Source organism: Diplotaxodon limnothrissa, linkage group LG20, assembly GCF_057381915.1.
Source record: "Diplotaxodon limnothrissa isolate DT_005_m linkage group LG20, D_limnothrissa_male_GT1.1, whole genome shotgun sequence".
Classification (NCBI taxonomy): domain Eukaryota; kingdom Metazoa; phylum Chordata; class Actinopteri; order Cichliformes; family Cichlidae; genus Diplotaxodon; species Diplotaxodon limnothrissa.
This window is the reverse complement of record NC_140615.1, coordinates 15,857,841-15,929,929: the sequence shown is the minus strand read 5'-3', so window position 1 is coordinate 15,929,929 and position 72,089 is coordinate 15,857,841. Positions and strand designations below refer to the sequence as shown.

Sequence of the window (72,089 nt, the reverse complement as noted above, 5' to 3'; positions counted from 1 at the left end):
CAACTTCTCCTTCGAAGATGTTAAGTACCAGTCATGCGTGCACTCATCATGACCATAAATCTTCAAATAACTGAATGGGGAGCTCGATGAAAGTGACCCCAGTGGCAGGTAGTTAGTTGCTTTCTCTCTGTTGTTGAATTTGGTTGACCTGTTCCAAAGTAGTTTAGGTTGAAAAAATTGGACAAATTCAGATCCCAGAAAGGGGGTGAAAAATACTTCACTTAGACTTGGATTTCTGCTTTCATGTTGATGTGGTTGGTCCTTTGTACTGCTCTGTTTGACACCCCAGGGAGCCAAGCCTTAACATAGAGGGTAGGGCGAGAAAGAGAAAGGAAAAGTGACCATAAAACATTCAAAGTATACATTTCACAGAGATGACACGTTAAAAAGAATGAGTTAAGGCATGTATATTGATATCCTTACAACACAGATGCTTTCCCTTGAAAAATGATTGTTTACCAAGTATCATAACAGTCAGACTGTATGATTTCACAAAACCTCCTAAGTTTTTTTTTTCTCTAGCAGTCATTAAGACTGGAGAACAGGAAGAGCTACATGATATTTGGGAATGCTCTTTGTGGGCTACAGCTCACCATTCAACACCTGAATGCCAGCCATCGTCATTACCCAACTGGACCACATTCAGATTCCCCCTGGCACCTGTAATTTTCTTACAAACCAACCTCAATCAGTCCAACTGTCACTCAGCACTGGATTCCCACAGGGCTGCGTTCTCAAACACTGACTTGTATACATATGATTGTAACCCACCCAACCAATATCATCATCAATTATGCCGATGACACTACTCATGACATTGTGGTTGGGCTCATTTCTGATGAAGATGAGTTAGCGTAATGGGTGGAGGTAGAGAACTTGTCCTGCTGGTGCTCAGAAAATAACCCAAACTGAACATTCTTAAAACCAAAGAACTCATGATGGACTGTGGGAGGCACAGACAGGTCCATTCCCCTCTAATAATAAATGGAGAACGGGTGGAATCTGTCTCCAACTTTAAGTTTCTAGGCACAAACATCTCCGCTGATCTCACCTACCCAAACCAAAGCCCTGGTAAAGAAGGCCCAGCAGCAGCTGCAGTTCCTTCATGTCCTGAGAAAGAATAACCTGGACTGGAAGTTGCTTCTGACCTTTTACCACTCCTCAGTGGAGAATGTGCTCTCCTGCTGCCTGGGTGTTTGGTACACAGGGGTCAATTTAATTCAATTTATTTATACAGCGCCAAATCACAAAAACAGTCACCTCAAGGCGCTTTATATTGACAGGTAGACCCTAGAATACAATACAATACATAAGAGAAAAATCCAACAACCATATGCATGTTGGTGAAGGTGGGAATGAAAAACTCACCTTTAACAGGAAGAAACCTCTGGCAGAACCAGGCTCGGGGAGGGGCGGCCAATCATCAGCGACCGGTTGGGGTGACAGAAGAAAGACAGTATAAAACACATGCTGTGGAAGAGAGCCAGAGATTCAAAACAAGTATGACTGAATGCAGAGAGGTCGATTTACATATAGTGTAAGAAAGGTATAGTAGGTGTAGTATAGTAAGGAAAGCGACTGAAGAAGAAATACTCAATGCTGGAATCCCCCAGCAGCCTACACCTATTGCAGCATAACTAAGGGAGGATTCAGGGTCACCTGGTCGAGCCCTAACTATATGCTTTAGCAAAAAGGAAAGTTTTAAGCCTAATCTTAAAAATAGAGTTAGTGTCTGTCTCCCAAATCCAAACTGGAAGCAACTGGTTCCACAGAACAAGGGCAAGAAAACTGAAGGCTCTGCCTCCCATTCTTCTTTTAATACTCTAGGAACTACAAGTAAGCCTGCAGTCCGAGACCAAAGTGCTCTATTATTTCTACTATAAGGTCATTAAGATAAGATGAGCCTAATAATTCAAGACCTTGTACTACTTAACTTCTGAGAACAGCAAGGCTGCGCAGAGGGTAAATTAACACTGCCCCAAAAACATTAGCTGCCCTCTGCCGCCCCTGGAGACCATCGCAAGATGGAAAACTGGGGGCATCACAGGTGACCCCTAGCACCCACCACCTGTTTGAGCCGCTGCCCTCTGGCTGACCCCTCAGGTCAATCGGGTCCCACAACTCCAGACCCACAGCTTCTTCCCCTGGGCCATTCGGAATGACAACAAATACTATCCCTCCACATCCCACCCCTTCCCAACTACCTCACCAATCTGACCCATGGTCTGAGTAACCATCACTCAGGCCACTCACACATGGACTCTATACTCAGACCAAGTTCCTTTGCACTGCTTCCAAGCACTTTGCTCTTCAAAGTGTTCTTTTCTATTTTTTATATGTTCCTCTAGACCACAGGTGTCGAACTCCAGGCCTCGAGCGCCGGTGTCCTGCAGGTTTCAGTGAGCTCTTAATCCAACACAACTGATTTAAATGGCTAATCTACCTCCTCAACATGCCTTGAAGTTCTCCAGGGGCCTGGTAATGAACTAATCATTTGATTCAGGTGCGTTGACCCAGAATGAGATCTAAAACCTGCAGGACAACGGCCCTTGAGGACTGGAGTTCGACACCTCTGCTCTAGACTGTATATATTTATTATATATATATATATATATATATATATATATATATATATATATATATATATATATATATATATATATATATATATATATATAATAAATAGCAAACAAAAGAGATATGAGATATATACAGTCTAGAGCAGAGGTGTCGAACTCCAGTCCTCAAGGGCCGTTGTCCTGCAGGTTTTAGATCTGGTGTCACGGTTCAGTGGATCTGCGCTGGACAGTGCAGCCTAGGCGGAGTAGTCGAACACAGATTCACTGAGCGTTCAACACAGACAGCATCGTCAGAAGGGAAATTGATAAAATAAATTACAAATGTTGTATTGTTCGATACATATGCGTACCGAACCGAAAGCACTGTATCGAACGGTTCAATATCGATACGAATATCGTTGCACCCCTAATATATATATATATATATATATATATATACATATATATATATATATATATATATATATATATATATATATATATATATATATATATTAGGGGTGCAACAATACACAAAATTCACGGTTCGGTTCGATACTTTGGTGTCACGGTTCGATATTTTTTCGATACAAAAAAAATGTTCATGCCTTTTTAATTTGTCATTTATTAAATTTTCACGGCACATTCCGCACCACATCTCTGTGCGTTCATCATTTGTTTGAAGCCAGCTCACCTCCTGCAACTACTTTTCCGAGAATACGCGCTTCTTTTGTGGTTCGGACTCCTTCTGACATTTCTTTGGAGGTGGAGGAACATCACAGTAATTGCTTAAAGGAGCTTGCTTCTTCGACATCTTTAAGAGTTCTAAACAAATGTCTGTCCTCCTCCTTAAAATCTTATGTATGCAAACACGCGTTGCAACTTCTTATCTTGTGCCCATTTTTTATTTTGACAGCGAATGCGCACCTGCGGACCACTTATGTGCAGCCCTGGTTATTTCGCTTGTCATATTGCAGCCACAGAAATTCTTTTGTCCATGAAACCATAAAGCTGCACTTTCTTTTTGCCTTATAGTCTGATTTGTCATAACTTTTCCGTTTTCTGGTAAGCTTTTCTTTGGCTGTCACTTCTTCACCCTGACCTGTCTTATTTGGCTCAGCAGAACTAAAATATTGTGGCGAGCTCAGACAAGAAGGAGACGGAGGTATCGTTTGGTCTTGTCTCCCGTGAGCTAGCCAGGGAGCACAGCCGTTTATTGACATCTGCAGAAGAACACTGCCGCTAGCTAACTGCTCAGCGCGGCAACAGCACAGCAACAACAACAACAACACCACACAGGGCGCCCTCTGACCCCGGAAGGACACACCGTCGCAGCGAGAGGGCGTCACCCGTCACTATGGCAACATAAACAAAACATAACTGTACAAACAGAACCCCGAACAGCCCTGACCCGCTACATAGCCCCCACCTAAGGGGTCAGTCGTTCCCGACGACCCCATTACCCCACACAAAGTCATGCAAATGTCCAGGTGCCTTCTTTTGGCGCACCGGCCGGTCACGACCGGCGGGGTAAAAGTCACTCGGGTCAGAACATGGGGTGCCACCATCATCCCACTTCTGACACCAATGTGGCGAGCTCAGACAAGGAGGAGACGGAGGTATCGTTTGGTCTTGCTTCCCGTGAGCTAGCCAGGGAGCACAGCCGTTTATTGACATCTGCAGAAGAACACTGCCGCTAGCTAACTGCTCAGCAGGGCAACAGCACAGCAACAACAACAACACCACACAGGGCGCCCTCTGACCCCGGAAGGACACACCGTCGCAGCGAGAGGGCGTCACCCATCACTATGGCAACATAAACAAAACATAACTGTACAAACAGAACCCCGAACAGCCCTGGGGCCCGTTCTTCGTACGTCGCTTACTACATCCAAGATCAAATGACACATCCAAGATCAAATCATCGCGCTAACCGTGAGCTCGCTAATCCGGTTCCCCGAACACACCTGCTGTTGACGATTACTACAGCTGGACGCAGTAATGTGACATCACTGGGTGTCGTAAAAGGGGCTACGCATCGATAGTAGAAACATTGATCGGCAACCCTCTGATTGGTCGGCGAAAATGTCGAAGGAGCGCGCTCGGCTCGGTATTTTTCGGCAGCAGAGCAAGAACTCCTGAGTGAGGGATTTCAGGAGTTTCAGAGTTTAATTAAAACGCAAGAGAAAACTGCAAAGGCTGCAGAAGCAAGGAGAGAGGGCTGGCAGAAAGTTGCTGACAAATCAAACTCGTAGGTAATTTAATAATAATACTAATAATAATGGATTGGGTTCATATAGCGCTTTCCAAGGCACCCAAAGCGCTTTACGATACCACTATTCATTCACTCCCACATTCACACACTGGTGGAGGCAGCTACGGTTGTAGCCAGGCTGCCATATCGCGCCATCGGCCCCTCTGGCCAACACCAGTAGGCGGTAGGGTAGATCTATCATATGACACTATATTGTCCAATATCATATGGCATTATATTATATTATAATATGTTATATTATATCCCCTTTCACATTAGAGCCACAACAGGACCCACAAGAACATGGGAACAAGTAAAAGTGGAATACAGGAGTATTCTACAGAATGGTAATATTTATCTCTTAGATTGCTTTTCGTCTCTTGGCAAGGTAATACTGGCCTGTAATACTCTGTTAGTTTGTTCATAACAGCAACCAAGAAAAGGGCAGAGGAAAAAAAGACAGGTGGTGGTCCTGCACCCCCTCGTCAACAAGTTGGTTAAGTAAATAATACCCTCACGGGAATATCGATATCTCTCAATGAGCACACTGTCGCGCTGAGCTAAAGGATCCTGTCTATCCCGCAATATACGCTGAATTCTGAGGACTCTCCTTATCAATCTTGCACCTTCCGCAATGGGTGGCTCGCGTATACGGACAGGACATGGCTGCGACAGGCTTCCCAAATCCACCTTCGCTTTTATAGCCGTGGTCTCTCATCTTGATTACACGAAGTAATTTACAATTACTACTCTGAAATATGAATTACATCTGTAATAATCACATACATGTAATAGAATGTTAATAGTACATTTCCCTTTTTTAGGGAATGACCTGTATGTATCTGTGTGACATCAATAAAAGGATCAGGTGCTGCATTATCTTCAGTTACATTGATGTTATTTATTTATCGCTGTTGCTTTCGTATAAATGAAGCGGACATACCTGCGTGGCCGCGATCTAATCCTGTTTACATAAAGTAAACCTGCTCCCGAGCAGGTTTACGCTTACGGCTCTGTTGCTATGACAGCAAGTCCCGGATGAGCTTCGGGGAACCGACTGATCCAGGATCACGCGAAATCGTCAACAATCTAATCCGGCTAACCTACTTAGCGAGGTACGAAGAACGGGCCCCTGATCCGCTACAATATATATCCTGCTGCTTTTACACACGCACTCACATAATGCTCAGCAATTCTCTGCACGATCAACCTCTCACATGTTTAAGCTTGCTGCGGGAGATTTCACTTGTCATGTTTGCATAGTAAGCTAACGATTGATAAGACAACGTCAAAGGAATTGGTGCGCAAATTATCATCACTCACCAATCAGTGCTGTCGCTCTCTATACACAGTTCGCGCGATTGCAAAGTGAAAGCAAAAAAACAAGCGCAAATTCAAACGCGATTTCAATATGTCACATATTGGCAGTGGCTCACCGATGCCAATGACATAATTACCCGGCTACATTTCCGAAAGAATGCAAAAGCATTGACATAGATTTTTCCTTCCTACAATAGCCCGACGGGCAGGGTAGCCCGTCTGAAAAAAATCGCTAGCCCCAGGACGTCGGGCTAGCGATTTTGCGAGCCCTGTATCTGATTGAGGAATCACTCATCTTTGGAAAAGAGAGTTTATTACAGAGAAATGCCTCTTTCCAAAATAAAAGCTATACTATCCGCTTCTTCTGGGCTATATTCTCAGCAGCATAAGGAGAATCATGTGCTAACAGCTGTCTAAATGACTCGGCTAAAGTTAGTAGCATGCTTGTTGTTTTTGTCTTTGCACTAGGATGATGTAAATGTGCAGTCATATTCGTTGTGTTCCCACTAGTGCTTTCAGGTTAATCTCGTTGAAATGACCTTAACGCCACAACAAGGCAAATCTCTGTTAACGAGCTACCGCCGATCGCCCTGTGCATGGGGCTAGACGGCCAACACGTTAACGAGCTAACTGCGCTAACACACTAGTTCCCACCTATGTAATTGAGCATTGCATGGCACATCCAACATACTGTTTTACTTTAGTCCATGACTCGCTTACCTTCAGGGTCATACGTCACATGAAAACCAAAATAATTCCAAACGCCAGATCTGAATGAGAGTGGGGGAGGTCCATGTTGCAAGGAGAGCTTAACTTCTGTCTCGCTAGCTTGCCCTGCGCTCTTCCTTCTGACTATGCTGTCTGTGTTGAGCGCTCAGTGGATCTGCGCTCGACAGTGCAGCCTAGGCGGAGTAGTCGAACGCAGATTCACTGAGCGCTCAACACAGACAGCATCGTCAGAAGGAAAGTTGATAAAATAAATTACAAATGTTGTATTGTTCGATACATATGCGTACCGAACCGAAAGCACTGTATCGAACGGTTCAATATCGATACGAATATCGTTGCACCCCTAATATATATATATATATATATATATATATATATATATGTATATTAGGGGTGCAACGATACACAAAATTCACGGTTCGGTTCGGTTCGATACTTTGGTGTCACGGTTCGATATTTTTTCGATACAAAAAAATGTTCATGCATTTTTAATTTGTCATTTATTAAAATTATAAATATATATTTTAACTCAAAAGTACAGTTTTTAAATTTAACCCTAACCCTTGTGCGTGTTTTTTATTTTGACAGCGAATGCGCACCTGCGGACCACTTATGTGCAGCCCTGGTTATTTAGCTCGTCATATCGCAGCCACAGAAATTCTTTTGTCCATGAAACCATAAAGCTGCACTTTCTTTTTGCCTTATAGTCTGATTTGTCATAACTTTTCCGTTTTGTGGTAAGCTTTTCTTTGGCTGTCACTTCTTCACCCTGACCTGTCTTATTTGGCTCAGCAGAACTGAAATGCTTTTACACACTCACTCACATAAGCTCAGCGATTCTCTGCGCGATCAACCTCTCACATGTTTAAGCTTGCTGCGGGAGATTTCACTTGCCATGTTTGCATAGTAAGCTAACGATTAATAAGACGATGTCAGAGGAATTGATGCACAAATTATCATCACTCACAGATCAGTGCTGTCGCTCTCTATACACAGTTCGCACGATTGCAAAGTGAAAGCAAAAAAACAAGCGCAAATTCAAACGCGATTTCAATATGTCACATATTGACAGTGGCTCACCGATGCCAATGACATAATTACCCAGCTACATTTCTGAAAGAATGCAAAAGCATTGACATATATTTTTCCTACAATAGCCCGACGGGCAGGGAAGAGATAGATTTTGGTAGCCCGACTGAAAAAATCGCTAGCTTCGGGACGTCGGGCTAGCGATATTGCAAGCCCTGTATCTGATTGAGGAATCACTCATCTTTGGAAAAGAGAGTTTATTACAGAGAAATGTCTCTTTCCAAAATAAAAGCTATACTATCTGCTTCTTCTGGGCTATATTCTCAGCAGCATAAGGAGAATCATGTGCTAACAGCGGTCTAAATGACTCGGCTAAAGTTAGTAGCATGCTTGCTTTTTTTTGTCTGCTTCAACTTGTCTTTGCACTAGGATGATGTCGGCGTAAATGTGCAGTCATATTCGTTGTGTTCCCACTAGTGCATTCAGGTTAATCTCGTTGAAATGACCTTAACGCCACAACACGGCAAATCTCCGTTAACGAGCTACCGCCGATCGCTCCGTGCATGGGGCTAGACGGCCAACACGTTAACGAGCTAACTGCGCTAACACACTAGTTCACACCAATGTAATTGAGCATTGCATGGCACATCCAACATACTGTTTTACTTTAGTCCATGACTCGCTTACCTTCAGGGTCATACGTCACATGAAAACCAAAATAATTCCAAACGCCAGATCTGAATGAGGTTCAATTTGCCTGTTGCAAGGAGAGCTTAACTTCTGTCTCGCATATATATATATATATATATATATATATATATATATATATATACATATATATATATATATATTACTCCTGCACAGTGGTGTGGAACAACCACAATTTATTAAATAATTATATAATTCTAATTCTAATTTATATAATTTTATTATACAGTGACAGTAAAGGGCTATTCTTCTTCTTCTTATAAACTGCACAGCTTGGTGTAATTTTCTTATATACTTAGCGCAAACAGCCAAGTAATTACTTTTTTAGTATTTCCTGGGCTGGAGTTCCAAGTCACCTCAGTCAATGTGAAACGACTGGCCCATCAGAGGCATCGCTCCCAAGTCATGAAATCAAAATTGTCCTTTATGTACGGTGGCCCCTAGAGACAAAGCACGTACAAAATACAAAACACATGCAAAATCCAAAGCACATGCAAAATACAAAACACATGCAAAACCCATAGCACATGCAAAATACAAAACACTTACAAAATACAAAACACATGCAAAATACAAAACACATGCAAAATACAAAACACATGCAAAATACAAAACACTTACAAAATACAAAACACATACAAAATACAAAACACATGCAAAATACAAAACACTTACAAAATCCAAAACACATGCAAAATACAAAACACATGCAAAAGACAAAACACATACAAAATACAAAACACATGCAAAATACAAAACACATACAAAATCCAAAGCACATGCAAAATACAAAACACATACAAAATACAAAACACATGCAAAATACAAAACACATGCAAAAGACAAAACACATACAAAATACAAAACACATGCAAAATACAAAACACATGCAAAAGACAAAACACATGCAAAAGACAAAACACATGCAAAATACAAAACACATGCAAAATACAAAACACTTGCAAAATACAAAACACTTACAAAATACAAAACACATACAAAATACAAAACACATGCAAAAGAGAAAACACATGCAAAAGAGAAAACACATGCAAAATACAAAACACATACAAAATCCAAAGCACATGCAAAATACAAAACACATGCAAAAGACAAAACACATACAAAATACAAAACACATGCAAAATACAAAACACATGCAAAAGACAAAACACATGCAAAAGACAAAACACATGCAAAATACAAAACACATGCAAAATACAAAACACTTGCAAAATACAAAACACTTACAAAATACAAAACACATACAAAATACAAAACACATGCAAAAGAGAAAACACATGCAAAAGAGAAAACACATGCAAAATCCAAAGCACAGCGGAAGTGCTCCAGGACGCTAGGGGCAGTGTTGAGCTAGATTTGCAAAATAAACGGCAATTTTGTTGAAAACACACGGAGATGGATACCAGCGGAAAACACCATCAAGGATAGTCACCACGCCTCATAATAAAGGTAATGTGCAAACTGTTGTTAGTTTGATTGTTTGTTTTTATTAATATGAACGCTTGGTTTATGCTTTGCTCATAGACAACTGGTTTTAAAAAATGGATAAAAGTATGAAAACGTAATGTTTTAGCGATTTCTGTCCTTTGCTAAACATCCAAAGTAGCATGCTGTGCACTTTATATACATATATATAATGAAAGTTAAGATAAAATATGTAATCTCCTGTGCATTCAGGAGTCTTAATGTAAGATGTGAAATACTTGTATTTTCTGTGGGTTGTAGTGAATCTTAATTTTGTAAAACATTTGATGGGGTCATTTTTACAGATGTACTGTCCCTTCTGTGGACACCTCTTGGCAGACAGTCCTGCCTTTTGTAGTCTATGTGGTAAAAACATCAAGTTTTTAAAGGACATCACCAGCACTGTGTCGAGAAATCCTGCCCTTAGTGAAGAGGCAGCAGCTCTTCCATCTACCAGTTCCAGCATCCTGACTGGCACAACTATACAGTCTACACAGGGTAAAAAACATATTTGTATTAAATAAATCTTGTTAACTGTCCCTTCCCTAAAATTATAACTTTTTTTTTTCTGTTTATAGCTGGGAAATCATTAGTGGAGTCATTCATAAAATTTCGGGATGTGAAAGAAAGGGAAAGAAAGGCATTTTTTTCAAAGAAACACCAGGAACAGAAGGAACAGAAACCAGTGAAGGTATGTCATAAACTTGAACGTGGAAGTTGACCACTTTTGTTGCTAATACAAAATCCAAATTACCTTTAGCACTGCCAAGGCATCACTGTAAACTTCCATATGCATATGAAAGGAACTGTATATATTGCAAGGGTGGCTAACTATGTCCTCTACAGCTATGGACCCCCCCGTACTATCTCTGTTTAATTTACTTTCAGGCTGATTGCTGTTCATTGCCTGTATATGGTGTGTTCAGCTAATCACAACCTTGGACATTAGTGTTGCTCGGGGAACGTCGAAGAAACTAGAAACGATCTAGTTGCCGCTCTTGGGGGTTGTAGTTCACCACTGATACAGGGCTTACAATTTTTAACCTGATCTGAATTTCTTAATTGTCAGCCTTTGGTCAACAGTCCTTCAATAATATATGCCCCCTGTTAAAACTATATTTAGTCGCTAATGTTGTCTTTTGAGTCATAGCACAGCTGGAGCACAACTACAGATCAGAAATAAAATGGAAGACCATGTAGGAACAAAGATGTAAAAACATGTTATTGTTAATCTCATTTCTAGATACAGATTGGCATCATGAGAAGGACCAGTGATGGTATAAGACCTGTTCGAGGAAAGTCACTTCCGGTTGATGTTCATTCTCACTGGTCAACTGAGCAAATCTTGTCTGCCAGCGTGAAAAAACATAAGGACTTTAACCAGGCCATGGCCGATGGACCCTATGTACTGCTATACCCTGATGCAAGGGAAGTTAGCACAATTCCTGGAACCAACACCCCTTTCACCATCCAAAAATACAAGGATGCCATAGGGAAGGCCTATCAAAGAGTAACTCTCTACATTTGTAACCATGATGACTTCTTTAATACTGGTAAGTGATTTTGATAAAGCAGTGACAATCATAAAGTTTAGATATTAAAAATAATTCAAGATTTTTCCAAAAAATGTTAATCAGAGAGTGACATGATTTTGCCACAGATTTTAAATATATTTAATTTGTGCTGCATAGCCAAAGTGTTGTATATGTTTGCTAATTGTTAGATATACCTTTCAATACATACATATATTTAAATTAGACTGTATTTTTTGAATCATTGAATATTTGCAGATTGCAACACAGAGTGTGAATCTGAAGAGGACAATGAAGTTCAAGTAAAAGTAGTAGAAAGCCCACTGTCGGACACTGTGGTTAGTCTTTTTTTTTTTAACGGTGTTTTGTGTGTGTGTGTGTGTGTGTGTGTGTGTGTGTGTGTGTGTGTGGGTGTGGGTGTGTGTGTGTGTGTGTGTGTGTGTGTGTGTGTGTGTGTTTGTATACACCAATATAATCAAGAAAAGTTTAAAGTTTTAAAAAGTGCTGTTAATCTTATTTTACTACTTATCAGGTATGGGATTTTCCAGATAATCACAGCACGCCGGAAAGAGCACCTTCAAGAAATAGGTAAGTTTTGTATTGTGGAGAATACAGTGCGGCGACCGTGAATAGGGTGGAGCCAAAATACATTCTTGTGTATTATATTGTAAATTCTGAAATTATTTAAATTCTTTACAGGGGGTCAAACTTGCAAACTTCTTCTGAAGTAAGACTCTGAAAAATGTCATTAATAATTATCATACAGGCTACAAACATAAATTATATTAACTGTTCATATATTTTTGATATTTAGACTCAAGGTCCCTGCTACAGGTATGTTTTGGACACAGAAATTTGTGTATTGACACACTAGACCAGTGGTTCTTAACCTTGTTGGAGGTACCGAACCCCACCAGTTTCATATGCGCATTCACTGAACCCCTCTTTAGTGAAAAAAAAATAAATTCAAATTCAAGACATAGATATGTTTTTATTGGTGCACAAAATGAGCCGTGCATGTCATGGTGGAGGCTCTGCCGAACCCCTGAGACCGACTCACCGAACCCCTAGGGTTCGATCGAACCCAGGTTAAGAACCACTGCACTAGACCAATAAAATATTAGTTAACTTTAGATTTTAAGAAATGTTCTACTTTGCCCACTAAATGTTTTTCATTGCAGCACATACACAAGTGTTTATGCACCGATTGTAATTGATAGTGACTCAGACAAAGAAGTTCTCATCGAAAAGGATGAGAGTGAAACACAAAGGTAAGTATACATTTAAATGTGAGAATGTAAATATGATAAAAGTGAGTAATAACATCCTCATTTTATGTGATATTTAATAATTTTTTTATGTTCTAGTACAAATGGCCTGTCTGCTGCAGAAGTACTCGAAGAGCTGGCGTCTAAGACAATAAAAACATCTGTCAGCAGATTTAATATAAACAGGGCAAATGTTTGGGATGGAGCAGCTCGGGGCTTTAGACGTGTGTCTTACAACCCAACTGATGATATACTTGTGAAGTTCAGCGATGATGCAGGACAGCGTGAAGATGGAATGGATAATGGTGGTCCTAAACGTGAATTTTTGACATTATTAATGAAATGCCTTAGATCGCGACGAATCTTTGATGGACCTGAGGACAGCAAATTTCTTACATTTGACAGCGCTGGTGAGAAATTTATACCATCTGACTATAAAATTAAATTAATACATTCTGAAGTTAAGCTTGGATGATTAATTTTTTATTAAAATAAAAAGGCATATAATTTAAAGCATTATTTTAGCATAACTAACTAAATAAATCCATTACCAGCTGCAAGAGAGGATGAATATTTCCTTACTGGCAGAATGATTGCCACATCATTGGTACATGGTGGTCCAGGGCCTGCCTTCCTCTCCAAGACACTCTACCAGCATCTGATTGGGACAACAAAGTCTGATGTGGTGGAGGTCACGATTGAAGATGTAACTGATGAAGCTACAAAAGCTTTTCTGTTGGAAGTATGTTGATTTAAATATTCGATTGTAAAACTACAATTTCCTTTGTTATCACAAAGCTTGATGTGTTAATTGCACATTGGACTGTAACGCTGTGCTCCATAGTAGTTGTAATTTTAATCAACATGCTAAGTGTACCAATGTTTGTTAATTATGAACAAAGATAAATGTTTGACTTTAAGTAGAGGAGTAGAAAACAATACCAGAATAACATGCTTTAAAATATAGACCAAACATTGAAGTGCACTAGTAATTATATTTAAAATGATTTTGATGTGAACGTCATGGACAACAACCTTGTGATACTGCAATTTTCTTTTTTTTATTATGTAAACACTAGATATCCAATGCTGCAACGCTGAAGGAACTCCATGGGTGCATTGAAATGCATTGCAGCTTATTGCAGACAGCTGGCTGCTATGTATTTCCGGACTCTTTAGATGGTAAAGGCAACATCATTAAGGACTACCTTAAGTGGTACATCATATACCGCAACCACTTCTCAATCCAAAGGTAACATATTTGTAAGTATTTGGACTGATACTAAATAATGGGGCAATGTAGCTACAGTATTTTAATAATAGTTTTTTAACAAAATTGTTTTTTAAACCATAAGCAACACTATAATGAATTGATAACAAACCACAGCTACAGAAGCCGCCTATTCTTTTGACCAAATTTTTTTTCGAATAATATGTATGTTTCTGCTTAATTTTACAGTTTTGCATCTTCCCTTTTTACTTATAGTTTCCATGGTTAATTATACTTTGAGCCTAATGTTTGCAAAAAGTTTTTGAGTTATCATGCATGTGCTTTACTCAGTATGGAAAAAATCATGTGAAGCTGCGAGGACAGAGATCAAATTTCAAACTTTTAAACACTTATTCTATTAGAATTCTTGTTACTTATCAGTCCCCGCATAAAACTGGATAAAGCTGCAAACACAAGTTCAGCCAGTGACCATGTTTAGGCAGGTACTTTAAAAAAATGCAGTGCAAATTTGATTTTTGCAGGTGGTTTGATCTTTTACATTATTGATTTTATTGAGAATAAACCGTACTGTAACGTTCACAAGAACCAGACGGTTGGGGTCTCAGTTTGTCCGTTTATTCGGCACATAAGCCAGCGGGTTGTTAACTCAGGGGGAAGCGCTCTCGAACTACACCTCTCTTCAGCCTGGCACACACACAGAACAACCAGGTCACCCCACCCCTTCCTGTACACCACCCTCACTACTTCCTGCAGCCCAACCAAACATGAATCTTAAAGGAACAACAACAGTGTGCAGAGAAAACCAACATGTCACTGTCCAGTAACACTTAACCATCGTTACAGTACTGTACTGACTGAAAATGCATTTGCAACATTGTGGCTGAAGTAACTTAAGCTCCAGTTTCCAACATTCACTTGCTGATGAATAGAAATGCAGATGGTAAAATATAAATTCGGAAGGTGGCATGGTGGAGCAATGGATAAAACATCAGACTGGGATTCAGAAGGTAGCACGTTCGATGAGAGCCCACACACCAGGTGTGTCCTTGAGTAAGACAGCCAGCACTAACTCACTGCTCACCCCAAGGGTGATGGGTTAAATGCTGAGATCTAATTTCCCCCTAGGATCAATAAAGTCTGTAAAATTCATTGTGCTTTCGGAATAATTAAAATAAAACATTCAAAAAGTGTTTTTCATTTTTTTATTGTAGTGCTGATGACAATTTTCCCCTTATAGATTTAAGGATGGCCTCGCAACACTTGGTGTAATCCATGCCCTGCAGCAGCATCCTTTGTTGTTCCAACCCTTCATGTGCTCAAGACCAGAGCCGCTGACATCTGATTTTTTAGAGGACATGTTTGCTGTGGTCCTGAGCGAACCTGGCAGTTCAAGACGGCAGGAAGAAACCAGGGTGCTTGGATTCTGGCGAGACTATCTGATAGACGCTGAAGGTTTGTTTAATACAAAACTTGTACTGCAAACAAATTTCTACGATCAGTGAAAACCAATAAAGCAGCTCTTTCATGAATATTACTTTTATGATATATATTTTTTAAGTTTAAACTGTCAGGTGATATTTCTGCTATAGAACAGAAGCACTTTTTTTGTCTTTTAGCAGTTGAATCTCATCCCTTGGGGGATGAATGTGCTGCCAGCAGTGGCTATTGGGGAGCTACCTAGCATGAACAAAACAATAATAACAGAGTCAAATTATCACCTTTACAGTTTCTGTTTAAAATGGAAAAATTGTACCGCAATAGTAAGTCACCACAGAGCTGCTGTTTTATATATATTTTTATATTGAACTGGTATGGGTGTTTGTGCTATTAATCTTGGAAAAACAGTAAAAACATAACACTTTGGAACATTTGAGGATCCAAGTTTCTGATATTCTGCTTTGTATTTGGAATTATTATAAAATAAAGAATTATCTTTAGCTACATTCTATTTAATTATAGATACCAAAACAGCAGTCTCCCTACAAGACATCCTGATGTTTGCCACGGGCCTAAACAGCATTCCACCAGCTGGAATGGAACCAAGACCAAGATTGCTGTTTGGTGATGCATCACGTTTCCCAATTGGGAAAACATGTGCAAACACCATTGTGATACCAATGGCTCAGTCATATAAGCAGTTCCAGGATGATATGGACTTTGGAATATTAAACTCTCCTGGTTTTGGTCTGTATTGATCGACTTACAGTTTGATCCTCACACTATAATATAGTCCTCATTTCAACTGTGTTTTTGTTCTTATACAAAAAGGTTTGTTTAAAGAAATTGGCTAGATATCTGTTGGGCCAAGGCCTTTGTTTTAGTTACAATGCTAAAGTAAATGTCTGTGATTTGAAAGGATTACTTTTTAGTACCCTTAGCTTTAGAATTCCCTTTACTACTATCCAGCATTTAGAAAAGATATATTCATAGATATTGTACATTTTACACAATTTCTATTTCAGTGCAAAGTGTAATTTGCCTTGTTAACGTTAACAATAAATCTTATTACTTAAATTAGAGTGTTTTTACTCCTTTATTTTATATCAACCTGTATTAATAAAGCTAATAATACCAACACGTGTCTTGCATTTAAGGTGGAGGTTAAGAGAGTCTTCACAATATCATCTGTTAGGATAAATAATTTATTTGATCTCATCGTCACAACTGATATTCTTATTTGGAAAAACACAAAGGCTATTTTTTTAAGTGACTATAAACTGATGAACTATAATTGTGATCTACTTGAAGCAAAAAACATTTTTTTTTTGCCTTAACAAAAGTGCAGGTGGTGCATTATTATAACCACAAAGTGGAATCCACAGTTCTGGGATGTGTGGGAACCTTGGCATTACAACCCAGCAAGTCCTTTTAGTCTGATGTAGTTCTCCACACAAGATTCCAATGTCTGTGATGAACTGAAGCCACTGTTTAGTCCTTCAAAATATTCCTGTAGGTGAGGGTCTCCACAGAAATCGGGAGTTGAACTCATCCTGAACTGGCTCAGCTCTTGATGTCCAACTGCAAGGCCACAGTCGCGTCCACCAAACCTAAAAGTTTGTACAAGGAAAATTTTTACTATTAAAATACTAAGAAAACGCTACAACATCCTTGTCTCTGTAGGGGGGGGGGGAATTATGCTTAAAGTGAACATATGCTTTTACTTAAGACCACTGGCTGTATTATGGCATTGAATAGACTAGAAGGTGGTCAGAGTTCCTGTAACTACCTGTCTTGAACAATTGACTTGCTGAAAACATTGGCAGATTTTTGTCATGTATTTAAGGAGATAATATAAAACGGCTTTTCATAAATTTTAGCACTGGAATCAACATGTGAAAAAAGTAGACCTATTTAGTCCAAATTTTGGGTGGTACAAACACTGTGGTGTCTGTTTTTTATGACCATACAGTAAAAGAAGACTATATGATCAAGTGCATAGATCAGTGCGCCCCAGGGTGACTGTGGCTACAATGTAGCTTGCCATCACCAGTGTGTGAATGTGTGTGTGAATGGGTGGATGACTGTTTGTGTAAAGCGCTTTGGGGTCCTTAGGGACTAGTAAAGCGCTATACAAATACAGGACATTTACCATTTAGAGATTAAAAGGTGCTAAAAAAAATGTCATTTTTGTGATTTCTACTTAAATTACAGACTTTTGATTTTTCACATTTTAAATTGACAAGAGTGATACAAACCTATGAGGCAGGTAATACATCACATCCGGTTTACCAGATGGACAGCGTGACTGGCTAACTGGACGGATCAGGTGCGTGTTCCACTTTCTTTTGCATTCATCCAGATCCCTCTGAAGCACAGCCATGAAAATGAAGCGCACCAAGCACATGTGTTCATGACTACCATTAAAGAGGTGCATTTCCTTCATGTCACTCAAAAGGTCCATCCAGAACTGTGTTCTAGAAGAGACAAAAACATACCATCAGTTCAAAATCACTATCCTTCAAAGCCTCACTATTTCTTACGTTTATGAAACTGTTTCTTGAGTTGATGTAAAGTGCGTGCATTTTGGATTTTTATTCATCTCACTTTCTTTATTGACAGTTTAAATTTTCTATCTTATACTTGGCTACACATTGAAGCTATAAAGGAAAGGTGGTGTAATACAAATCAAGGCTTCTGCATCACAGACTATATATTACAGCCACACTTTTATTTGCTTAATATAGTTGTTTCTTGAAAAATTTTAAAACCTACCGCTGTTTTCTGAAGTACGACCACCAGCTTTCAATTCTTTGATTTGTTATTGAAGATCCATACATATGACTGGCAGCTCCTGCAAAAAAATCCTGATGAGATGACCGTAAGGCACAATGCATTGCTGCCATCGTCCCATTTTCAGTGCCGCAGTCTGTGCGAAGTCGCACTGGTATGACTCCAAACTCTGAAGCACACTGAACGTAGTGTTGAGCTATGACTTCTGGGTTGCTGTTAGTTGCTCCGCAAACCAACCATAATATCTTCCGCGAATAGCCATCAATACAACCACTGATAGTCAAACCATATGGCTTTAATTTGTCATATCCATCAACATGCCAAGTGTGGTTTGGTCCAGGTGAATCGTAAACTCTTCGTAAAAACTTTTTCTTTGAGCGCTTTTGGACTCCAGATGGGTCGAGCTCTGCCATCATCACCATTACATCATGCCTTTTCACAGAAAGATGGTGTTTCTGACGCAGTGTCTGCCACATTGAACGGTATCCATAATGTTGACCAGGTCCCTTCAGCTCTTCTATTATTGCAGCACAAATCAAGGCCTGAGTTGAGTAATGTTTTTTGCGGGACAGTGATAAACTTCTTAATCTACTTTTAAGTGTGGTCAGACTGATCTTCTGTTTATGTTTTGAGGCCAAAATGTCCAATGTTTCATTATAGGAGTAACCGTCTCTGAAATATTTCTGAATGAGGTCTTCAATGGAAATGTTTTCTTGAATTGATCCTTATAAACAGAAAAAAAATAAGATGGGAAATGGTAAAATAGATCATCAGACAAGAAATGTGCAGTTTTAAATAACAATGACATTTAAAAACCAATGTATTGTCTCATTATTAAACGAAATTAATATGTTGCTTCTTTGGGCCTCAGTAAATTCAAGACAAATAAAGTCTACAACTATAACCCTAACCTGGACGACTAAGAATCTTCACAGATATACACCTTACTGGTTTAAATGATTGCAAAATAATGTGTATGCAATTTATATAACATAAAAATAATATAGTAAATAAGGACTGCATTCAAATGTAAATAAACTGTAAACAGCCAAATGGCAGCTTTGTGAACTGGTTCAGACAACCTTTTTTATATATGTTATTTGTGAAATACTTACTGTTGTTGACAAATGCCAAAAACTCAATATGTTTGCCACATGAACCGCAGAACTTGACAACTTCTCTCACGTTATGGCCACAATATGGACAAAACATTCTTACCCTGAAACAAACAGCATTTTTCTTTTAAAATGGAGTATTAAAACGGAAAAGGGCAGACCTAAGCTAAAGTGTATATACACAGACGCATTTCCAACACAACAGCTACGTTGCTAGCGTAAAACTGAACTTCCAAAACACAACTACCTAGATAACTTAAATTACACAATTGAGAGCATATGTGTATTAGTTGTTGATTTATACACAAACACTAATATATATTCAAATAATTTAAAAAAAAGGTTCATTTACCTTTTACTGCCACACACCAAATCCGGTCATTAGAAACTTCATGGCTTATGTAGCCACTAGGTAACAAAAACTCAACACTGCCCCTAGCGTCCTGGAGCACTTCCGTTGTGCTTTGTATTTTGCATGTGTTTTGTCTTTTGCATGTGTTTTGTCTTTTGCATGTGTTTTGTCTTTTGCATGTGCTTTGGATTTTGTATGTGTTTTGTATTTTGCATGTGTTTTGTATTTTGTATGTGTTTTGTCTTTTGCATGTGTTTTGTATTTTGTATGTGTTTTGTATTTTGCATGTGCTTTGTCTTTTGCATGTGTTTTGTATTTTGCATGTGTTTTGTCTTTTGCATGTGTTTTGTATTTTGTATGTGTTTTGTATTTTGCATGTGCTTTGGATTTTGTATGTGTTTTGTATTTTGCATGTGTTTTGTATTTTGTATGTGTTTTGTCTTTTGCATGTGTTTTGTATTTTGCATGTGTTTTGTATTTTGTAAGTGTTTTGTATTTTGCATGTGTTTTGTATTTTGCATGTGTTTTGTATTTTGTAAGTGTTTTGTATTTTGCATGTGCTATGGGTTTTGCATGTGTTTTGTATTTTGCATGTGCTTTGGATTTTGCATGTGTTTTGTATTTTGTACGTGCTTTGTCTCTAGGGGCCACCGTATTTATGAAACCCGGGCACGAGTGAAATGACTGGACAAACCAACACTATGGTCCACCGACGAGTTTAGTTTAGCAGAAAGGTATACCACCGTGTGCTGTACCTTGGAGTCGTGTGTGTTAAGCTTGCAATAGTTTGAGGTGACAGTTGAGAGTTTGGTGGGAGAAACTTTGATGAGCTAACCGCTAGATACCTGGGGCAAATAAGGTTTCAGAATATGTTCATGTGTTTACATGTGTTGCATGTGATAGATCATGACTCAGTGTTTGAAATTGTAAAAACAAGTCAATTACATCACAAGTGTAATATTTTATTTTTCATTTCTGCAGCAGTTTTATATTGCAGCTAACAGTAAACATCTAAAACATATTTTCTGAATACTGGATGTTTATTGTGGATCTGCCATGCTAACTGCAAAGCTAGAAACCAGCTTTACACCCTACTGAGGGCAGAATGCATCACCTCAGTGTTCTCCATTGTTTTGTTGTTTGCGTCGCATGCAAATTATCCAGTGGGACTTTTGGCCACACTCCTATAATGACCCCAAGCACATTATGTTGGTACTCAATCAACTTAGTTTTTATCCTGAGGTGCTTACTGTAACTGATTTAAAAATAGTATCCTGCGTTCTCACTATAGCGAGAATGGCTGGGAGGCATGCGGCAGGCCCAAGCGTCAGCCCAGGAGCATTAAAAGAACAAGCCATCAGTTCGTCAACAGCTTAAGCGTCTCTATTTTGTCTTGTGCCAACAATAACAATCAGAAAGACGCTTTGTGTGTTGAAAGCAACTCTAGTGAATATCTGCATAGTTGCTCTTGTGAAACTTCCGAGAGAGCACAGGGATATATTGTTTTACCCCTTAAAGATTCATTGTCTATATCTGGACTAGTTATTTGTGTTATGTGTGTTGAGTGCTACAGCCCTTAGCATTATCAGCACTTCAACTAATCTCTAAACAGATACCTGCAGCATGTGGTGTATTCATAATTGTCTCTGGTACATTTGTTGGGCAGTATGTGTTCATTGTTTGATTGTGTAATTACGTGTTAAGCACTGGCAAAGCATGCCAGGAGACGGTAATACAGTGAGTAAAGAGTTGGTCTTACCGCACACAGTGGTCCCGCGTACTTATTCAGATTCAGAGTAAGAATCACAATGTTACTGAATCTGTGGAAGCTCCGCGATAGCCACCACACGAAGTAACGAATAACGAGCCTATCTAAATCCCAGTAACGAGTAACGCGTTCCTGATTTTGGCATAATAACTAGTTACCATGGTCGTTACCACAATAATAACGTAGTTACTGTAACGCGTTATTATTGTGGTAACGACCACGGTAACATGCAGGGGTGTCGAACTCCAGGCCTCGAGGGCTGGTGTCCTGCAGGTTTTAGATATAACCAGCGTAATAACGCGTTAGTCCCAACACTGGTTATATCTAAAACCTGCAGGACACCAGCCCTCGAGGCCTGGAGTTCGACACCCCTGCATTAGACCTTCAAATGGACCGGTACTTATGCTACAAACCTCATTCGACCAATCATACAAGCATTTTTTTTGTCTAACATCCATCCACACGCACACACACACACACACACACACACTCCAGTGGTTGCACAATCACCTCAGGGCTTAATGTCTTGTCTAAGTAAACACTGACGTGCAGACTAGAGTAGTTGGAGAATGGATCTACTGACTTTCTGAGCGATGGACAACCCGTTCTGCCTCCGGGATTGTTGAATATTAAATCTAGATGGGAATGCAAATTGCAATGATCTTACACACGTATTTTTTGAATTATCATAACTGGCTTAGGTTACAATTAAGCTCATCTTATCATACTCCACAGTAATTACAGCTATTCTGAATAACTTTGTCATATTCTTGGAGTATAGTCAAAGGCATACTGTGTAATGTTACATTTTATTACAGTTGATTTTTGTTCCTGTTTTTTCTAGGATTTCCTAGAATTCTCTCTCTCTCTGTTTCTGTCATATTATTTTGTTTGTGTTGTCCGTGGGTTAGAAATGGGGGAGAACTAAAAGATATTCACCACAAACACCTCATGCCAAACATAGTGAGGCATGGCGATGGAGAGGTGATGATTTGGGCTTATTTTGCAGTCACAGGACCTGGGTACCTTGCTGTTGTTGAGTTTAACATAAACTCCTCTGTTTACCAAAGTATTCTAGAGTCAAATATGAGGACATCTGACTGCTAAGGCTTGGTCCACACTGGGTCATGCAACAGGATGATGATACCAAGCACATGACAACAGTATGGCTGAAATAGAAAGGATTCAAGCTTTTGCAATATTCCGATCAAGGTCCAGACATCAGCCTGACTGAAATGCTGTGATGGGACCTTAAGAGATCAAATTGTGCCCACCTGACCTTGCTACAAGAGGAGATTACTTCCGATTGGATCACATCCAAACTCATCCCACATCTCTGTAAAACCTAATGAATTTTGATTGGATCTTGTATTTCCAGATAACTTTGATCTTGTTTGGTTTGTCGACGAACTTTTAAATATTTACATCTTACATCTTTATCAGACCAAGAAATGTTGTTGACAAAAACTATTAGTAAATAAAATTAACATTGGCATGATCAAATGACTGAAACTTAAAAAATTAGAGACTGATATAGCCATGCAGAAAATGATGACTTCATGTTATTGCTCCTGAAGGTGGTTCTGCAAGCTGCTGAAGCACAGGGCTTGCTATGTTTTTCACACACTGCTTCTGCAATTCAGCCAAATGTTTGTTAAATAAAGATCAGATTTTTTTATACCCTCATACATAAATGTTTGAATTTAAAAGAGGATGTGCTTTCTTTGACACTGTTGTGACAGCTTCAGTAGTCTTATTGTTTGGTGGACCTGTTTTTGTTTCCTTTTGTTCATAGATGTGGGATGTCTGTTGACATAAGTTCTTGGTTGGAGGGAGCATGTAGCTAAAGTGGTAAATTTACATGTATTTTATTAATTCAGCTCTCATCAAAAGGCACCGAGGGAGTGAATTAAAGTGCAAAACGTCTTTTCTTTTTGGTATTTCTCCACTGCAATTTCTTTTTACTTACAACATACATGTACACAGTGTTGGGGAGTAACGGAATACATGTACCACCGTTACGTATTTAAAATACAAAATATGAGTAACTGTATTCCGTTACAGGGTGACGCTCTCGCTCTGCTGTTTCCTGGGTGAGAGAGCGCCTTTTTGTTGTTGTTGTTGTGCTAAGCTAATAGGCAGAATGCAGAATGTAGGTTCATGGGCACTGTAGTCCGTGCTGCAGGGAGAATGCACTGCCATACTCGTTATGTGTCTGTGAGCGCGAGGTGGGAGAAAAAGGAGAGTCGAAAAGTACGAGTTGTCATCGAGCAAAAACGGGAGCTGGAAGCATGTAAATATACTGTAATAATAACCACTGCAGCCAAGAAGAGTGCCTGACGAGCCCAGTTGTAAGTAAGCTATTAAGACTCGACTGTACACTGTGCTCGTGTTTTCCTCCGAAAACAATAAGTTCCGTTGGAGCAGCCTTTCAACGCCTCTCTCTGTCTCTCGCAAGCAGACAGACCCACACAACAAAGTAAAGCTATTTTTCGGCTACGAGCCCGACACGGAACCCGTATTAGTCAGAGGTCCCTTTACTATGGTTTGGAGCCGCGGACCTTCAGTAATAGTAATAAATCACACAGCAATAGTACATAAGATGTTAAGTAATCCAAAGTATTCAGAATACGTTACTCTCATTGAGGAACGTAACGGAATACGTTACAGAATACATTTTAGGGCATGTATTCTGTATTCTGTAATGGAATACATTTTAAAAGTAACCTTCCCAACACTGCATGTACACTAATACTAAGCTATCTGCAACAAGCTTAAATGAGCTGATATACTAGCCAAGCTAATTTATCATATTAGTACCAATCATGTTGAAAAATCATGTTGAAGTGTGTTTATATTTTACTAATTAACATTTAGAAAAGCTTGTGAAATAATGCGAGATTATAGTCTGACAAGATGAGACCAAAACTGAACTCTTTGGATAAGATAACACACTATGTTTGGAGGTAAAAAGGGCGTGCATATCAGTCAAAAAACATCATACCAACAGTGAAGTTTGGAGTTGGGAACATCATGGTGTGGGGCTGGCACACTTCATAGCATTGAAGGAAGGATGAATGGAAAAATATATTGAGACATTCTTGATAAAATTTTGCTGCAATCTACCAGAATGATGAAAATGAAATGAGGACCGACGTTTCAGCAAGACAATGATCCTAAACACACACTCAAGGAAACTCTCAGCTGGTTACAGACAAAGAAAATAAAGCTAGAATGGCCCAGCCAATCAGCTGACCTGAATCCAGCGGAAAATCTATGGAAGGAGCGTACTCAACCTTTGGGACTTTAAGACTCTGTGAAAGAATTCCAAGAAATTGATTCTGTTCATCTGGACGTAACCTTTTCAGTGCGGGAAATTGTGTGTTATATACTTTTCTCTGTGTCAACGATCATTATTTATGTCTGATAATCTCCATAATTTATGGAAATCAATGGTTTGATTTTTTTATATGTATAAACTGGATGTATTGTTACTGAAATATGTTGAGGAGTTCATGTAGATAGCAACTTTAGAAATATATTTACTTAGAAAATTGGTGATGTGTATTTGCTGCATGAAAAAAAGGATGATATTTATCTGGATATGAATGCTAATAAAAGGATATTGTGATTAAGCTATTTACACAGCTGTATAAGACATGCAAAACCTGAAGCAGTTGCATAACGCTGCTCATGTTTTCCAGTATGGCTTGCAAGCTTCTACGCAACATGCATTATTTGCATTTACAGTGATGTGAAAAAGTGTTTGCCCGCTTATTTATTTCTTCTATATAGTTTTTTTTGCATGTTTGTCACATTAAATGTCTCGGATCATCAAACAAATTTCTATATTAGACAAAGACTACACAAGTAAACACAAAATGCAATTTCTGAATAAATAATAAAAGATTATCATTAACATAACATTAAAATGAATTAACTATAGTGTATCATATCTGTGGAAACCTTAGTTTTAGTGTTTTAATGAGGGAAACGTCTCCAACTCAATACGTTCTCTATGTCCTGAGTGACCTTATTTGAAATTATGTGTACAAGCAGCAACATTCAGAATGTCACATCAAATCCTTTGAACTCTTGGAGGGAGTGATATAGTGACAACCTGGAATTAATAATACCACGTAAGAGGACTGATAAAACTGGCTGTGAATGTTTACAGTGAAACCCACAGTCTCTCCCATAGGTGAAGCATGGCTCCAGGGCTCTAGAAAGTGCTTTAATTATCTAACGGCCAATGAGGAAAGGCATTATATAACAGCTGAACAACAGCAAGTAGACTCATGCACTGAGAGCAAGCAGAACATAAAGCTTTCTGTAACTCATCTCTGGGATACGCATCAATCATCTATACACAGGCACACAGAAATGAATTCAATAAATGATTTCCATCTGTAGTGTGCACATTCTTGTTAAAGTTTCATGCAATATCCTGACCTGCAGTGTGTGTATAATTTATGGTTTAGAACATGCCTGTAGGATTGCCTGAAGTAGTGACACTGCACACCTGTGCTACTTTTCATGACAACATGTTGGTATTGCCTCTTTATGTTGTTATATCTGGCATTTATGCATTTGGATCTCACTTTTTAAAAATCTCCATTCCATAACTCTCTGCAGTTTGCACTGATGCGAGGTTGCATTTCCCAACATTTTTAAAAAACTTCATACACATCTGAAGTCAGTGCAGACCATTTTGGTACAAGGTACTGAAGTCACACGTCACTGAACAGCTCATTATTTCAAAATCTGAGAATAATGCATCCCAATTCGCTTATGCACTGGGCGACGATCTGTGCCTCAAGGCGGTGAGTAAAATTTGCCCGCAGGACTTTCTCAATCCAACGTTATTTATAGTGCACTTTAAAAACAACATGGTTAACCAAAGTACTTTCCAAAGACAATGCTATAAGTTAAAAGTAAATAGTAAAACATGAATAAAATAGACAATAAAATATCCAATAAATAAAATTAACAAAACAACAAAGATTAAAAGTGACCAAAAACTGGTTATTACTGACTACAAGCTGACTCTGGTACTACTCTGGTAAAATGACAAGTGTTGGGACCAGCCTACCATGGAGAGGCAACTTATTCCATAATTTGGGAGCCACAACAGCAAACGCTCAGGCCCCCCAGGTGTTTCAGTTTTGAAATGGGGACAGCAAGGAGTGACTGGTCAGTTGATTTAAGGGACCTTTGTAGAGTGTATATGTGTAGTAGGTCTGCCGCTTAAGTAGGAGCAAGCCCATTTAAAACTTTGAAACAATAAGATTTTAAAATGACTTCTAAAATGGACAGGCAACCAGTGTAAAGAGGGAAGAACAGGGCTAATGTGCTTGTGTTGGTGTATCCAGCAAGCGAGCAGCAGCATTCTGGACCATTTGTAAGCATGATAGTGAGGCCTGATCCATACCAACATAAAGTACATTAAAGTAATCGAGGTGAGCGGTCACAAATGCATGTAAAACTATCTCTGAGTCACAAAAAGAGATAAAAGGTTTGACTTTAGAGAGCTGCCTTAGCTGAAAAAAGCTAATTCTCACCACTGTGTTTATCTGTTTACCCATTTTAAGAGTTGTGCCAAATTTCACTACAAGGTTGGTTTGACACAGGATATAAAAGGACCCAAGTCAGATGGTGGGACTACATGACCCAAATATAATGACCTCAGTTTTGTTTTCATTAAAACATAATGAAAGACATTTTAAAAATAGACCTGAAGGGGTTAGGGTACTCTTTGACTGTAACTCCATTACTGTGATGATCTGAGTGAGTGTCAGCAGTTTTGGTGTGTTTTTTCTGTGCCTGCTCTGGTTCTCTGATATCCTTTGATATGGAGGCAGAAGCTTGTTTCCAAACCTGCATCACCCAACTGCAATCCATGAGCGGCAATCAGTAGGCCGGCATTTAAGACCAGCTGAGCCTTCCACTCACCTCCCATGGTGGTCATGCGGCTCTTACAGCTCTTGTTGTTATGTGCCTCGTCGTTTCTGACTGCTCTTAACTTGTGTGTCCAGTTTGTTTTGCCGTTCCTGGAACAACTCAACTCCACTCACCTGCAGCTCTCTTGGCTGGTCGTCTGGCACTACGCACCTGCTCAGGCTGTATAATCATCGCTGGCTATCTGCCATCACTCATCCAGTCAGGCTACACCCTTTGGCCTCTGACAGCTACCGACTAGAAAGTAAATTAAAAATAAAGAACTAAAATTTGTAAAGATGAGAACACAAGCTTTATGGGAATAGTCAATACATCATAGTAGCACAACAAACCATGATATGAGCTAGAAAGAAAATGTAAAGTTTACTGAAAGATGAGTTGTTTTTTTTAATTTACAGCCAAAATTACAAAATAAGATAATTAGGCCTGTATGGATCTTTGTTGAGAAATGGTATCATTATTTTCTCCAAAATTTTGGGCTCCTTTTCAACTAAACTCATCCAGTTCTCTCTTATCATTTTCCCCCTCCCAACCCTCCCCCCTCCTCTCCAATCTTGTCATCCTCCTCAGAGAGCCATGTGTTGCACCGGACGTTACAGACTCCACCACCCACCTACCCACTCCTCCTCTCCACCTACCCCACCCATCCCTCATTAACCCACCTTGTTTCTTTGACTACCTTTTGTTTTTACAGAACCCTAATGGCAGTTTTTAAGACACATTGTGATGTGTAAAAAAATTAAAGAGGAAAAAAAAAAAAAGAGAGAAATGGTATCATTATGTGGAAATCCCACGCAATTCCAAATTACTGTGCGGGACAAAGCCCAGTGCATATATTAATTTTCAGACTAAATGCGTTCCAGTCATCGTTTTTGTTGTTTTGTTTTTTGTCCGTTATTAAAGAAAACAAGTTCTGTTGAACTAGAGTTCAGCAGAAACCCAAAATCTTTGCACAAACCGCAGGTGCACTGTTTCCAGGGTGTGGTTTGCATTTCTCTTTAACAGTCTCTACATGCATGTAAACTACAAATCTAAAAAAAAAAAAAATACACATGCTTAAGCATTTTGTACCATGTGACATTCTTCACTGGAATAATAAATTACCTTCACCTAAGATATATAGCTAAATGCATCACCCACACATCAGACCAGCCCTTACCTCAAGGGGTAAGTTAAACCTCCAGGGGCCCTTTCAAAGTAAAACGACAAAATGATCTTACTTTTTGCAGTCCTGTTTCCAAAAAGGTTTTAAAATGCAAATAAAAGAAGAACAGAGTGATGCAGCAAAAACAAAAAATTGTCTTGGGCAAGAAAGTTGCATCACCTCTTTTCTGTACCTGCTTTTGGGAAACGAACGCGACAAAAATCGGTAGTTTTAAAAGATTGTTGTTGTTACATATAGCATTTGAGGCGTTCGACGGTCTGAGGCCTCCTTTGTCGTATTTGCGCTTTCATAATGTGCCAAAAATATTTCAGTGGTGACAGGTCTGGAGTGTTTACATGAGTTTAAGCCCTGACTCGATTGAAATATGTTTAGAAGGTGGTTTGGCATTGTCTTGTTGTAATAACCAAGTTGTTATGCACGCTGACCTTTTGGCCTCGTTTTGAGAGCTGTCTTTCTCTGTGCACCACGTTTGTTTTCATGCTTTTCACACCTTACTGCCTGGCCTCCCCACACCTGAATGTCACCACAGCACATGCTCCGATTGTTCACTGGTAGGGCTTGCAACACTCGTTGCAGTTTTACAGCTTTGTGCTCGATGCTGTGATTCAGCTTCTTTAATATTGCTCAACATGCGTTCCCTGAAATGAACGTGTTGCAGACCTGCTTTTTCTTTAAGGTAGAATAGGCTTTGCAGTGTTTGTCTGGCAGTGTATGTTACAGGCCATGTTCACACTAATACGTTTTCGTTTAAAAAAACGCATCTTTTTCTCTCCGTTTTGGCGTCCCGCAAACACTGAGACGGTGTTTTTCGGTCAAGGGAAACGCGGCGTTTTGAAAACATTTGAGAACGCCGTTTTCACGTCACAGTGTGGACAGCAAACCCGGAGCCTTTTCATGTGATGCAGTCATGTGACCAGTTAAACTAAGATAGCGGAGGGCATTGTACAGCAGTTGTTTTGTTTGCTCTCAATTTTGACAGCCCTATTAAAGATTTGTATCAGTCTGTACATGCTCTGCAACTTGCTTTTGCAACTTTTTCCTTTTGTGTTACTCGCAGCAGCAACTCCACCTCATTGTCAGTCCATTTAAAAAAACTCGGTGCTTTTCCTCAACATTTTGCCGCGACATTTCAAAGAGCGGGAAAGTAAATAAACGGCACAATAAATGAGGCAGGGCGAATCGTCTTGCGTTTCACGCATGCGCAGTACTGGAACATTAGTGTTTTTGGCTCAAACTCTTCCAGGCCCAGGCTCTTCCAGCAGCCACCAGGCCCAGGATCCTGCAGCAGCCACCAGGCCCAGGATCCTGCAGCAGCCACCAGGCCCAGGATCCTGCAGCAGCCACCAGGCCCAGGCTCTTCCAGCAGCCACCAGGCCCAGGCTCTTCCAGCAGCCACCAGGCCCAGGATCCTCCAGCAGCCACCAGGCCCAGGCTCTTCCAGCAGCCACCAGGCCCAGGATCCTCCAGCAGCCACCAGGCCCAGGCTCTTCCAGCAGCCACCAGGCCCAGGATCCTCCAGCAGCCACCAGGCCCAGGCTCTTTCAGCAGCCACCAGGCCCAGGCTCTTCCAGCAGCCACCAGGCCCAGGCTCCTCCAGCAGCCACCAGGCCCAGGCTCTTCCAGCAGTCACTAGGCCCAGGATCCTCCTGCTCCACCAGGCCCAGGATCCTCCAGCAGCCACTGGGCCCAGGCTCCTCTAGCAAGGCACCAACAAGTAAATCAACAGTGACTTCAACGGGCCATCACAAGGAAATACTAATCTCACCATTTTCAAAATGCCACCTAAAAAAGCTAACCCAGGAGTTGAAGAGGAGTTGGAGGAGATTAGGAAATCGCTTAATTTCATGTCTGATGAACTGAGCAAAGTGGCTAAACAACAAGGTATGCTACATGACCTAATGGATGAAATAAAACAACTAAAAAACCTCATAAAGGACAAGGACAAGAAAATAGACGACTTGGAACGGCGAATCGAGGACCTTGAACAATACACAAGAATGGATGATTTAGTCATAAGTGGTCTGGAGACGCAACACCGAACCTACGCCAGAGTAACAGCTGGCGGAGGTAAAGACGGTGAAGATGCCCCGGTAGAGGAGCTGCAAACGCTTGAACAGCAAGTGATAAAATTCCTTCAAACGAAGAATGTAAGTATTCAGAGCCATCATATTGCAGCATGCCACACGCTCCCCAGAAAAGACAGTAAAACAAAGCCAGCAATCATTCTTCGGTTTGTGAGTCGCAAAACAAAGATTGAGTTACTGAAACAGGGTAAGAAGCTAAAAGGGACTGGTGTGTATTTAAATGAACATTTAACGAAAAAGACTGCTGAAATTGCAAGACAGGCACGCAGCCTGAGAAAACAAAATAAGATACAAGCGACATGGACGAGGAACTGCAAAGTAATGATAAGACTAAATGGCAATCCCGAAGAAGCGAAAGTTGTGATGATAAGAGAACTCAAAGACTTAGAGCAATATAAATAATCAGGAATCTGCTATGGAAACTATTGGAAAAGTGACGATTGGATAATGAACAATGGGTATGGAAAGTGTTTCTGGCCTTACGGCTCAAAAACAATGGAAACAACAACAACAAAAACACATAAATGACAAGTTTGGACACAGATTATAGGTTTCCATTCAGAGATATTGAAGAGGAAGACTTTGATTATGAAAAGGACTGTCAAGGTGGTTATTTTGCCACACACGCTGAGAAAACGAACTTCAAAACGTTTAACTATGCAGAGCACAACATGAATGACCCTGAAAGTAACATTGACCCAGATACCCACTTCTACAATAACACCAATAATACTTGTGAGTACTATACAGATGACCAATTCAATGTGAATATTAAAATGGCAAATGCATTGTCGGTCATACATTTCAATAGTAGAAGCCTGTATAAAAATTTTTCTAAAATTACCGAATGCTTAAGTAAGTTAAAAAAGTTTAACATAATTGCAATATCAGAAACATGGCTCGATAATGAGAAAGTTAGTGAAATGGGACTGGAAGGATACGAATTATTTACAATGAACAGGGTGAATAAAAAAGGAGGCGGTGTTGCTTTATATGTAGATAAAGTTTTGAAATGTAGTCTGATTGAATGCATGTCAAGCACCATAGATAACATATTGGAATGTGTCACTATTGAAATTCATGTTGAAAAAGCTAACAATATAATTATAAGTTGCATCTATAGGACACCAGGTTCATGCCTTGAGATATTCAATGAAAAACTTGCTGCTATGTTTAGCAACCTAAATGATAAAAAAGTGCAAATAATTTGTGGTGATTTTAATATAGATTTGCTAAACCCAAATGGACATCAGAAAACAACAGATTTCATAGATACAATGTATAGTAACTCCCTTTTCCCTGTAATTATAAAACCAAGTAGAATAACAATTGATACAGCTACATTGATAGATAATATATTCACAAATAAAATTGACCATGAAATAGTAGGTGGACTTCTTATAACTGATATAAGCGATCATCTTCCTGTTTTTGCAATTTTTCAAAATTATTTTGGGATTAAAACTAAACAAAAGAATCAAACATTTGATATGATACGACATAGAACAACAAGAGCCATTGCTGCCCTCCAGGTGGACTTAAAGGAACACAATTGGAATGAGGTTTTTGCAAATGAAGATTCAAATAGTGCGTATGATGCATTCTTATCAACTGTAATTTCACTATATGAAAAACATTGTCCTTTAATGAAAATCACTAGAAAGCATCACAGATCAAATAAGCCATGGATCACAAAGGGGATAGAAGATGCATGTAAAAAGAAAAATAACCTATATAAGAGATTCATAAAACAGAGGACAAAAGATGCTGAAATAAAGTACAAGTTATATAAAAATAGATTAGTAAATATTATAAGAACAAGTAAGAAAGAATATTACCACAAATTATTGGAGCAAAGTAGAAGTAACACACAAGAAACATGGAGGATATTAAACAGTCTAATCAAAAAGGGCTCAAAAAATAAGAATTATCCAGATTATTTTAAAAAAGATAAAGATATTGTGCTTGATAAAACTAAAGACATTGCAAATGAATTTAATGATTTCTTTGTAAATGTTGGCTTTAATTTAGCAAAAGAAATTCCAGAGTCAAGAAATAATAACGACCTAAATAAACATATTACTCAGAATGTGTCCTCCATGTTTATTGGTGCTGTAACTCATAGAGAAATAATTAACATTGTGAAGACATTTAAAAATAAAAAGTCCACTGACTGTTTTGGTATTGACATGATATTAGTTAAAAGTATTATAGAATATATAGTGCAACCTTTCGCATACATTTGTAATCTGTCCTTTCAAACTGGTGTGTTTCCCTCACAAATGAAAATAGCAAAAGTTATTCCAATCCATAAAAACGGAGAGAGATGTCAGTTTACCAATTATAGGCCAATATCACTACTCCCACAGTTCTCAAAAATTTTAGAAAAGTTATTTGTTAATAGACTTGATAAATATATTGAGAAGCATAATCTCCTAAGTGATAACCAATATGGCTTTAGAGTGAAAAGGTCCACTTCAATGGCAGTGATGGAACTTGTTGAAGGGATATCTAATGCAATAGATAATAAGGAATATACTGTTGGTGTTTTTATAGACTTAAAAAAGGCGTTTGATACAATTGATCATTCTATATTAATGAATAAACTAGAGAGATATGGCATAAGAGGGATAGCATACAAGTGGATGAAAAGTTACCTGGATGAAAGATATCAATATGTCGAATTCAATAATGTAAAATCTAAGCAGTTGAAGGTAACTTGTGGTGTTCCTCAGGGCTCTGTGCTGGGCCCTAAATTATTTATATTATATATAAATGATATATGTAGTGTTTCCAAACTGTTAAAATGTGTATTGTTTGCTGATGATACCACTCTGTACTGCTCAGGTAAAAACTTAGAACAGCTTCTGACTACAGCGGAAAAGGAGTTAAATATATTAAAAAACTGGTTTGATGTAAATAAGTTATCATTAAATATAAAGAAAACAAAATTGATTATTTTTGGCACTAGACCAATGAAAAATGTATCTAAAATAAGGGTTAATGGAATTGAAATTGAAAGAGTGTACGAAAATAAATTTCTTGGAGTGATAATTGATGATAAGCTGAGTTGGAAGTCTCATATAAACCACGTGAAAACAAAAATGTCAAAAACCATTGCTATTCTCTATAAAACAAAGCATGTCCTGAACAAAAAAACATTATACACACTTTATTGTACTCTGTTGCTTCCATATATGACTTACTGTCTGGAGATATGGGGTAATGCATATAAAACGAACACTCTTCCTATTTTCAAGTTACAAAAAAGAGCTATAAGAATTATAAACCAATCAAACTATATAGAACCAACTAACATTTTGTTTATTAATCTGAATACCCTGAAATTTTATGATTTAGTTGAATATAAAATGGCACAGATAATGTATAAAGCACAAAATAACTTGCTTTGCCCCAGTACTCAGAAGCTGTTCAAAGTCAGAGAGAGTCAATATGACTTAAGGGGAACAGATTTCTTTAAAAAAAACAAGATAAGGACAAATATAAAGCAGAGATGTGTTTCTGTTAGAGGAGTTAACCTGTGGAATAGTTATGACAGTGATTTAAAAAGGTGTAGTTCATTTTCCTTGTTTAAAAATATGTTTAAAAATAGAGTATTAGAAAAATATATAAATCAAGAATGAAAAGAGCAAAAGGAGAAAGGAAAAAAAAAAAAAAAAAAAAAAACCTCTTGATTCTTTTGCTTTGATGTAGTTACTTATCTAAGGTGGAAAGTTTTTTTTTTTTCTTTGTTTTTTTTTTTGTTTGTTTGTTTGTTTGTTTGGTTTTTGCTTTGTTTTATTATTTTCTTCAAGCCCTGTGTACAGGAGCTGCATACAAAAAGATATTTTGTGAAAAGGGTTGGCGTAATAAGCAAATGCTTCAGCCAGTACCTTTTGATTAGCCTTGTCTCATGCTTTCTTTCTTTATGGTAGATTTTTGTTCTGTTTTCACTGTTTGTTTGTTTGTTTTTTCACTGTTTTCACTGAGATTTGAATTTGAATGCTAATCAATAAAATCAAATCAAATCAAAAATCAAATCAAATCAATGTGGACAGACAACGCTGTAAAAAAAAAAAAAATGCTGAAAAGGCTAGTGTGGACGCAGAGTGTTTTCAGACAAAAACGCCATTTATCTGGGCTAGTGTGGACGTAGCCACAGTCACTACCATAAATGTCGGTTTTTGCTCACTACTCAAGCTTTAGATGCCAGAGTTACCTCCAGTGGCCACTTCTATATTTCTCGTTAAAGGTTGTAACACAGAGCCACCCCTGAAAAACTCACCTGTGGCAGTGATAACAAGCCCACTCCTGGTCCCTTTCCTCTTTAGCCCAGATGGCATGCACGATTGCATCTCTAACTGCAAGAATTTTCCTTTTCTTCAAATTTTAATTAGCATTTGCATAAAATGCTCGTTCAACCTTTTACTTAGTGACAAATTCCTTCACATATGTATCTCCACCTCAGCCTCTTATGCCTGTTTTACCCCCAGTCATGTAACTAAGCTGTGATGTGCTCTGTCTGATATGTTTTTTTGAAGCATTGCACACATTTTCCAGTCTTTATTATGTTTTTGTTTTTTTTTGTGGGCGTTGTTGGCCTTCAAATTCAAAATGAGCATTCATGTTTCACAAAGAAAGATAAAAAAACAAAAATTCAAATTTAGTTACAGTTAAGTTTGATATGTTGTCTTTGCAGCCTGGGAATGTTTAAGTTTGTGTTCTGCGCTGATACCCACAGGTTTAACCTTGGCTCCACTGTGCCAGTTTGCCCGGTGGCTGTTGTAGGACTGGGTGTGGTTGCGGAGGTGGAGCTGAGTGTTTTTTTTGTCAGATACTGCTTGTGCAGCAAATTTTTGGCTTGCTAAAGGAGCTGTAAAGCTGCGAGTTATGTGCAGCATTATTGCAGCACAATGGTGTGTTTTAGCCCGCTCTGCAGTCTTTAAGTTTTAAATGTACAAAAAAATATGTTTATTAATTTATGACCATCAAAAGCACAGGTGGGGAACTCCAGAGGGAACATTGGATGCAGGTGTCCGCCACTATCTGTGCGTTGCACACTTTAGTCAACACACAGATAAGCTGCGCGAGTGCGCAATTGCGCACTGCTGGCACGGTCACTGCGCACAGAAAATCTGTGTTGCGCACAAAAAAAATCTAACCTGAATTGAAATTCAAATTAAAACTTTAACAATTCTGCTTTGCAGTGTTAGTCAGTAAGTCACTGGCTGCTCCCGTATGGGATTAGAACGATGCCACCTTATCCCATAGTCCAGCCAATCACGCGATTCACATTCGTATATACGCAGCTAATCAACGTCGTTGACAGGCTATGACAGCGTCCTTATGTGCCGACACCGGTGTTTTAGCTAACAAAGTGGCGTGGCTGATGTGGAGTGAAGCCACGTTAACGACAACGTGTACAACCATTGGAGATGTGAGCAGGACAGACGGAAAACGTGTGGACTTTATACAAGTCTTAAATTGTGTTGATAGGTCACATAAAACCAGAGTTATGATAAAAATATATGCAATGTTTGTTTTTCTTCCGGAATACTATCGTTGTTTATATTTACTGCAAGAAGAAGCGGTAAAAAGGAAGGAAAACGCTCGAGAGCACTCTCCACCTGTGAGCAAAAAACCCCACCCTTTCCTATTCATCGAAAAATGTATCATGTCGACCAATCAAAAAATGATATGGCAACATGGCATTTAGTTGTTTAGGAAAGGGGAAGTTCTGTAAATAGTTTGAAATGTTTATTTAAAAAACACCTTGGCTGCATTTTTAGGTAAACAGCTGCAAAAAACTTTGTTGTTTCCATAACTCAGTTACTTTTTGAAGAAGTAACTATATAATTAATTGCCCAGCATTGCTCATTATATACTGTATTTTGCAGACAGAGAGTTACGGGAGTCTCTCCCAGACCACAGACTCATACTCATAATACAAATCAGAGCTTTATTTAAAAAAAATTTAAAAAAAATGTCATTGTAAGTGAGCTAAAGCAGTTAATTAAAAGTAGTCTAACATAAATATAATGCTGTAATTTGATTATTTTAATAAACCATGTAACTTGGATGGATTCGATGCTGGCATGACCCACACATCTAATGTTGCTCACAGTGGTCCAAGGGACCGCTCAGGGAGTTGGTGTGTTCGCTCAGACACATGAAAAATTAGAGGGAACATTGCCAGCATCAGTCACTTTAAGGTGATTTATACTGTAAGGCAGAGACCCTACCTTCCTGTTTCGACCTTCCCTGGCTTTGTTAAATTGAGTTTGCTCCTCACTGAGCGACATCAAATGAAATAATTTTAGCCTAAAAATAAAGCTGCAAGGGATTGATGCCTAATTGTTGCATTTTCATTCAGTTGAACTGAAAGAGGCCATGTGTCCTTCAGAGACAGAACATTACCCTCCCTGCATTTGTCCTCATACCGCATCTTCCTAATTCATTTTAAGGTGTGGCAGCTAGCTTAATCTTTCCATTATAGAATCTGGTAGAATTCCCCTCTGGCTTGATGGACTCACTCCACTAACACTCCCTTGTAGTGGCTTTTGTAGAACAAGCATGTGTATGTGAAAGAAGATTAAGGAGTAGTAAATCTGTGCAGATTTAGTCAGAACCACACCTCAGTCACAGAAACTTACACTAAGACCTGAGTAAGACTTCTTTTTGTCCAAAATGCTGTTTTCTCTTTGCACTTTTATCATTTGTCTCACTCCAGCAGCTGTGTCGTGTACTTTCACCTTTAGTCCATTACTTTAAGAAGTGAATGGCATTTTTGTTCTTTTGACTGACTAATGTGAACAAAACTGACTTAAAACAGAGACATGCTGCCTTTTTTAATGCATGCATTGAAAATGCATGATAGAAAAACAAAGTGATTGCCAGAGAGTTTTGTGCTTATACACCTGATCAAATCCAGTAATGTGCATCAGCTGCATGAGGTGTATAGACTGTATGCTGGGTTATAACATTGCATTTCATAGATCCAACTCTAGTTTTCAGGGTCTTTCTTCATTCCTGAACAAGCAATGTCTCAGTAATTAATCTTTCATGGACAGATTAGCAGGGCAAAAATCTTAAAGTTAACTAGTGCCAGGCACTGTGACATATGTATTCCCCTTGCTCTAAGGCCGATAACAAGAAAAAAGTTAGAAGTCCTCTGCTTTTTTTTTATCTCTGTGCCAGCAAGATAATGCAAAAACTCCAAATCCAAATGTTCATTCTAAAAAGTTCTTGTATAATCTTAGGAAAATGCTGTTTTGTGATAGATACAAAAACTTTAAATTAAGTTTTACTTCATTTAAAGTTTTGTATCTATCAAGTTGGTTTTTTTTGTTCTTTTTACTCCATGTTCTAAAAAATTTGAAGTGCAAAATTCTCCTCTACTTAGTGCAGCCCTAAGTCTCATTTAAAGCCTGGAACAGATGACATTCACTACATTTAAAAATAAATAATCTATAATAGTAGGAATAATAATGCAGAAATCCTGTTGTAATGCATATGAAGTTGCTTTTCCTGTAATATTATCTGCTTTTACTAACATATTGCAGACCTATGCAGGCAAATATAAATTTGGCATTTGTCCACTGTTTGTCAAACACTTTATGGATGTCAGTATTATTGTGAGAGAGCACTAAAGTAACATACCGTACTTGTCATATATTAAGCAGAGGAATAGACTGGGACACTTGTCATTATGTTTTTGTATAAGTTCAGGTTCAAAATGCAGCTTGACTATTTGATTTAGCTCCATTATGTCAGTTCATGAACTTCTGACAATTTTAGTAAAGTTTAGTTTTTGATTTGACCCCACACCGACTCTTTCTAGGTGACATCTTCAAACTATCATTTTAACCAGACCGTAAGATGCCTGACTCACCTGATTTGATCACTAAGGTGTAAGGAAGTCTAAATAACTGAAAAACTGTTTGTGTTTTTGGAAAACGTAACAACATGGCCTTTTTACTAAAGTTCAGTGGTGAAGGTTGCCGGCAAATCAGATCCGAGATACAGTTAGGTGTAAATTGTCAAGTTTCAATATTGTATAATACAAAAGCTGTCCTAATTGACACCTGAAACTTAATTACGCTTTCTTCCCCAGCGGTCCCTCTTGCCAAGTTTCAGTAGAGTAAACTCCCATCTCAAGCTTGGTTCTCACAGAGTAAATGAGCTTGTGAACATTCCACTACGTGTTCTGACTAGAAAGCTTGAAAAGCCACCCGTCACATCATCTGAGATGAAATACAGTCTTGCAGAGTGTAGGTGTCACTGCCCAGAGTTTAGTTTTCATTTTAGAATCCAGTCTCTGTCAGTGTAGTTTATTCTAATGATGGTCAGGGGTTTTTACATTTGACTTTTGCAGCTTTTTTTAATGTCTGGGTCCTCGTAGAGTACTATAGCTTTTAAATAAATGTGACCTTCCTGTTACCAAATATCCTTCTAATTTCTAACACAGTTTCTTAGTGTTGCCATGAAGAACAATAAATATGTTGTTAGGTGTGTGGTTTGGGAGATGTCAGAGTTGTCATACTTTCCTCACGGGTTTTGATCATCTAATCAGTTACAAGCCTAGGCTAACTGAAGCCCTTTTTCCTGGAAGTAAGTTGTTGTTTGTTTTAGTTCTAAAGTAAGCAGTACAATTTCATCTTAAATGATCCAATAAATGACTCAAAGACAGCATAAAGGTAATTTGATAACTGCTGCAGCTTGCACAGTGTGCAGCTCATCCCTACAGAGATAGGGAAAGGAGTTGGAGTCGTTGCCTGAAAGGAACCAGTTATATTGGTCTGAGCATGTCTTTGCCTCCTTATTGCCTTCAGCTGGAGGTTTTCCAGGCACGTTGAACTAGGGAAGACTCATAACCCGCTGGGGAGTTTTTAAAATCTCCTATGGAATAACTGGCTTAGCCTGCTACTACTGTGAAATAGCTCTGGGAAAGAGGCAGAAACATGAAGGATGGCTTGAAGAAAGTTTCAAGTCCCCACAATCTGACCAACATGGGGAAACCAACAGCAAAACCTAAAATACTGCAGATTTCAAATTTTGGGTTAACGTGTCTGACCTCATGGGCCTCAGGCAACTAATTACGCCTTGATTCTAGACAAGCAAAAATGACAAATACTATTATATTTGATATTTGAGTTGTCGTCATCGTGTGGCGCTCTGAAGTCTAAAACGGTTTGTTTGGCAAATGCAAAATATAAATTTACTGCTCAGGTAGTGAAGTTAAAATGGAAAAACGTTTGATATAACTTTATAAGTTTGATAAGTTTCATTCTGTATTTATCTTGCATATTCCTGTACACTGATACAGCGATTATCAGCGTTGCCTCACAGAAAGGGTTCTGGGTTTGAACATAAGTTCATTCTCCATGGTCGAGGGTGCAGCTGTGAGTTCTTGTCAGTCCTAGTGTTTATGGCCTTGTCATTTTGTACATCTAGTAAGGCTTTATCAATGCTAAAACGAATTTACTGCTTTTAGAGCGACATATGGCCCCAACCAGAAACATCTTTTTCAGAGAAGGCCTCACATATTTCAGCAAGGCGATGCTGTTTTTTGGAACTGTGATCATGAAACTAACGGCATTGGCACTGCTCAGATACACACATTTGTCTACATATAAGATAAATGATGGGTCCTTACGGTTTCAAACTATTTAGACTTCACTTTGTAGAATTGTGCTCTGTTGGAGCATTACATCATGTGACACACCCAGGTAAGATTGAATCACAGCACTTTTTATGTGCTAACAGAACCTAAAGTTGAATACTTCTAGCAAAGTATGATCAGCTTTGCAGCTGCAAAATAATGCTTGAAATAAAAACATAGTTATAACTTCCTTTTTCAGGTCTGCCTGAGCATATGCAGCCTGCCAGGACAAACTGGCTCATTCTTCATGGTGGTGGTGGTTGGCGATGGTGGGAATTCTTGATGCATAATGAAGTCCATGGATTGCACATACAAATAGTGTTTGCAGCAAACATTTTGTAGGCACAAACATATTTTTTGGCATGTTTCCCTCCTGACTAACGCAAATTTGTGAATGTGCAGTAAGTGGCATAGGAGCATAGTTCTTCCACTAGACAGTGTTGGAAGTGAGAGTGAACCACTGGTATTTTAATTTGGGGTGTGACTCAGTTATGCCCTGGAGCTTGTTTAGAAGCTACTACAGTACAGAGGCTGGGAAGCCAACAGCTATACTGGAGTTGTTAAGATGGTTTTAAACAGGTACCAACAGTTCCAGCTCTGTCGGAGCAAGAAATCGACTCTACTTTTGGCTTCTTGTTCTTCCAAGCTGACATTAAGTTAAAAAAAGACTTGCAATGGACCTTTTTCTTAAGATTGAAATATCTAAACCGATGCAATACATTTACTCAGTAAACCTGGGTGAGTGTATTGTGTATTGAAAGCATTGTGCACAGTAGCCTCAAGCACCCGCAAGCTGCAGGCCTGAGCACATAAGCAGCACGGGGTGGATTCCTTCATATGCTCGCTGTGCATAATGTGGAAACCATGTTTCATTGAAATGACCACCATTTATTCTCCGATTCAGCTTTTCTCTATGTGTATCTGTGGGATTTTGTGCAGTGGGTAAGTACTGTACTGTCTGCAGGGAATCTCCTGTAAAACCAGTTTACTCGTCTCAAGGTCTCCACTTTATCTTGGATTATCCTTCAGCCGACTACCCAACTAATTATCTTAATGTGACTTTGTTTTTTTGTTTTTTGTTTTTATTTTATGTACATTTTTTTACTTGTGAAGTCACACTTTGGCGCTCTCTCGCAGATCTTAAAACTCACTTTAAAGATTATTTAAATTTAAGGTTTTCCTGTGTATCTAAAAACATACCTGGAAGAATGTGCATTGCATTTTGACAAGCAAAAACTGGTTAAATTGCTTGCTGAAACATTTTCAGCGTAGTTAAAGGGCAATTTTACCCAACTTAATCCTATAGATAGTTTTATCTTAATTTCATGTCCACAATCCCAGTAAAATACAAAGAAGTGCTCACACAGAGGATACAGAGAAAAAATCTTGCCAGAAGGTAAACAGTAGAGAAAAGAAAGGTGGCACAGTGAGTATGCAGGTCCCCACCCTGTACACAGAACACCCCTAGCTAATCAACAAAAAGAGTCTTTGCCAAATGCCTTTCCTGCCCTCCCAGCTCGGGCTCTGATGCTGTTTCTCTACAAGCATCTGGGTGTGTCAAGCCCAGATCGCTTTAAAGGGGTGGCGCTATTACCTGTCTGACAGGCTGAGCCAATCTACACTGCCTGCAAGCACACCTTTCAGGATCCAGGTAATAGGAGGAGGGTTGAGGGGAGGCGCAGAGGAGGCTGAGCTTACTGGGACCTCCTCCTCAGCTGGAGACAGATAAAAATCCATCGTAGACAGAGACAAGACACTTAGAGGGACTTGACCTTCCTCTTAGTGGGCTCCACTACGCTCCCAAACCTCTCTCTCTTTGCTTTTCTCTTTGAATCCTTCCTCTTAAGAAGAAACCAGCCATGTCGTCGACCAGAATGTCCACAAAAGTTGTGCGGAGCAGCTATAGTGGAGGTGGACAAGCTGGTGGTGGTGGTAGTTTCCGTATGGGAGGAGGAGGAGGAGGAAGACAAAGTTTTTCCTCAAGATCTGTCAATCTAGGGGGGCCAATGATAATGTCATCATCAACCTCAATGCTCAGATCAGGCATGGCTAGCGGTGGTGGTGGTGGTGGTGGTGGTGGTGGTTTCAGTAGTTATTCTTTTGCCTCTGGTGGTGGCAGTGGTCTTAGTTTGGGTGGTGGTGGTTTTGGTGCGGGCGGTTTCGGTGGTGGTGGTGGCGGCGGCGGCGGTTTCGGTGCAGGCGGTTTCGGTGGTGGTGGTCCAGGAGGTTTTGGATCAGTGCCTCTGATCACACAAGTCCAAGTAAACCAGAGCTTGCTGGCCCCCTATAACCTTGAGATCGACCCCAACATCCAGACTGTCCGCACCCAGGAGAAAGAGCAAATCAAGACTCTCAACAACCGCTTTGCTTCCTTCATTGACAAGGTAAGAGTTTCATAAAAAAGTTTCAGGCCGTTTTATTCTTCTCAAGCAGGAGCTACTCTAGTTGCACTGAAAGCTTTGTACTCTTCATTGAGAAGGTGAGTGGCACGTTTCCTATCTGATATTGAAAAAGGTTTTGTCTAGCTTTTATTTTAGTCTCACAACATGTCAGCAGAATGAAAATCCTGAAGCTGGTTTCTAATATATTAGAAAAAGATGCAAAGGCAGGCTCTTGTTGAAAGGGCCCTTGAGCTCATTAAATATTATGCAACAGCTTAACTAAACCTGGAAATGCTAACTGAATGCTGATGAATGTTGAGAACTGCTGGGTGATTTGCTTAAAATTCACCCCTCAAACTAAGCAACATGATGCTCCTTAAAATTGCATTATGAGCACAGCCTGCAAGCTGTCTCTGTGTAGAGTGAAAGCATGGAAACAGTAGAGCAGTCATATCCAGTTACTGCTGCATTATCAGGTGAGAGGAGCGAGGGATCTGGTTATCACTTGTTCCCATGGCAGCAAGAAGTGACAGGCTTTTACTTTAAATTCTTCCACATGCAGTTTCATGTTTAATTAAAGACGATGCATTGATGAGGGACCGTTTCTCTCAGGCAGTAATGGCAAAGTCGCTAACCACACCCTGTATGAGAAAATGCTGAGCTAGCTCTTTCTGCGCGCTACGTGCCACACCTTATCTGTCTTCAAACAGGTAACCTGATCCCATCCTTTGAAGACTCCTTATTTCAAATTTCAAATAAAACGGTATATTACTGCAATAAAGCATCACAAAAACAATCATTAATAGCAGGGAAAATGGCTTAGATGTTTAAAGAACATTTTTGTTTAGTATAATATATTAAACTAAAGTATAATGCGCATTGTACATTTGACATAACAGTTAATATCTTTAGGTGTGACACATTAATTGGTGAGGGTTGAGGCAGGCACGTTCAATCAGTGAAAGTATGCATCCTGGAGGCGAGGGAGCGCTGATGTCAAGTGGTTGGAGGAGGGTGTGGCACCTTAAAGACACACCCAGAAATGGACCTTTGGGCTCTACTGTTTAATCAAACAATGGTTGATCTTCTAAGTCTCACAAACAAGCTCCACAGTGCAGTGTGTCTAGAACAGTCGTGCACTGTGAGGAATTTTAATATGGTCGTTGGCATTTTTTTGCCTGCAAGAGTTTTTAATGTGGGAAAGTTACACGTGATCCATGGACTGATGGATCTCCAGAGAAAAACAAGCCGGTCTAGGACCTCAAGGCAAGTATTGCTATTCTATGACTGCAGATCTAAATTTGTCAAATTATATCACCATTTAGGTCCGCTTCCTGGAGCAGCAAAACAAAATGCTGGAGACCAAGTGGAGCCTGCTGCAGGAGCAGACCACCACCCGCTCCAACATCGATGCCATGTTTGAAGCTTACATTGCCAACCTGCGCAGACAGCTGGACGGGCTGGGCAATGAGAAGATGAAGCTGGAGTCTGAGCTGAAAAACATGCAGGGACTGGTGGAGGACTTCAAGAACAAGTGAGTTCCCACGAGTCACAATGAACACAGCAGCTGACTTCCAGTAGATGATGCCTGATCGTGTTCAGCTCATTTTTCTTGCATTTTTTGCGACAGATATGAAGATGAAATCAACAAGCGTGCTGGAGTCGAAAACGAATTTGTGCTCCTTAAGAAGGTGAGAATGGATGTGCCATTAAAAAGTTGTCATAATGATGATAGATGATGCATGAATTATCATTTCTGCAAGCGCCGTGACTAATGCAGTCTACTTTATCCTCCTTTACAGGATGTAGATGGAGCCTACATGAACAAAATTGAGTTGGAGGCCAAGGTTGACGCTCTTCAGGATGAAATTAACTTCCTCAGAGCTATCTATGAAGCTGTAAGAAAAAACAAACAAACATTGAATGGCACTGTGGCACACACAGATGTGTTTATTTTGTACTATTTTTTTTTTTTAATCTTTCAGTTCAATTTTTTTTTAAAAGAACTTGTGTCTTGTTCACAGGAGCTTGCTGAGCTTCAGGGACAGATCAAGGACACTTCTGTCATTGTGGAGATGGACAACAGCCGCAGCCTGGATATGGACTCCATTGTGGCTGAAGTCAAGGCACAGTACGAGGACATCGCCAACAACAGCCGAGCGGAAGCTGAGAAATGGTACCAGTCCAAGGTAGGTAGAGAGAGTCTGCCAAGTCAAATAAAAGTGGATTGGTCTGTGGAATCTGGAATAACACTTGTTCTCAATCTGATTCCTTCAGTTCCAGGAGATGCAGGCCAATGCAAACCAGGCAGGGGATGACCTTCGTAACACAAAGAGTGAGATTGCTGAGCTCAACCGCATGATTAGCCGCCTTCAGAATGAGATTGAGACAGTCAAGGGACAGGTAATGCATGTTTCTGCATAGCTGATGAGATTATTTCTTACATATGTGTTAAACATAAATGCTAAACACATAGATAGCATTGTGAATGAGAAATATCACATTTAAAGCTTCTGCTAATTTTCCAACCTCCCAGCGTGCCAACCTGGAGGCCCAGATTGCTGAGGCAGAGGAGCGTGGCGAGCTGGCTGTGAAGGACGCCAAGGCCCGCATCAGGGACCTGGAAGAGGCCCTGCAGAGAGCCAAGCAGGACATGGCCCGCCAAGTCCGCGAGTACCAAGAGCTCATGAACGTCAAGCTGGCTCTGGACATTGAGATCGCCACCTACAGGAAACTGCTGGAAGGAGAGGAATCAAGGTAAGAAATAAATAAATAAATAATCCTCTAAAACACAGGAGAAGCTAAACGAAGTTTTCATGGTGACAATGACATTACCAGCTCATCAAATTGTTACATTTTGTTCTTCTTTGTAGGATTGCCTCTGGTGGTGGAAATGCAACCGTCCATGTGCAGTCCACAAGCACCAGCTTCGGTATGTATTAACATATACAGCATTTTGGGCTTTTTTGTTGTTGTTGTTTGTTTTGTATCAGAGTTCCAAAGTTTTACCTAAAAAACTAAATTTAAAGCCTTTCTCCTGACAAATGTGTTCTTCTCCTCACCAGGTGGTGGAAGAAGTGGTGGCGGCGGAGGCGGTGGCGGCGGCTTCGGCGGCGGCTTCGGCGGAGGCTTTGGTGGCGGCATGGGCGGCGGAGGCGGCGGTGGCTTCGGTGGCGGAATGGGCGGCGGCGGCATGGGCTACGGTGGCGGTATTTCCGTGGGCGGCTTTGGCAGTGGCAGCACCTCTAGCATCTCAAAAACAAGAGTCAGCTCATCCTATTCCAGCCGCCGTTAACAGAACCAGTGGCCATCTTCCAATCCATTTTTTCTTCTTCTCTTATTTTTCTTCTCCTCATCATGACCTCCATAAACCCCGCCCTGTCGTTCCCTGCATGCACAGAGCAACCTCAGAAACATATACGCTTGACAAGTCAAAGACAGCCGATCCATGTAATGGCACCACATACCCAAAGAGAGTTAGAGACATTAAATCCAAATTCAAGCAGAAAGGTACAGAGATTGTTGTGAGCAGCAAAGATGTGAGTCAGTCCTGTCTTTCTTTGATCAGTCAGCCTGGCTGTCTTTTAGTTGTTGGATGTGCTGTTGTGCATACAAGAGGATCCTTGTAGTGTCAGGACAGAGAATCCTTACAAAGCAACTACTATTGTATACAAAATGGCACCACAGGAAATTTTCTAATATCTGTCATTTTGTTATGCAGTTTGACATCATCAAAAGCAGCCACATGAAACACTTTCATATTTCTTCTCCTGTGTTAAGAGAAAAATGATTTCTCCACTGCAGTAAATAAATGGTGTTGTGATCATGCTTTACTTCTATTTTCACTCTGAATAATAAAAATGTTTTAAAAAGGATCAGGCTGACTGGAACTTCCAGGTTTATTGGGAATTTGTACCAACAAAACTGAAATAAATCTGTGTTCACATACATTTCCAGATCTTGTTCCTGTGAATTCTTACTATTGTAACATTTGAATGTCCCAAACTTTTTACTCATGATTAGCTGTAGCTGAAACTGCTGAAATAATACGGTTGATATAACACAACACTAATGTAGTCAAGCAAATAATAGTAAAATAATGGAACATTATTTACATTACATTATACAAATGTAACTGGTTTGCTTAGTTATTATAGGGCAACACAGTGTTAATCTTCAGTTTAATTTTGAAGTGAAAAGTATTAATAAATAAGCAAACAAGTAGTATTTGTGGATAAGAGACTAGCAAACGGAAACCTCCAAGGCTAAAAATGCAGACACCGCACAAACACAAACACAAACACACACACACACACACACACACACACACACACACACACACACACACACACACACGCACACACACACACACTGGATTCAATATTTCAAACTTGGATCATATTTAAATTCCACATTATATGACAGAAAAACCAAATATAACCAAATAGGTTTCCTTTATTGTCTTTATAGTGATCTAAAAATACAAAACAAAAAAATAATTCAGCCCTCAAAAGGCTCCTCAAAATGACAGAGCTGGAATTCTCTTTAATATAGGACATTGATATGCAGTGCAAATATGGAAGTGACTCTATAGGCATAATTATATTGTTTCACTTATCCACCTGATGGTTTTTACTTTGCATACTATATATCATGCGGGCACTTATTCAAGCCGATGGATGATCAATTGTCTGGGACAGATACATGCTAGAAAGATATGTTAAAAACGTATTAAGCTACATTTTCGACAAATTTCGGGAAGCCCTGTGAGTATGATATGCGGCCCACACCTATGACACGGCAGATATGTGTAAGCAGGTCTGCCAAAAGTTTGACTAAGGTGAGATGAATGCAACAAGCCCGTGCAGAACCCTGAAACAGGAGAGCACACAGGACTACACTGGAGTGGTGATTGGGTGTGGCATGATAGATGTTTGTGTCTGCAGTAGAGGCTTGTAAAATGGGGCTAAAAATCAGGAGCATCAGTAAAGCAGTCTGTAACAGTTCACAATATGAGTGATCCCCACAGTATCAGTACTGCACATTTGCTTTGTTCTTTATGTAAACTTTTCCTTGGCAGCAGCAGCTTGTTAACAAAGCTGCACTTCCTGATTGAAAGCAGTACACAGGGCCCTCCACTACCTTCATTAAATGCTGTGCATTGCAGCCTAGCTCTGCTGCAGCACTGCAGCACATATTAGACTGATTGGAGTTTCCTCACTTTCCTATTTTCTTTAACTGGGATATCTTGTGTGCCACAATTTCACTGCTTTCTTTTTATTATCAAGTTTTCAGCTTTATTGTGTGTATATTTTAGTACTTACACTGTAACTTCAAAAGAGATAAAACTGAAATAGTTTGGACTGTTGTGGGTGTTTTCATCCTTTTTTAATGTTCATGATTGAAGTTTTAAGAAACAGTGTTGTTACCCTGAACCTCAGACTGTGGACTAAAGATGGAGGGAGCCCTCACCTTTTGAAATCTGCACTACCTTCACCTTTATAGGGAGGGAAAAAAATCAAAATAAATCCATCTGTTTTAATTACACCAGTGCACACATTTGTCCTGATCTGAAAATAGGTGCATATCACAGTCTGACTCACAGCAAAGTTTTGTCTCTGGAGCGGCCAAGCACTCAGCTGTAAACCAAAACAGAGCAAACTCATAAACTTCACTTTGTCTCATGCTACAGCAGAGAGACTGTCCTGAAAGCATTATAAAGAAAAATTGGGACATTATTTGGACAGGGTGGATGAGCATAGATATTGTTGTGCTTTGAATAGTGCTATGGGCAAAAGCTACGTGGATGCGCATCATAGTGATGAATCAACCATAAGAGTATCAGGTATATAAACCTTTGGCTTTGAAACCAGAGGTGGGGATTAAGTCAGTCAACTCAAAATAAGAGAAGCACATGGATTTTTGCCCTTAAGGTCACCAGTTACCTTAGCCTCAATGAGTAAACTAAATAAAACAGTCATGAATATATCCTAGAAGTATTCTTACAGAATGTCAAACACATGCCCGATCATCACCATCAGAATTCCCTACGAAGGTGAGATCTGCTGCTTCTTGTTCCAACTTGTTGAGTTGCTGTTATCCACCACGGCTGCAGTCTGTGACATCGTGCAGATGGATGACGATTCCCTGAAGAAACGTTACTTCCAAGGTTAGTTTGCTCAAACCTCATTGATCAATGAGGATGAGGTACATCAAGTAAGGTGGACTGCAGGTTGGGATGACCAGGAAATAAAGCTGCATTTAAATGTTTGTTTTTTTTAATGGCCAGCACAGTGAGTTGAGTTAACTGCTACTTTAATCTCTTTGAATACAAGATAATTTTGTAGATCAGTCAGACATGAGGATGAAGTATTGGCTCACAATTAGAATACAAATGAGCTTGCAGTGTCCCTCAGTTTTACACAGTGACACATAATTTCAAAAAACTACAATAAGATGTTAGCAGACACAATGTCCATCATTTATATACATTCTATAGGAAAACCTGCCCGAGGATGTAAGGCTCCTCCTCAGCTCTTTTCTAGAAGGGTGACGAGGATGCCCCGTCGGTGGTCCTTCTTGGGCTCTCGTTCTCTGGGGGCCCTCTAGATGTCTAGGGCCTGGATCTCCTCCATGCCTGCATCATGTCCTGGGAAGCAGGGCTTTGGGTCCCCACACCTACTATTAGATAGTTACATGGAGAAACCTTCTGAATACAAGTGCACTCGCGCACACGGGTGTTCACAGACACACACTATCTTCCTTGCCTGCTGCCTCTAAGCATATCGACCATTGACGGTCTTGTGTGCTGCTCAGTAGGCATCTAGGTTGTTGCTTTGGTTTCCTTACCATGTTGTTCTCTTTACTTGTTTTCTTTTAGTCTCCAGCTGATTTTTAGTGTCTTTTCGCTCTGTACCTCTTAACCTGTTTTTCTTTCCTTCTCCGTTTCCTGAACTTCTCTTGACAAAGTCTTTCCCTTTCCTATCCACCAGTCATGTCTGTTCCAATTGTAATAAGTAAAAAAAAAAAAAAAAATCAAATAAATACTAAAGATCAAACAAGTGGAACAGTGTGGTAAAGCCATAATGATCCACTTGGGAAAATAAAATCTGTTGGGTATTTTTATTGGCCTTCAGTTCTGATTATACAGTGCTGTATGGGACAGGCAAAAAAGGGGGGAAGTATTATTAGCATTATTATTATTATTATGTGTAAGATATGACACTTCAGGTATAAGCCACCACTGAGTAACTTTGTTCTTCATACCTGTAATGCTATACTGCCCTCTACTGAAACTAAACTGAAACCACAATAGAAAACAGACAGTTACTTTTATTTTTTTATTGAAATGTTTTTTTTCTTGAAATCAGATGACAGAAGTAATAAAAAAACAAAGATAAACAAAACAGTGTAAATGATTAGGATCATTATGAAATGAAGAGAGTAACATTGCACAATATACCCATATTTGTTGTGAATACATGACACAAAAACCTACAGAAAGACAAATACACCCATGTAAAGTGACTGTAACTAGCTTTTAACCATAAACCCCTGTACTTATGAACCTGATCTTGACTTTGTCACACACGTCTGTTCCCACTGACAATTCAGTGATAAGTAAAATAAAGTGTTATTAAATGTGAAAGGAATCTTGGACTGAAATCTTCTAAACTCTTTGTTAATTAGCATTTCCTTTCCAAACATTCTGACACAGGACGTGTCAGATAAAAACCTTGAATTAAAGTTATACTCAATAATAAAAAAACATTTCATCCTTACTGAAATGAGCAGACACCGCTTCAGCGTAACAAACAAATGTTGCAATGTTGTTATGTTAAGTATGAACTGCTTCCTGTACTTGTATTTTATTTTGTTTGCCTTTCATTCTAAATGTGGTTTAAGTTATTACAAACACCACAGGTCATTGAACAGATAATATCCACAAGCGCCACTTCCAACATAACATTTGTGCATTTCCTAAAGCTTACTTACATTTGAATCACAAATGCATTTTACGTGCAACCACACTTGCAAACACATTTGTTTTCATTGCATAGTGAAAGTATCAAAGTAATCCACAATGAAAGAATATTACTCTTATTGTTACTTCTTACAGACTCTAGTTTTGCTATTGTCCTGTAGAGGCCGCCATACAAAATAAAGCTGCCTTGTATTGAAATGCATTTTAACTGCAATACACATCAGATGCACCAAAACACTTTTAAGATGTTATATGACAAATTTTCACTTTGTGCATATATTATAAACAGTTGAAGGGATCTACATGGCTGTCATACTAGGGTGGTCAGGGTCAAAGGTCATGATCTCCATGTGGATCAGACCTGATTGGAAAGAAAGAAAGGAAAGCAGTGTTAAAAAAATATGACTGAAATTTGGATAGTATTAGAATTCTGTTCATTTTACACACACACACACACACACACACACACACACACACACACACACACACACAGTACTCATAAATTATGTCTTCACATGTTGGCAACGTTTCCATCATCTCCATTCTCCAACATAACACCTGCACTTACTCTTCCACTCGCCAATAGCGAGCTCCAGGCTCTCGAAGGAGTCATCATAGGGCTGAGAGTCTGGTTCGCAGTCTGGGTCGTGATATTCAGCCACGTAAGGGTGGGACAATCCCTGCTTAGCTGTCAGCCTGGCCTCAGGATCCAGCAGCAACATCCCCTCCAACAGGTCTATAACTGGATGTATCAAGACACAAAACACTTTAAAGCAGATTTTTTTTAATTCAAAGATTCACTGCAGTAAAATCTACTCATCGCACATGTAAAATGTGCGTCACTGGATTCAGCAGCCATACTCTCCATATACACATACTTGAAATATCTGGTTTGAGCTTTAATCTAAGTGGAGTGTGAGGGAACATCTTTGTAAATAAAACTACTCAAGATTTCAGATGTGAATAAAATAAAGCAGCCCACCATCGTCATCCAAGCCTGGAAAAGCTTCCTTGAAGTTTTTCTTCTTTTGTGGAGGGAGACCTCGCACATATGATTGTGCCTGAAACACACATTTGTTTCCCTGTTAGAGCTTTATAAAACAGAAAAGATCAGCAGCAACAGCCAAACTAAAATCTCTGCAACACATGGAGAGTGTAAAAAGTAAGGCACGCAGACAAAGCCCTTCCAGAAACAACTGTTGCAGCTCCACAGCCTTTTAAAAACACCTGACTGCAAAACTCACATCTTTACTCTGCATCTTCTGCACCAGGGAGGAGTCTGGAGTCCCTGTTAGACGGAGGATCTTCTTCAGCTGATCGATACCTGAACAAGCTCGTTAAGAAAGGCTGAGAATATTCAACATGCACGAGGTAGATCTGTTGGCAGAGTATGCTTGCCAGCATTAGCTGAAAGCACTTTCAAATAAATACGGCTTCAAAACACTAACATGGTGCTAGTGAAGCTTTAAAATACAAAGTCCAAAACGAATGGTCAATAGCACGATGGCCGCATCAATCCTTTATGTACAGTAGATCATTTATCTATGGTAAAAACCCAGTTACCTTAAAGACTTCCTATTGTGTCCAGTTCTCTGGGAGCTTTTCATTAAAATCTTTAAGGTAAGTATTAAAGCTTGCTATGTTCTTAGAAGGGAGGCCAGATTTCATCATCACATACTCAAGAGTTCAGTGCTGTCCTACCTCAAAAAGGACTGTTAAAAAAATATATCATTGTTGTTCCCGTCTTGTCTTTTCTTCCCTTATCATCATTATTATTATTACTACCTTATTAAAAGTTTTAGCATTACACTTGAGTGATGGATTTAATAGATAGAAAACTGACTAAATATTCCTGCAAACATCACCAACTCTTGAGTCAAGATTGGGGCAATGACATAATATAGACGTAGATTTTAGCGATAACCTACTCTCAGCTTTCTGGTCATCGAGACACCAGGAATAACAAACTTTTACAGTGCTTCACCTGACTTTTTTTTTTTATTTCCTTAACATTCAAATAAAAAGAAATCACGCTGGGTTGTGTCTCCCATAACTGAGCATACAGTTTCATTAAAATGTGTGTGGATACTGTCCTGTCCTCGGAAAAGCACCTGGCCAGTGATCATTTCAGCCAGTATACAGGCAGCTGACCAGACATCCACTGCAGAGGAGAAGAGTTCAAAAAAGGACCTGAGTATTAGCACATTGTAGCATGTTGCAACAGTCTGTTTATATCTTAAACAAATAACTATTTGCTTTGAAGGTAAACAACATTATTACCTGTCTGGCTGTAGTGCATCCAGTTAAATATGACCTCTGGTGCTCTGTACCACCGTGTTACAACGTAACCAGTCATTTCACTCTCTGTATGTCTTGCCAGGCCAAAATCCAGAATCTGAGATCAAAGATATTTTGTTGCATCTTCATCTACAGTTAAAATGAAATGCTTTGCCTATTTTAAGCATGAATGAGAGGATGGTAAAATTATTTAAAGATCAAAAATCTAACTGCTACATCTTTTTTTATTTTAACTCCTGATTTTGACTGTATACTGCTTTTTTCTTTCATCTTACCTTTAATTCACAGTTCTCATTCACAGCGAGATTACCAGGCTTCAGATCCTACAAGACATTAAGTCATTAAGTCAGTGTATTACAACCTTAGAAAAATGAGCAGTTAATACAAAAAATAATACAGAAAAACCCAAACAGTTCAACATGTTGGGAAATAACATTCTGAATGGCTTCTTTACTTAGAGATAAAGGAATGTTTGCATCCTTTTTGGGTATTTCTCTCATTTATCTAAGATATAACTCCTTGTTTCCTCCATTGGCCTGTTGTGACCTGGAAATCAGTCAAGTCGGTGTGTGGTCATTAAAGATGTTCAAAGAGAAGGCAAATGTTAAAGGAGGAGCTATAAAAAAGGATGCACAGGGATGGGAAAGAGGCCATGTTTGTATCAGGTAATGTTTCTTCTGTTTAGTGGGTCATTCCAAGAGCTGTGTACAACTTGTACTTACAGTTTTACCTTAATGCTGGTAAAAAGCAATGACATCTCAGAATTGTCTACTTTTCATTTTCAGGCATGTGGAAGAAAATTATTTCTGAAACACTGCCAAAACACAGAGCTCTCAGGACGATGTTTTTAAATGTAAACACAAAAACCGATCACATGTTGCCTTGCAAGACTATTTGCATGAAATGAGTTACTAATCCCTCTTTTATTACTCTTAATTATTTTGCTCCATTTATTTTTATGTAAACACAATTGTACATTAATACTTTGGGTTAGGTAGCTTCATTTTGAATGCCTTTGAGCATATTTTAAAATGAACCTGAATTATTAGATTCCTCAAAGACAGTAGGCCTCAAAAATGAAAAATGTGCATTTTCTTTCAGTCTGGCATGAAAGTTGAATGAAAATGGCAAAATAGTATTTTTCCTCATTTTAAGTCTAAGAATTTCATGTTAAAAAAATATTAATACAATCCAACTTTATCTATCCATCCATTCGCTTCCGCTTAACCTTTCCAGGATCACGGGGCGCTGGAGCCTATCCCAACTGTCATAGGGCGAGAGGCAGGGTACACCCTGGAGAGGATGCTAATATGTTGCAGGGCTAACACATAGAGACAACCATTCGCACTCACTCATTAACTCATAGATTCACACCTATGGGCAATTTAGATTGGCCAATTAACCTATCCCCACTAACTGCATGTGTCTGGACTGTGGGAAGAAGCCGAAGTACCCAAGGAGAACACGGGCAGAACATGCAAACTGCACACAGAAAGACCCCGGGCTGATGGTGGAATTGAACTCGGGACCTTCTTGCTGTGCAGCAACAGTGCTAACCACCTTGCTGATTCAACTTTGTACCATTCAGAAATTTCGACTGGTTATCTTTTTTTAATGTGAAGTTTGTGCTCTAATGCCATTATCTATGTCTAATATCTGGACTACAGCTTTAAGGCTAACTGTGCCTGTGTGACAAAGTATAAATATGCCAAAATCACTTCACTGGACCATTTTCAGAAACATAAAGTCTCATTTTGCCCAATGTACCCAATGTAAATGCAAAATTGAGGACTGGAGTCAACTGAAGTAGATCAGTGTGAAAAGGGTTACTAAGCTCTTCTTGAAACTATTTTCACACATGCACTCCAGCCCTAAACTTTTCTACACTTTACCCGACCCAATAGCACAGTAATTGTCCAGTCCTGCAGTGTGATAGAAGGGATAACTGTGAAAAATATCTGGATCTACCAGTGGAGAATACTTTGAAACATCCAAGGAGATGCAGGCCACTGTCATCTCAGTAAAAAGTCCTGAAAGATCTGAAAATAGGTTAGGAATTGTCATGAAGTCTACTCCCATGCGACTTTTTAAAATATTTTTTGATTCAGACACTGCTGTCAATAAAAAATGAGGTGTAATGTGTTAAAAAGTGCTAGGACCAATTCTGTTTACATTATACATGCTTCCCTTAGGCAGTATCATTAGAAGACATAGCATACATTTTCACTGCTATGCAGATGACACCCAGCTCTATCTGTCCATGAAGCCAGATAACACACACCAATTAGTTAAACTGCAGGAATGTCTTAAAGACATAAAGACCTGGATGGCCGCTAACTTTCTGCTTCTTAATTCAGATAAAACTGAGGTTATTGTACTCGGCCCTGAAAAGCCTAGAAATATGGTATCTAACCAGATTCTTACTCTGGATGGCATTACCTTGGCCTCCAGTAATGCTGTGAGGAACCTTGGAGTCATTTTTGACCAGGACATGTCCTTCAATGCACATATTAAACAAATATGTAAGACTGCGTTCTTCCATTTGCGCAACATCTCTAAAATTAGAAATATCCTGTCTCAGAGTGACGCTGAAAAACTAGTTCATGCTTTTATTACTTCCAGGCTGGACTACTGTAATTCATTATTATCAATATGTCCAAAAAACTCACTGAAAAGCCTTCAGCTAATCCAAAATGCTGCAGCAAGAGTCCTGACAGGGACTAGAAAGAGAGAGCAGATTTCTCCTGTTTTGGCTTCCCTTCATTGGCTTCCTGTTAAATCCAGAATTGAATTCAAAATCCTGCTCCTCACATACAAGGTCTTAAATAATCAGGCCCCATCTTATCTCAATGACCTTGTAGTACCATATCACCTTATTAGAGCACTTCGCTCTCGCTCTGCAGGCCCACTTGTTGTTCCTAGAGTATTTAAAAGTAGAATGGGAGGCAGAGCCTTCAGTTTTCAGGCCCCTCTTCTGTGGAACCAGCTTCCAGTTTGGATTCGGGAGACAGACACTATCTCTACTTTTAAGATTAGGCTTAAAACTTTCCTTTTTGCTAAAGCATATAGTTAGGGCTGGACCAGGTGACCCTGAATCCTCCCTTAGTTATGCTGCAATAGACGTAGGCTGCCGGGGGATTCCCATGATGCATTGAGTTTTTCCTTTCCAGTCACCTTTCTCACTCACTATGTATTAATAGACCTCTCTGCATTGAATCATATCTGTTATTAACCTCTGTCTCTCTTCCACAGCATGTCTTTTATCCTGTCTTCCTTCTCTCACCCCAACCGGTCGCAGCAGATGGCCCCGCCCCTCCCTGAGCCTGGTTCTGCCGGAGGTTTCTTCCTGTTAAAAGGGAGTTTTTCCTTCCCACTGTTGCCAAAGTGCTTGGTCATAGGGGGGTCATATGATTGTTGGGTTTTTCTCTGTATCTATGAAGCGCCTTGAGGCGACTTTTGTTGTGATTTGGCGCTATATAAATAAAATAAAATTGAATTGAATTGAATTAAAAACAAGTAGAAAGGCTGAGTTGTTAGACCACATACTACATGGGTGCTAACACTATGAGCAATGAGTCCTAAGTTTCATTATGCTGGCTGCAGGTCTCTGTCCTCTTTGCTAAAAAAAAAAGAAACAAAACAAAAACAAAAAAACAATGACACTGACCCAGGTAAGGTAGTTTCTGCTGAATATTTCCAATCTGTATGCTAAGCTAACTAAACTGTTAGCTAGCTCAAACGTCATACTGGTCCAGCATGAAGGTAAAAAAGTAGATTTCCCAAAATGCCAAACTATTCTTCTAACAGCACTTTAGAGGCAAACATGATTCTGAGTGAGAATGCGGTAAGTCTGGTAAAATTCAGTAATGTTCATATACCCACCCGATGAATGATCCCTGCAGAGTGAATGTACTGTGAAGAAAGAGAAGAAACTGTTTACACCCACAGTATAACACAGCATGTGTCATGTTTAATATAGCAGGCAGTTGCACAGGTTTACTACTCTGTAAACAAAGCCTCCACCCGCACCAGCAAACCCAGTTGCTGTGATGTCACAGAAGCACTGATAACAAGAAGAAAACATCTTGCGATCAAAGATTCTGGCAGTTAAATTCAAAGACACAAAGCTGGCATTGTTTCCCACTTTGAAACCAGAATTCCATACAGTATCCTGGTTACACATTGACGAGCATTACATGAGAAGCATATGTAAAGCTAACTCAGTCTAGCATCCATTAACTGAACAGGCTGGGTGTGCTCTGAGTATTTAAAATAAACACAGTTTACATTTAAATAATATAGACTGAATTTAGAACAACTTAGTAAGTCCAGAGAACTGATTCCCCAATCTTAATTTGCAAGATTTATTTCAGTTTGTGTCGCAAAGAATAAAGATTTAACAAAGGTTTAACAAATATGCCAGACACCATATTTATATACAGTCCTCCATTTTCAGTGGTGATTGGAAAGTTTTCTGACAAGTAGTTCATGGCCAGGTGAGGCCGATTAAGCAGATAAAAGGTCTGGATTTGATTTGGTAGCTGTTCACTGGACTTAGGCTGAACACAGTAAACCTGTCAGAGAAACATTGAAAAACAACAATCTGGTTCATTCTTAAAACGTAGGAAACCACTCAGCTCAGTGACAGCAAAAGGCCCGAGAGGACGATGACAACCACGGTCTGAAGACGTAGAGACTGGTCATGTTTCTCAGTAAATATCTGAGAATACAGACTTGAGCGAATACATTCATTTCGTCATGTTAGGAAGCTGTCTTTCGTTTTCACTCTGCATGTTTCACCTTGTGCTGCTGCTGCAGTATTTTATTACCTTAAAGCACTATCGCCTCACAACAAGAAGATTCATGCTTTAAACTGGAGCTTACACATCCTCTCTGTGCTTGTGCGAATTTCCTGCAGGGACTCTGGGTTAATCCGACAGATCTCAGGCATGTATGCTGGTCTAATTAGCAATTCTAAATTGGCCGTGGATCTGAGGCAGATAGAGTGTTTGAAGTGTTTAGCCTAAAGCACTTTGACTGGAAAGAAGTACTAGAAAAGCAATATATAAATGTCAGTCTATTCTATTCCATATACTCTAAGATCCAGCAATTAATTCTTGTCCTCTGTGAGCGACATGAGTCTGAAACCTCTCCATCGACCAAAAATTATGCAACGTATCAGAGTCCAACTGTAGTGTCAAGAGGACATCCTGGTTTTCCTTTTGATGCCACATTTTAGGGGGTTGGTGTAACAGAGCACGTCGACTTTCGTTTAAAAATCATGAGCATTGCAGCTTCCACATTTCATGGCTACAAGGAAGGTTAGCTGATGGTTTCTTCAACCTTAGGTTCTTATCTTCAGTAGTATTTCAGCTTGTACAGTAATTTTAACTCTTTCAAAACAAAACTTTTATACAATGTCTCTTATAGTGGACAGCAGAACTTACTAACTCCTATTTGTGAGTGAGACAGATGTATAGCCGTCTGGGGATGATGTTGAGGAGGGCCAGAGCAAGAAGGTGAAAGCTCAAAGGACAAACCAGCTTTCAGGGAGACTGAGCAGGGATAAAGTGACTGCACCCAGCGCCCATTGTGGATGAGAAGCAATTTGTGAGCAAGGACAAGAAAACAGAACAACACTAGCAACAACCACAAAGACCGCAGGCAGTCTGATTACATCAGGCAGTAGTTATGCAACCACGTTGCCTGGTTAATTAAATAATAATAATAATAATAATAATAATAATAGTTCTTCAAGATTTGGCAGTCGATCAAAGTGACCAATCGTCTTAACGTCCTTGATAAGGGTAAAAAGAATAATGTCTGCAGGGGAGTCAAACTTACTGCTGTCAGGTGAAGTTATGGAGGAGTAGCAGGGTGAAAGCTGTACCTCTCCTTTCTTTATCAATTCAATGTTAAACCTACTATAATTGAGTTTTTAACATGAAAACAGAACAACACTGCTTGCAACTAGCAAAACACTAATTAGACAATCTGGCTTTTAAAAAGTCACAGCATACAAACCACAGGGAGGCGCTCATCTCTGAAAGCACATATGTTCACATCTATGGCATGACTTGGATCCAGATATACTGGGTCCTAGTTATAGACAATACAATAAGTTGAGGCAGATTCTTCAAGATTACCCATATGGAAAAGAAATAGTAAAAACTTATAAAAGACTTGCATAAGATGTGGCCTACTTCATATAGCAGGGCTCTAGAGTGCGACCAATTTGGTCGCAAATGCGACCAAATTTTTCAGTGGTGCGACTAAAAATAAATATTTGGTCGCACAGGTGCGACCAACTGTTCCGGTAACAAAAAAAAAAATCTCTGTAACTCTCCGTGTGGTCAACAACAGACACACATTATGCCCCTATCGTGGACTAAACCAATCAGAGATAGTCAGGGGCGGGACCTCTCTGATTGGCCGTGGTCCAGTTGAAAGTGCAGGTGGAAGAGAGAGGTGAGTAGCTTGAATAAAGCGATATCAATTCATTAACGGATTCCACACAAAGACCTAAACACGGAGCGGACCCAACACATCAGAATCAGCTTCGTCTTTCTCGGCTTTCTCACCCGACGGCCTGAACACGGACACGCTGTCGGAGCTTAGCGATTCTTCGGGTCCGCGCTGTGTTTACGTCTTTTTGCGCTGATTCTGAGCTGCAGGTTTTGCCTCTCTCCAACCAAAATTCACCGAGCCTGCAGCAAAAGAAGCAGCAAACTGCGCTTCACATTTGATCAATGTCGTCATGAATTCCCTCTGACTTTTGCTGTTTTGCTTCCACCACGATAAAAATCACACTTCCTGCACAGCTCTCTCTCTCTCTGTACTTCAGGAACAGTTTCCCGTCTCAAATCTGTTTTCTGCATTATTCATTCGCTTATTACCCACCAGTCTAGCGTTGTTTACAGCGCTTTTTCTTTTTTCACTTAAATGACCTCGGACAAGAAAGCCTAATTTCTGCTGTTCAATACTGAAGAAATTTAAATTTCTTAAAATTATGCAAAATTGCAGAATATTTTTAAGGTTATCTGCTATAAAAAGCCAGACCAGGAAAATCTCCTTCATGTTTTCCTGTGTTTTATTCTCAGTTACTTTCACACAAAGGCATCTGCTGTGATTTTCACAATTCTGATGAAGTCTCATGTGTATCAGTACTGATAAATGATCAGAATTTATTTAACCAGGACTTTTCCTGGTTAAATAAAGGTTAATAAATAAATAAATAGAATTATAATATTTCTGACTGTCTGAGGCTAAATTGAATCAAATCAGGACTTTGAGAACCGGAATTGAATGGATTATAGAAATCAGTGATGATACTCAGCCCTAGTGAGCAGCCTAGGCCTGAGAGAAGTGGATGTACTGTAGCTGTGGGTAATAAGAAAAGATCAAAAGAACTATTGATAACTTTTTTGTTAAGTTAAGGCCTGATCTGTCTGAAATTCATAGCCAGTGCTCTGACACGGTGCCATCAATATTTGAATGCTGAAAAAGCACAGTGTATCCAGAAAACACATTATATGCTGCAGTAAATGCACTGCCCAAGTGTCCCCTCTCCCCACGGCCTTTCAGCAGCAGACAGCAGCAAACAGGTCGTCAGAGGAGGCCAAGATGATGATTAAGTTTTTAACATTTTCTACAATATTGACAAAGCACTTTAAGCACAAGTTTGTTAGTTAATAATTTAGAAATTAATATTGTCTGTATGGACTTCCCCCCCCAAAGAAAGTGCACATGTAAAACTGCGGTGTTAAGCGATGCGGTTGAAAAATTTGAGTGCGCCTAACTTTTGTGCCGGTACGCCTAAATTTTTAAAGTTAGGCGTACCGGTGCGCCCATGTCAAAAAGTTAGTCTAGAGCCCTGTATAGGGAATCATATAAGGCTTATATGATTTACTCATGAGAGTGGCCACTTTCTCATTACTTTCATATATTGTTTTAGTAAGTATCCAAAACATACAAGTTTCATTTATATAATTTTTCAAAGGATCTTATATCTGTTTTCACTCTTGTATGCTTTTCATACAGGTTTCACACAAGACAGATACAAACTTTATAAGATTTGTATATATCTTTTCCATAGGCAAATAGCCATTTTCAACCTGCCGTCATGATTTTACTAAGAATTGACGTCAGCATGGAAAGAAGTGCACCTCAAAAAGGAGCACCTCACATCTCACCTTTCCACAAGGGTTACACAACACTGGCACTGTCACTGCTTTCATCCCTCGCTGCTTAACTGAGAGCGAGATGACGCTCCAGCAAACACTTTCAGCTCAATGTATCACACTTAAACAGCCTCCCCACTGAGAAAATGTTATAGTCTTCATTAAGCCACTGATAATAATGAAGGAAGCACTCACCTTCAAGCCTCTTAGAAGCTGGTAGAACAGGTATGTGACGATGCGATTGCTTAATCTCTTGGTCTTCATAATGTGGCCCAGATCCTGGGCTACGAAGGGCATTACCATATAACTAGAGGGAAAAGAACAAGAGTGAGAGGCCAGCAGCGGTTTACAAACAGACAAACACACAGACAATGTAAACCAGCATGTGGGGGGTGTGGCACATTTACCACTGTGTCGCGCCCCCGCTTCCTGAAACAAATGTGTTTAGAAATGTGGAAACTGAAATGAACAGCAGTGACTTTGCAAAGTGAAATGTTTTTAAATTTTCCTGGCACTGTTTTTTTTAGTTTCAGTTCATGCTTGGATGTTACTGTTATCTCATGACCTCAGGATCTGTGTCTTTTGCCCACCTTCGTCCCGTCTCTGAGTGAGTGTCTTTGTCCCCCTGTGTATGCTGTATAGTCATAGCCTTCATGTCTCAGTGTTTGCCGTGTTGTGGTTATTCCCTGTCTGTGGCGGAGCACAGTCCGCAGTGCCGCTGCAGGGAGATGGATGCACCTCGCCGGCAAAAAAGGCTGTGCTATCTGTCAGAATGATGTTGTTGTTGTTGTGGTGTATGTGTCAGCTGTGAGCTGTGGAGCTGTAGCCGAGTGTGTGAACAGCAACCAGAAGAAAAAAAAGTGTGAAATGCTCAAAAGCATGAAAGTGTGGTCATCGGGTCTGTTGTGGTATTGCTACACTGTCACTCTTAGCAGGTTTTCTCTTGTCTGTTCATCAGACAGACAGACAGACAGCAGTCAGTAAACAGGTGCTGTCAGTTAAATGTAGTGAGATTTGGAACAGTACTGCAGCTGTAACTCATGTGTGTATGTTATATGTTTTTATTTATCTGTTGTTTTGCATTTCATTGTATTATTTTGTGTATTTTTTGTCAGGACTACATTGTTTTACATTGTCTTATGGTTTGCTCAAATTTTTATTTATTGTTTTTGAGATGAAAGGTAGCCTCCTGGCTAAGTCTGGCATATTTACATTGATACATGTTCAATAATACGCAAAGTTTTTAAGCAGAGGTTTGCTCTCTGTTCATTGTCCTGCATTCATTATCTTCACCTGTCGTTAACTGCTTTCAGCTGCGTCTTCTCTTTTGCATCAACTTTGGCCATTGGCTGCTTTTTCGCATATTTTCAGTCCAGTCCTTATAAGTGACTGGACTGAAAATGAGCACAAAAGCAGAGGAATGCTTTTTTGTTCGTTAAGTCACCTATGAGCCATTCAGGCATTAAAAAAAGTCACCTATCTCAAACCAGGATGAATTAGTATTGTGTCTACACATAACAGACAACTGAGCAAAGAACTCATTTTAAATTGTTATAGGAACTAGCAGCCTGTCACAAAGTGCATTATATGCTCTAATGTTTTAGTTGAGCTAAGTTGGCTTACACAGTTTAACAGGCATAAAATAGTATTTCTGCACTCACATTCCCAAAGAGCCTTTAGCTGAAATCCTGACATGACGTGCAGTAAGTCCTTAAAGTTTTGAGGAAACTGAACAAGTGGAGGACAAAGGACAAAGTATCTGAAAGCGATGTTGTAGGGGAAAAAAAACACCAGCAAAGACCTGACACAGTACCTAAGAGATGGTGTTGTTTGAATTGTTGGACTAGAGCACTGTGAGGGATCATTTTGACAGAGAGCTGAACGAAAGGCAGCCAATGTACAAAGAAGAGCTTTGAATGCCCTTCAAGAAGCCTGGAGAACTATTCCTGAAGACGACTAAAAGAAAGCTTATCTAAGAGAGGTCAGGCTGTAAATGCTGAGTTATTTTCATGTCTGTTGATTAATAGGCCCATGCTCTGATTTCCTCTACACAGCTGTGTCTGCTTTAAATCTGCTTCTGTCTGAGAGCCTGAAGATCCTGGCCATTTAATATTATTTTTCCAGTCCCATCCTTGCATACTGAGAAGTACCCACACTCTCTGAATGATATTATGTACTGTAGATGATGAAACACACAAATTGATAGCAAAATACACCGAGGGACATTTTCTTAAACTGTTGAAGTTGCGTCTTACACAGTTTGTCACGATGGTGAAGCCCTTTCCAATCTTTACTTCTGACAGACTTGCACTCTTTGGGATTTTTTTTAACAAAGTTGTGTTACTGACCTGTTGCCATGACAGTGTCAGATGTTTTACCCAGTATGTTTTTAACTTTATAGATACATACTTTGCTGAAATGTGTTGCTGAAGTCAAAATCAGGTAATTCTTTCTTTTTACATGCATCAGGTCCCAATCAGCCCAAATAGCAAAGAGAAATTAAAGATGCATGTCATGTAAGAGTTCGGGTCTTAGGAGGTTAATAATCAAAATTACTTACTTTTAGCATCTGATATATTGTGTTTGTATTTTTTTGGGTTTAAAACACAGGGTTTGTAAGTCACTGCATTCTGTTTTTGTTCAAATTAACAGAGCTGAATAGTGCATTTGAAGCTTTTTACATGTGGAGACACAGTTGGACAACTGCTAAAAAGACAGCCAAAACAAACAAGAATCAGCTTGCCCTCACACTAGCTTTTTTGAACTTTTCACACATCCATCCACACACACGTACATGCACGCGCACACATGCATGCGGGGTCTCAACAAGTTGCAACAACTAGTGGGAGAATGCTACCCCTGACTTTCAACTTACAATGTTTGGAATTTCTCCAGTGTGGGGTCAGGTGTGAAGACATTAAGAAGGCAGATCACCTTTAATGAAAAACACAGTGAGGAAATTAGTAAAACACCAATAGCTCAAGAACAGACTTACAGTGTATGAAACACTTCAGGAGCTCTATATTTGTCAGGGGGTCACATACAGTTCAGTGTTGGTAGTAGGATAGGAGGTAAAATCTACTAGTTCTGGGTTCTGGGTTTTTGTGACTTTGTGACTCCTGTTTTCAAAGCTGTAAATAAAAGTAACATCTTTGTTACAGTGAGTCATTGAACATCAAAGGGATCCAACTTTGAACATCTTTGCACATCTAAAAATAAAGTGTGATGGTTAGAAATTGTTTAAAAAAAGAAGAATCTTGAATTAAAAACAACAACAACAACAAGTGATTCACATTTTTAAACATGTTTCCACATGTCAATGGAAGCAAAGCTGAAACTCATTTAAATGTTTTTCCAAGGAAAATACTGAGCGATGAGGGTTCCACCAATACACAACAGTCTCAGATCATCAAGGCCCACTGATGAGATTATGGGGCTTTTGTTGAAGGGTCAACAAAGTGTGCTTATCCTCAAAATTGACCTTTTTTTCCAGACAGGAGAAAAAAGAGCAAAGGTTATAATTAACTCATGTGTATCTTTCCCAACAGAGTCACTTTGACAGCACTAATTTTATATACTAGAGTTCTTCTAATGACATTCAAATTACAAATTTACAGCTTAGAAAAATGACAAATTCAGATGTTTCTGTCATGCTAGAGTCTGACCTTGCTGTCTGAGTAAGGATTAAGCATAAGCACCTACTGTATGACAGGGATTATAATGCTTAATGTTAATAAATCATCTTATTTTCATTGACTTTTCTTACATTGTCATGCTGTATGTGGCGGAGCAGCCTGAGCTCTCTGTAGGCCCGCGTGGCGTGGATGAGGGACTGAAAAGGCCGGTAGAGCTTCTTGATGGCCACCTTCTCCTTGGTCTTCTGGTCGATGGCAGAGCTAAATGGGACCAACCACAGACTCAGTGATTGAAAACACAGTGGCCATTGTAATCTAGCACTGCTATTAATCTGTACTAATTTCGGTGCTGAATATTCTAATCTAATCTAAAAAAATCAGTGAGCTGATAAAGTCATTGAACTAATAGAGTCATACATTGACACAATAACAAATACAATACATATATATCACATGGCTGACCAATCCATTCATTAACTAAACACTGATAAGTATTGCTGCTCTTTGGAAATGTGCTCTGAATGAGCCATGAAAATTTCCCAAACATAGAGATGAATGTTTGGTCCATATGTTGCTCATATTTGCAGTTTCCTATGCAGGACATCTGGTTTTGACTGACTGCGCTTGCCTCAAATCCACTGCAGGTCTGCCTTATATATGCCAGCGGTAGGGTGTGTTGGGATATTTGGGCCACATGTGGTCCAAATAACACTTACCAGCGCTGTACTGCACTGTAAATGCCTAAAAAATAACCCAGAATAGGTCCAACCCTAACATAACTATCTTGTTTCATAATGTTACTTTATGTTACATTACATTATGTTATTTTACATTATGTTATCTTACATCAGGTCATGTTACGTAATGCAACATTACATTGTTACGATGCATTGCATTAGCTTACATTATGTTATGTTGCCTTTGATTATGTGACCTATTTATCTGTAAAGCCAGAAATGCAGCGTTCGAAAAGTATTCACGTATTCTGCAACACTAACGAAAATCTTTATGATAATATCAGTAATACGATTCTGTCTGTCAGTAGCTTATCATTAGGCAGAGCCACGTCTGGGATATCCTGGATTCCTGCAGGCTGGGTTCTTCTGTGTTAGTGGAGAGATTCTTGTCATATCAGAGAACCTGCATTGACTTGCTGAGTGGCCTCAGGCGGACAATTGTGTTTCTGTTAACAGAAACAGATGAAAGCCAGCTAGACCCATTCAGGGAGCGAAATGAATTTCCAAGAAATTCAGAAACCTTAGTGAAAAACATTTCAAGACGATCATTTAAATATATTCAGACTAAGCAGAGAGGAATGAAGCCACACTAAGCCGTTTTTAAAACGCAACATTACCTAATGGAAAATCATTATATTACCACACACTTTAACATGTTTACCAGTTTTCCAAATCCTTTATGATTGTTGAAGTTGGGTCTTTTTGTTATTTTTGTTGTTGTTGTTTTTACATTTTGTGTTTAAAACGCCATAATAAATACTTCCCTAGAGGGGATGAATTCGTTGTTGGTACTAAACCACGTCAAATAATAGTTTAATATGTTTAGCCTTTTAGGGCAGTTTTAAACTTAATCGTAGGCCACCAAAAGACAACCAAAAAACACAACAAAAACAACTTTATAGTTTTCTGTACACAGTAGGGAAAGGAGCGATACAAATTATGTCTGCACTGTCGCCATCGCCCAGGTAAACTCACCACACTGTCCCGTAAGCTCCGGAGCCGATGGCCTGCAGGTTCGCGTATCTATGCGGGACGTCCCACGTCGTTTTCTGGATCTCCATTCTGTGGAAACCCGGTCTCACCGGGGAATCCTTCACTGGAGACTCCATGACGCTGGGTTTTTTTTTGTTCTCCAATCGGGTTTTGACCAAGAAAGTTCTTTACAGCCTCGGTCTTGCAACCTGACAGGTGAGCTCTAGGGTAGGATCCGCATAGAGACACGCCCACGCGTCCTAGTAGCCTGCCCCCGGTCACGTGAGCAGCTGAATCGAGGGTTATCGGCTCGTGCCTGACCTGTAAAACCACATATACCTTTTCAGCCGAGCCAAAGCTGAATATTATTTTTCCAGTCCCATCTTTGCTTACTGAGAAGTACTCACACTCTCTGAATGATATTATGTACTGTAGATGATGAAACACACAAATTGATAGCAAAATACACCGAGGGACATTTTCTTAAACTGTTGAAGTTGCGTCTTACACAGTTTGTCACGATGGTGAAGCCCTTTCCAATCTTTACTCCTGACAGACTTGCACTCTTTGGGATTTTTTCAGCCAGCGCATATTGGGAATGGTACAGGCACCGATCGGTTTTCTATCGCCCATTTGCTGGGAGTAAGGGCGCCCTCCGTTTGCGAGGTGCGCCTGCTGCTTGCGGCACAGGGAGGAGAGGGCGGGGGAGTAGCATCTAATAACCAACTCGCAAAATAACACAAAATAAAAACAAAACAACAAACACGAAAACACCAGACATTATGAAACAGACTTATAATTTGCACCGATGTTTTTTCGAAATTCTATACGGGAAAAGTGAGCGCGAGAGCCCTCGGTGCGCCTGCTCGCTGCTGAAGTCAAAGTAAACTTTATTGTCATCTCCGCTACACAAGTCCAGTATATAGAGAGAGGAGACGATGAGGCTCCAGTTACAGCTCTGCAAGTAAACAAATAATAAATATAAGAACAGTAAGAAAATATACCCTTTAGGACTCGGGGTAAAGCGATCAATAACAATTTAAAGTTTATAATTTACAGTTCTATGATTTAAAGTCTCACACACAACCCGTCGAAAGAGGAGGGAGACCTGCTGCTTCCAAGTAGAGCACATTTCATTCATAATGTTGTAAATTATGTATTCATGATTTGAATCCTGGTTTGTGTGAAATCCCAGAAATACACCTTAGACAAAGTGAATCTGTGAACTAAGGTGTAGGTCTATTAGGTTATGTTGTGGTGATCCTCGAGTTGGGGGACTTGTGTTCATACTGGAGTGCAAAATTAAAACCAATGGAAGATGGACAAGAAAAGTTCAAAGCCATCAAGTCCTCAGTTTAGAAAAAAGAGAAAAGAAGAGGAGGAGAAACGAGCAAAAGATACAGGTAAGCAGATGTGTCATTGGATAATGCAGTGGTTCCCAAACGTTTTTTGCTGGGCCCCCCTTTGTTTTACAAGAAAATGTTCTCGCGCCCCGCGTGCACGCGCGCACGCACACATCCTCCAACCACACACACCCATATTTTGCTCCATTGCGGTTTATTTCACACCTCAAACATTTAGTAAACAATTAAGCAAATACATGTAATCTACAATAAATTACAAGTAGTAAGAAAATAAGCTACTAACTATTTTATGCTGCGTCCGCACCTACACAGGTCCACACGTAAACGACGTTTCGAATCACCGAAAACGGAGATTTTTTTTAAACTCTTTTTTTTTGCATTTACATGTGGACGAGGAATACAGTTTGTCACGCAAAGTCAAAGGTATGTGCCTTTTTTCACGTCACACTGTGCGCCACGTTATTGTTTACATGAGATGAATTGCAGAATGGCAGATAGAGACAAAATACTATTAATCTGACTATCTGCAGGTTTTACACGCTTACATACACAAGCAGTTAATGTCCCTCCATTTACAAAGGCAGAGGCGTCACGATGTGATTATTTTACGTGTAGTTGTTTTTTTCCTGTGCAATAATATTCAACATTGCTATCAATACATTTTTCAAAAAATGCCTCTCTGTGCAAAATGGGTTCAAAAACATAAACTGCTGTGGGATACTGTTTGTCCGTGATTTGAACCGGGGGAACAAATCGTGGGATCAGCCTGATATTATTTGTATCCCGCTGTAACTTTACTGTATAAAGAAGTAACATCTCCAAAATGTCAGGAGTAGTTAGTCATTACAAGAAGTGTTTGTGAACTAAAAATCACGAATGTGGGACACTGTTTGTCCGTGATTTAAACAGCCCAGCGCTGTTCCCAACCCAGGGAAAAGCAATTCTGCAGGGGAGACCTACCTCGGCACTTGTGCGGGTGAAACCAAAGGGCTGACATGCTTCACCATATTTTCTAGTCTTTGGCTTAGAATGAAGTTGGTTTGGAAACATATTCAGCGATGCTTCAGCTCCTGCTTTGCGTTTCTGTAGGCGCCCGTGCTAGCAGTGTCCAAGCGTCAGTGTCAATTGTTGATTTGTCCTGTTCTCATTGTATGACGAATTATGATGGCTGTTTGGTAGCCGTTTGCATACAATGCATACTCTCTCTCTCTCTTCATGTGTGTGTGTGTGTGTTTTTGTTGTTGTTGTTTTTTTCTTTTTACTTATGTAAACTGTGCATTAATCAACAGCATTTGTAGCTATAATGTTCGAGTTCCCTTTTGGCTTTTCTGATTCATATGAATATATAGAAGAAATCTGTGCATGGTCCTTGTGTGAAAGGTGGCACCACCAACAAATTCACAGTGGAAACAAGGTATTTATGACGGATTCATGGTGAAGTGTCACAAATCTATGAGGGGCCGTACAAGCCAAAATTCATACTTTCACTCTCACATACATATATTCTTCTTCCATGCACATGTATTGTCACTCTCACATACATATATTTTCACTCTCACATACATGTATTGTCACTCTCACATACATACATTTTCACTCTCACATACATGTATTTTCACTCTCACATACATGTATTGTCACTCTCACATACATATATTTTCACTCTCACATACATGCATTTTCATTTATGCATTCCTACATTTTGCTCTCATTTACATGCATTCAAAATGCATTTAATCTTACAAATAATATATGTATGTAAGAAGAGAATGCATACATATCTGAAGAAAATATATGTATGCAAGATAATAATGTATGTGAATGAAAGAGTATAGTGGAAACGGAAGGAGTTTAATGGAAACGGAAGGCTGGGTGTCTGTACCGCTGTTATTGGCTGAGAAGCACGCGCGGGTCACTTTCAAGTGTCTGACAGCATGGAGGGGGGGAGAAGAAACTCGAGTTCTTCAGCAAGCTGTCGGGTTGTTAAGAAATATTTTATCATCTCCTGAAACGGTCACAACGTTGTCCTCGTCACTTGATCGAGATGGGACGGGCTCAACTGCACCCAGTGTTACCCACAGCACGGTGGAAAGTGAGATGAGGGAACTTTTTAGACCAGCTAACACCCGGGTAGCTTCAACGAGCTACACGGAGTTCGACTGGAGTGGGGCAGTCTTTGCGATATCAGACCCAGAAACACTTTGGCAACTGGAACTGCAGATCAAGGAAAAGGTAAGAAAAAACAGTTTGCCACTTAACTATACAACAGCGAAATACAAAATACGAAATGTGCTTTGCTGATTTAACAACGCACTTTGTTACCCTTATAAATTTTTAGCCCTAGCTAATTTATTCAGCAGCATCCACATTAAGAACAGTAAAGACCGTGGCATTTATTTCAATATTAGTGGCTGTTTGTACTTGTGACCCGAGTGTAAGTTGATGCTTACTTTAGGATTAATTTATATTAAATCTTCTTTATTAATGTGGGAGGTGGTAGCTACATTAGCCTGCTAAATAAAAGGTTGGGTTAATTTTCTTGTTGTTTTTGTTTAGTTTTGTATTTATTTATTTATTTATTTTTTGGGGTTGCTAGAAGACATCAATCCAACTCTGTGTTGTGAGTGGATCAATATCTGTACCACTGTAGAGGTAGATAAACATGGATGCCAAGTCCAGTTTCTACAGTGTATGAAATAAGAAAAAAAGAAATATGATTGGTGTCTTTTTTGTTCTTTAGTCAAAGTAAAAAGTAATAGCAAATGTTTCTATGTATGCCTCTTTGTAGGCGTATTTCATTTTAAAGAGCAGTAAAAAAAATCCTTATGCAGTTTATTTTTTGAGCTTTTGTGATTGAAGGGGCCGCACTGTAGTTGAACTGGAGCATTTAGATTTTCTTTCACTGTACTATATATATATATATATATATTAGGGGTGCAACGATACACAAAATTCACGGTTCGGTTCGATACTTTGGTGTCAAGGTTCGATATTTTTTCGATACAAAAAAATGTTCATGCCTTTTTAATTTGTCATTTATTAAAATTATAAATATATATTTTAACTCAAAAGTACAGTTTTTAAATTTAACCCTAACCCTTGTGCGTGTTTTTTATTTTGACAGCGAATGCACACCTGCGGACCACTTATGTGCAGCCCTGGTTATTTAGCTCGTCATATTGCAGCCACAGAAATTATTTTGTCCATGAAACCATAAAGCTGCACTTTCTTTTTGCCTTAAAGTCTGATTTGTCATAACTTCTCCGTTTTGTGGTAAGCTTTTCTTTGGCTGTCACTTCTTCACCCTGACCTGTCTTATTTGGCTCAGCAGAACTGAAATGCTTTTACACACTCACTCACATAAGCTCAGCGATTCTTTGCGCGATCAACCTCTCACATGTTTAAGCTTGCTGCGGGAGATTTCACTTGCCATGTTTGCATAGTAAGCTAACGATTAATAAGACGATGTCAGAGGAATTGGTGCACAAATTATCATCACTCACAGATCAGTGCTGTCGCTCTCTATACACAGTTCGCACGATTGCAAAGTGAAAGCAAAAAACAAGCGCAAATTCAAACGCGATTTCAATATGTCACATATTGACAGTGGCTCACCGATGCCAATGACATAATTACCCAGCTACATTTCTGAAAGAATGCAAAAGCATTGACATATATTTTTCCTTCCTACAATAGCCCGACGGGCAGGGAGGAGATAGATTTTGGTAGCCCGACTGAAAAAATCGCTAGCTCCAGGACGTCAGGCTAGCGATATTGCAAGCCCTGTATCTGATTGAGGAATCGCTCATCTTTGGAAAAGAGAGTTTATTACAGAGAAATGTCTCTTTCCAAAATAAAAGCTATACTATCCGCTTCTTCTGGGCTATATTCTCAGCAGCATAAGGAGAATCATGTGCTAACAGCTGTCTAAATGACTCGGCTAAAGTTAGTAGCATGCTTGTTGTTTTTGTCTTTGCACTAGGATGATGTAAATGTGCAGTCATATTCGTTGTGTTCCCACTAGTGCTTTCAGGTTAATCTCGTTGAAATGACCTTAACGCCACAACACGGCAAATCTCCGTTAACGA

At 39.4% G+C, this 72,089-nt stretch overlaps 4 protein-coding genes across 4 annotated transcripts; 3 read left to right on the top strand and 1 right to left on the bottom strand.

Annotated features, from left to right (window-relative positions):
• The first annotated feature begins 12,454 nt into the window (after positions 1–12,454).
• Positions 12,455–13,637, top strand: LOC146610722 (G2/M phase-specific E3 ubiquitin-protein ligase-like). The gene is made up of 4 exons (XM_085345045.1): positions 12,455–12,477; positions 12,800–12,889; positions 12,986–13,296; positions 13,441–13,637. The coding sequence occupies exons 1-4, from the start codon at positions 12,455–12,457 to the stop codon at positions 13,635–13,637; spliced, it is 621 nt and encodes a 206-aa protein (XP_085201171.1).
• Positions 13,638–13,995: 358 nt separating this feature from the next.
• LOC146610721 (G2/M phase-specific E3 ubiquitin-protein ligase-like) lies at positions 13,996–16,312 on the top strand. The gene is made up of 3 exons (XM_085344912.1): positions 13,996–14,138; positions 15,355–15,569; positions 16,077–16,312. The coding sequence occupies exons 1-3, from the start codon at positions 14,011–14,013 to the stop codon at positions 16,310–16,312; spliced, it is 579 nt and encodes a 192-aa protein (XP_085201038.1). The 5' UTR covers positions 13,996–14,010.
• Positions 16,313–42,224: 25,912 nt separating this feature from the next.
• On the top strand, positions 42,225–46,734 carry LOC146610720 (keratin, type II cytoskeletal 8-like). The gene is made up of 9 exons (XM_085344519.1): positions 42,225–42,834; positions 44,157–44,365; positions 44,462–44,522; positions 44,634–44,729; positions 44,856–45,020; positions 45,109–45,234; positions 45,368–45,588; positions 45,705–45,763; positions 45,897–46,734. The coding sequence occupies exons 1-9, from the start codon at positions 42,310–42,312 to the stop codon at positions 46,124–46,126; spliced, it is 1,692 nt and encodes a 563-aa protein (XP_085200645.1). The 5' UTR covers positions 42,225–42,309; the 3' UTR covers positions 46,127–46,734.
• Positions 46,735–51,114: 4,380 nt separating this feature from the next.
• On the bottom strand, positions 51,115–66,774 carry LOC146610719 (mitogen-activated protein kinase 14A). Its single transcript, XM_085344520.1, has 12 exons — positions 66,641–66,774; positions 65,060–65,189; positions 64,169–64,227; positions 61,489–61,600; positions 56,996–57,025; positions 53,389–53,436; positions 53,096–53,210; positions 52,905–52,976; positions 52,060–52,139; positions 51,798–51,876; positions 51,384–51,557; positions 51,115–51,176 (listed from the first exon to the last, which is right to left on the bottom strand). The coding sequence occupies exons 1-12, from the start codon at positions 66,772–66,774 to the stop codon at positions 51,115–51,117; spliced, it is 1,095 nt and encodes a 364-aa protein (XP_085200646.1).
• Positions 66,775–72,089: the final 5,315 nt, after the last annotated feature.

What these genes read in the sequence shown, in the direction of transcription:
- LOC146610719 (XM_085344520.1), bottom strand. Translation starts at nt 66,774, where the DNA reads ATGGAGTCTCCAGTGAAGGATTCCCCGGTGAGACCGGGTTTCCACAGA. An exon ending in GCTTTTCCGAGGACAGGACA is followed by an intron (nt 52,140 to 52,904) that starts GTATCCACACAC and finishes GAGCTTGTTCAG; the next exon opens with GTATCGATCAGCTGAAGAAG. An exon ending in TCCAGGCTTGGATGACGATG is followed by an intron (nt 51,558 to 51,797) that starts GTGGGCTGCTTT and finishes TGATACATCCAG; the next exon opens with TTATAGACCTGTTGGAGGGG.
- LOC146610721 (XM_085344912.1), top strand. Translation starts at nt 14,011, where the DNA reads ATGCATTGCAGCTTATTGCAGACAGCTGGCTGCTATGTATTTCCGGAC. An exon ending in AACCACTTCTCAATCCAAAG is followed by an intron (nt 14,139 to 15,354) that starts GTAACATATTTG and finishes TTCCCCTTATAG; the next exon opens with ATTTAAGGATGGCCTCGCAA. An exon ending in CTATCTGATAGACGCTGAAG is followed by an intron (nt 15,570 to 16,076) that starts GTTTGTTTAATA and finishes ATTTAATTATAG; the next exon opens with ATACCAAAACAGCAGTCTCC.
- LOC146610720 (XM_085344519.1), top strand. Translation starts at nt 42,310, where the DNA reads ATGTCGTCGACCAGAATGTCCACAAAAGTTGTGCGGAGCAGCTATAGT. An exon ending in AATTTGTGCTCCTTAAGAAG is followed by an intron (nt 44,523 to 44,633) that starts GTGAGAATGGAT and finishes CCTCCTTTACAG; the next exon opens with GATGTAGATGGAGCCTACAT. An exon ending in TTGAGACAGTCAAGGGACAG is followed by an intron (nt 45,235 to 45,367) that starts GTAATGCATGTT and finishes CCAACCTCCCAG; the next exon opens with CGTGCCAACCTGGAGGCCCA.
- LOC146610722 (XM_085345045.1), top strand. Translation starts at nt 12,455, where the DNA reads ATGTTTTGGACACAGAAATTTGT. An exon ending in TTTTGGACACAGAAATTTGT is followed by an intron (nt 12,478 to 12,799) that starts GTATTGACACAC and finishes TTTTCATTGCAG; the next exon opens with CACATACACAAGTGTTTATG. An exon ending in TCTTACATTTGACAGCGCTG is followed by an intron (nt 13,297 to 13,440) that starts GTGAGAAATTTA and finishes ATCCATTACCAG; the next exon opens with CTGCAAGAGAGGATGAATAT.